The following is a 72089-nucleotide window of genomic DNA, read 5'->3' on the forward strand; positions in this document are numbered from 1 at the left end:
CTTCACTCTCATTGGCTCTTAGCCCAGCTACCTCATTTCCTTATCACTGTCTGTCTGTACAGACCACCAGGTCTCTACGGTTGTTACTGGGATGAAAGGCATGTGTCACCATGCTTGGCTGTTCCCTAGTGTGTCCTTGAACACACAGAGACCCTGCCTGTCACATGATCAGATTAAAGTTGTGTGCTACCACTGCCTGACTTCTATGTTTACTTAAAAATAGCTAGCCATGTCCTTTGATCTCCAGGCATGCTTTATTTATTAACATACAAATAAAATATCACCATATTTCAGCACAAATAAAATAACACCACATTTCCCTTTTTTTGTGTCTAATAAAAATAAAAAAGTCACCATTGCCCCAGGACATCTTAAAGGCAGAACAAATTTCAGGTTACAGGTTTTGTGGCTGTTTTAGTATCCCAGTGCCATCACTGGGAGACTAGCCTGGTTACAGAAGATGGCCAGTTCAGGGTCCATATCCTCCATTACTAGGAGTCCTGGCTAAGGTCACCCTTGTAGATACCAGGATGTTTCCTTTGCACTAAGTTTCCACAGTGCCCCCTAAATGCCTACTTATTTCAGTCACACTATACTCCACAGACCCAGAGAATTTAGATAAAGAGGAGTGGTCTCGGGAGTCTGCATGGATCTCCCTGGGAAGAGGAAATAGAAGAGATGTTGTGGGTGGACTGGAGACAGGTAGGGATCAGGATAGGAGGAGTCAGGTAGCAGAGGAAGGGATGGAGGGAGAGAGTACAAGGGAGACTTTGTTGATTGTTATCAGGACATAAAACATTTGATTTTTAAGAACAGATTGGTGAATGTTTGACCACCGCTATATATGAGGGGGTCCCTGCAGGTGTCATGCAGGGAAGTGAACCTCACGAAGAGATAAGAATGAAAACCTGGTGCAGATTGACTTCATCAACCTGGACCAGACTTCGAGGAGTGGTTTATTCCCAGTGTATTTAATTCCAGTACAAGTTGTAAAAAAGTTTCCTGGGGTAATGCAATCCCTGGTGCACTAAATGAATGTAATTACATTGAAACTCAATTCAGGGCACATGTTATTTCTTCCAAAAAGATGGGTTCTAGAGACAGGATAACTGTATTAGTTTAAGTGCCCAAGAGTCTATACTGGTCTCAGTCATATAGATAGCATAGAGGTCATTTGGGTTATTAGCTACCTATGGCCCTGATTGTGGGAGCTTGGTGGAACCTCTGGATATAAGGGTCATTTAGATTTCTAACAACCTCCAGTCCTGACTGTAGGAACTTGAAATGTCCTGGCCCAAGAGACAATGCAGATCACCAGGCAGTTAATCATTTCCAAATTTCAGCTTTCTAGATGGAAGAACAGGATTTTCATCTTTCCCATTTGAAAGACAATCCTGTATGATTAACATTTCTACTTTCTCTAGAGATCTGTGGACCACGGACCTTAATGCTCTGCTCCCAACAATTACACATGAAACTGATTTTGTTGTTTAAATTACAGCTTTAAGAACACATTTAAGGCACGTTTCTTCAATAGCATCCTACAGTTGTTCCCTATGATCCTTCTAGAGTTTTTGAAATGGGCTGATCGAGTATTTAACTAATTATATGAGGAACTGAAACTCCTTTCATCTCAATTCTAGGATCAAGGTCATAATTAGTTTGAATCTCAGATTCTCTGTTAATAGATGTAGATGTGAAATTTCCCTGCCATTGCTGAGCTCATCTTAATATTTTAATGAAACAAAGCAAGCAGGAATTGTACTACACAGAGCAGCATCATTAGAAGGACAGTATGATACATTACAGGGTTTACTCTCAGGGGAATTGTGAGAGTTGCCAGCCAATCAACTCTTTGTTTCTAAGAGTACTGGGATATATATTCCCTCTATTAGGACAATAAGAATCCTGAGTAAGTGAGGAACCTGGAGGCTTGATGACTTTTTAGGGATTTGAGCCATATCTCATGCCACCCAGACTGGATCAACTTGTTGATTCTAATTAGAAAAAGATAGGCTCAGGGAAATATTTCAAACAAATGGTTTTGCTATCTAAGGCATTACCGAAAAAAAACATAATTAAGGGTCCTAGGCACGCTGTTTAATTTGTTTAAGTATTGCTTTGAAATTAATACCCTTGAGATATTAGACAATTTTTCTGTGATAATATAATAAATTACTCTCACAATTATTGTCCAGTTATGTTAATTCTAGGAACTACCACAAATGAGTTTACATGTGTTTTAAAATTTTATTTCTAAGTTCATTGTTGTGTGATGATTTCTAGTTAATATTTCATAGCTTCTTATTAAATAAAATAAAGTCTCAGAACATTAAATAGCATGCCATTTTAACAGAGGCCTTGGCACCACGATTTGTGTAGTTTTTAAGTTATCTTCTGTTGTATCCAGAATAAGATTTAAAACTGAGTTACATTCACTTACTAGACCACTGTCTGGTTTGTTGTTATTTGTTTTGCCCCAGTAAACAAAGTTCCCACTAAGTCTCTTGCATTGCAATAGTTAGAAGTTATTTCCCAACTCTGCCATATCCTGGTTGTAATAACGATGGTAGTTATCAAAATTAAATTTCCCACATCAATTTGAAATTATTTGTTACTGAATTTATGTATTAACTTCAAGAATTATGAATTTAGGGAACATAATTTATTATTATTTATATCTTCATCTTCAGACATACTTCCTGATTCATGGTATACAATATTTATCCAACACTACTGATACATCAGGTTGTGGTACAACTTCAGTGGCATTTATGAATGCCATCATTATAAGGGTCACAGTCAAGCCACCAGTTTGAAACTATGCAACTGTATTGTAGAGATCAGTGCACTAAGCTATAGAAGGATTAAGTCAAGTTTCCAGGTTAGAAGGTGAAAAAGCTGGTTTATTCTATTCATTTTTTTTATTTAATTACTGTACAATACTTTGTCCCGGTATGTTATTGGTCTAAATTCTCCCAGAACAGTAGATTTTGTCATTGTCTGCAGACCTCAGGCTCAGATCCCAGTATTCATACTACTTGTATTATAGAATCAATATGGTGTCTTGACTGATTTCCTATTCATGTTTTTATTGAAGACATAAGAGGCTGTGTGAACAGTCCACAGCTTTGTTCATGCATAGCTTCCACCACGAAGAGTGCAGGAACAACTTGACTGCAATCAATTATGGAACATTTAAGAGTCTGCTTTTATTAAAGAACTGACCAGGGAATACAGAGATTATTCATGAAGAACAAGAACTCATTGACTTTAAATACCCACTCAGAGCATGGCTCACAGGTGACCCAGGATGAATAAAAGTAATTAAAACAGGTGAACCTTAACTCATTTACTTTTAAGAAGCTTGAATATATTAGATACATAATGAAGGCATATTTCCTGTTCTGTTTTTGGACACCACAGTGAAACTGCAATCATCTCATTACAAATATTGTTGGGGGCAGCATAAAAGTTTGGCTTCTAGAAATATATCCTCTTCACCTTCTGTGGGTCTCCTTGGTTCCTCAGAAGTCAAGGAAGTTCCTTTCTGTACCTCACAACCTTCCCTGGTGCGGGCATCTTGTATTGGTCAGTCTATGAAAACTGCACACAGTTATTTTGACTCCAAGTGGCAATTTTGCATTTGAATCATCTGCCTTGAATTCATCACCTTCATCTTCTTTACACACTTTCATTTCAAAGGCTCTGACTGGAAATCTGTGAAATAACTGCCAAGAAGTTCAAAGTTCGTAATATATTTGGAAAGTTTGGATACTACATGTATGCTTGTAGACATTTGTAAACTCACATTTTTACGTATTTAGTCTCTACAATATACCCAAGAAATTACAAGTATGGGGAGACACTAATGTCAAGGGAATGCTTGTTGACTTTTATCTTTGTCTTTAGTCACATTCTTTATGTTCAGCTATTGCATTAAACTTTGAGAGTCTTGCTACATTTATCACAAGGTCACTGTTGCACAGTGCTCTGAGAAAACAAATTGCACTATAACTTTTCCTACTATTACCGGGAATTAATCAAACAGCATAGTGTTGACATTAAAAAGGAAAAACAGACACACATGAACACAGACAGGTAAAACAGAATAGAGAGTTTGGAAGTGAATTTATGCAACCATTTCCAGCGTGTTTTTGACAAAGGTACAAAGAACATACACTGGAGAATGCCTAGTTTTCAGAATAGTGCTGGAAATTGTAAATCTATATGCAGAATTGTAAATGTGGAGTCCTACCTCTCACCACTTGTTAAAAAAAAACCTTATTAAACACTTTTGAAATATTTAAACATAATACATGAAGTAGAAAACTTATGAAAGAAAAGTTGTAGGAAATTCTGGAGGGCATTCCAGGGAAGCCCAGGATATTTCAGATAAGCCAGTGCCACATAGCACAGGTGACAAAAGCTGGCTACTGGGATTAAAGAAAGCCTCATCAGAGTGACAAGACAACCTACAGAGTCGGGGAAAGTATTTTCCAACTACGCATCCGATAAAGACTAATATCCAGACAACACAAATAATTTTAATAGGTACACAGTAGAAACATAAGTAATCTGTTTTAGTTGACAATTGATAGTTCTGTAAAGACATGGAGGATAAGAAAGAGTGACAGGGTGAACGTGGCCAATACATGGAAGGCACTTGTGTGAAATTTAACAATTGAACTCTCTGTTTTGCACTATTAATACATACTAATAAAATGGAGGAAAGAGGATAGAGACAAGAGGCATATGAAAAATAAAACATCATTAATATTCACAAACATCAAATAACAAAGAATGACTACTATAAAAAGCACCAATGATAACAAGTGCTGAAAAGGATGTGGGTACAGGGTCCCCCATACTCCTGGAATGGAAATACATACTGAGACATCCATTTGGTGGGGGTAAAACAGCCCATGATGTTTGGAGATTTTTCTAGTTTTATTTCTGTTGCTGTGAAGAAATACTCTGACAAGAAGCAACAGAGGGAGAAAAGTCTTACAATTCCAGGCTTCAGACTAGCGTTTGGGGAACATCAAGGCAGGAACTCACATGGCTAGTTACATCACAGCCACAGTCAAGAGCAGAGAGAAAGGAATGGATCTTTGCTGAGTGCTTGTTTTCTGCTTCTGTTTGGCCAGCTTTCTTTCCTCTTAGGCAGTTCAGTGCCCAGTCTATGAGAAGGAGCCTCTCACATTCATACAGAGTGGGTCAATGAACAATCAACACACTCTCCCAGAGACATGGGCAAAATCCAAACTGATCTGGACACTTCCTTATTAATAGTTAATTCCAGGTGATTCTTGGTCGTACTAAGTTAACAATTAAAACCAACTCAGAGACAAAGCTTTGCAAGGCGATTGTGTTTTGATGTCTGAAGGGTTGAGAGCCAACGATAGGATCTAGGTAGCATTGTAAGAAGAAAGATATTTGAGGACACACCCACACATACCCTGCCTTGTTTTGTTATTTGCCACTTTCGATGTGATTTTCCCCCAAGGCTGATACAAAACTGTGAGCAATAATAAACCTGTGTTCTTAATAACTTACTCAAACTAAGTATTCTGTTATTAGCTAATAGAAAGGACTACAACATTGTTTTTAATCCAATTAAAAGGTTTTTTTTTCTCAAAGTACTCATCAAGAAAATAAAAAGACTGGTTACAGAATTTAGTCATGGAGTATTTGCATAATATGTGTGGCACACAGGAAGGAAGAGGAGGAAAAGTGCAGGATAGGAGAAAACAATTGTTAAATAGGCATCTTAACTTTTTTGAAAGTAGAATATTTAAGAATTTTTGGATGATGATGGACCTTATCTAATAAACCATGGAAGCCCAAAGGAAGAGGCTCACATCCCTCAGCATGGACAGAAATGGAAATAAAACCATGTCCTCAATATTTATTTTAATCTCCCAAAACATGCTCCCCAAAGTACTATTTGATTTGAATTTTATTCTTGTAAGCATCATTTCATGATAATTAAAAAAAAGATCATTTAAGTAAACCCTTAATGTCTCCAGCTGAAGAAATAACTCAGTGGATAAGTGCTCTTGCAGAGGGTAGAGTTTGGTTTTCAGCGCCCACATCAGGCAGCTTGCAATCACCTGTAACTGAAGCTCCAAGACACATTCTTCAGGCCTCTGAGGACACCTTCCCTCACATGGACACACACACACACACACACACACACACACCACACAGCACACACATGCACACATAATAAAAATAAGTAAAATTTAATGTCATCAATACCGGGATATATTTCTACACAGCTCTTTTTAAACACAATGATTATTACTAATATAGACATTAAATTGAATGTACATACATGTTAATTTACAAGAACCTATATAGACAACATTATTAAAGCAAGTGCAGTACTATATTTAAAATGTGATATCAGAAACATAATCGTAAATACCAGAGAAAGAGTATAAACTTTCTAAGAATGCTCATGTCAAATAAGATTATATTAAGAAATAACTTGAATAAATCTTGATAACATGTATAAATATTTATTTCTATGTTGGATACAGGGATAAACAGATTAAGTTCAAATCCAAGTATGAGTTCAAGGCCAATCTGGTGTATATATTGTGAGTTCCAGGACAGCCAGAGGTATGTAGAGAAAGCCTGTCTCAAGACAGGGATGGGGGTAAGGAGTTCAATGATAGTTCAAAGATACATTCTGATTTAATAGTCTAATTTTAATGGAGAATTATATTCATAAATTGCTTAATTGAATCTGAAAAAAAAGGTGATTTATAGGAATAAATATTGGAAGCAGACAAGCCTAAATATTAGGTGTATTTTCTCAGTTCTGGGTGTATGCAAATCTGCTGTCATTTTATAATTCTCTCCTCATCTCCTGTCCTATCCCTCAATATTGTAAATTAACATGTACACTTCCACTGCAGCCCTTCCTCCAGGACAGAGTCTATCAGAGCATCCAGGGCTCTTCATGGTGTGATGGCTTTCCTCACTTACACAGAACGCCTTGGCCTCACCCACACCTTCCAGCCTGACAGTTGTACTTGCCTTCTCTGTATTCCCTGCTTCCCATGTCTGTCTATTTCTATTTGTTCCCCATGTTACTTTGAAAAAAATCTACTCATCTTATTCTACTTCTTAAAATCCTCTCTTGTGACTTTTGTAACTTCTTTAAAATACACAAACTATACAATGTTTTTCAGAGAGTGATTACACTCTAGTTGGCTTGGAGAATCATCAACCTGCAAAGTAAATACTAAACCATGAGGATTCCAGGTGAGGACCTGAGGATGTGACCCTGACTTTCATCACTGTCTCTTAAACCATCTCCGGACATTTGGTGTCATCTACATTGTACTTCTTACTTTGTCTCAAGTGCCTGTGCTGCTGGCTTCCATCACATACATCACCTGTTCTATGTCACTCCAGGATACTTGTGAAACCTTTGTGTGCTTTATGAATAACGTTTTGTTACTACAGTACAAATCTGTCAACCTATAAAATCTAGTGTTCTATAGAATTTGACACAACCTGTTATTATTATTAGTCGTATTACCTGACCATGTCTATCTTCCAGAATTATTTCTCTGTGTTCCTTATGCCAGACACCTTTCTTCTCCTCATTTAGCCTGGTACCTAACATTGCCCAGCACTGTGTACAGGGAACTGTGTGATGATAGTGTCAAATAAAGGATCTGTGTTAAAAGTAAATGTTGTGAACACACCCCTCACTCCTACATCTTAGTATTGGCATCTGCTACTTTTTCTCTTTGTTTACAATTTTCTACTTTGACAATAAATTTCAGCTGAAACCTGAACATTTTGGATATCATGAGACAAGATTGCATGTACTACTCATACCTCTTTCTTCCCTGACACCATCCCTGCAGAGCTGGGGAGAGCACTGTCGTACGGACAAGCAGGGCAGATCATTGGCTGCCTCTTACCCTCTGTTGGCATCTGTGGAGCAGCAATGGGAACCTGGCTTTTCAAATCCCCTTTGCTGGGCAGAGGGAGAATGCTGACTCGGGTGTGGCAGAACTTCTGTTTCCGTGCATCCTCCAGGATTCACACAGGGGCAAGTTGTGGACCCCGACCAGGATCAGGGAGGGCCAGGCCTCCCTTGTTGGTCCCTGTAGATGGGCTGGAAGCCATCTCCCCTTGCACAGACAGACCTGGAAGGCCAGGATGCACACAGTTTCCACAAATGCAATGTGTCAAACCACAGCTTTCCCACTGTGCACTAGAACAGCTTGGATGATGACCAGATAGCCTGTCTCCCTAAGCTGGCTTGCTGTGTTTCATTGAAGAGAGAGGAGAGCTTTATCAAAACTTCAAAAATGACAATATCTTCAAATCAGACATTCCCAGTTGCCTGCTTTAGTCATTTTTCAGTGCTTCTGATTGTTTTTCTATGTCCATCATTAACATTTTAGTTTCTCCTTCACCGAGGATAGAAATTAGTCATTTTTAGTATGTCGTCCCCTGCCCTGATCCATGCAGAAGTTCCTTATTTGTTGATTATTTATGTAAACAATTTACTCATTTACTGTATTTCTCCTAAATTTGTTCTTTCCTTGCTATACTTTAGATGTATGTCCCCTTAAAATCCACAAATTAAAACTTAGTCACAAATGCAACAGTGTTGTTCCTAATTGGAAATATTTAGGGCATGGTCTCAATTAAGCTAGGTTTGTGGGAATGGTTTTGTTGTCTGTCATTACTCTCCTCCAGGGATGCAAGTGTTCCAGGAAAAAAAAGACTGGTTTTACCAGAGAGAAAAATCTTTTGGTGCCTTGGTGTGGGCCTCTTCAAACTTAAGAACTTTGTGTGATAAATGTTTGTTCTGTATTCATTACCCAGTCTGTGGTACTTTATAATATTAACACAAATATATAATATTTTCCCTTTAAGTAGAAATGTAAAATTTCCTAGGGCAGTGGTCACTGTCTGAAGCTCCTTCTCACTGTCTTGAGGTTTTAAAAATGTTCCAGTAACAAATCACCACAGACCCAGAAGCTTAAATCAACAAGTGTTTATTTTATAGCTTTTTTTTTTTTTTTTGGACTCTGACATCTCTTGGTTCTGAGTGGGTACCTTGGTTTCTTTTCAATTGCTGTGACAAATGTCATGACCAAGACAACTTAATAAACTTAAAATGAAACATTTAATAAAATTTACAGTTTCAGAGGGTTAGTGTCCATGATAGCAGAGCAAAAACATGTCAACAGGAACAGCTGAAAGCTCCTATCTTGGCCCTCAAGCAGAAAGCAGATATAAAGAGGAAACAGAGAATAACTAGAGTCTTTTAAACCTCAAAGTCAGTCCACAAGGCTACACCTCCTGCAACAAGGCCACACCTCCTGCAACAAGGCCACACTCATAATCCTTCACAAACAGTTCCACCAACTGACAACCAAGTATGAAATCATATGAGCCTATGGGGGCCATTCTCACTTAAATCACCACAGGAAATAACTTGGCTCTGATTCTCACAAGGACAGCATGTAAATATTTTCTTGTCCAGTTTCTCATTAACTGCAAACCAGAACTGTGGAGTGATGTTATTTGCTTTAAGGAATCAAGCTGTTTGTGAGTATACCATCTTCTTAAGAGTAAGTGTGAACAAACCAGGCCTGTGGCTCACTTCTGCAACTCTAGTACTCAGGAATTCGTAAGAGAAAGATTACTGTGAGCAAAAGGCCATTGTGGTCAATAGAGTGAGTACCAGACCTGCCAGGGCTACAGAGTGACCCTATGTAAAAAACAAAGAAAGAAGAAAGAAAGAAAGAAAGCAAAGAAGGAAGGAATGAAGCAAGGAAGGAAGGAAGGAAGGAGTGAAGCAAGGAAGAAATGAAGCAAGGAAGGAAGGAAGAAGCAAGGAAGGAAGCAAGAAAGAAAGCAAGCAAGCAAGGAAGCAAGGAAGGAAGGAAACAAGGAAGGAAGGAAGCAAGGAAGGAAAGAAGGAAGCAAACAAGCAAGCAAGAAAGCAAGCAAGCAAGAAAGAAAGAAAGAAAGAAAGAAAGAAAGAAAGAAAGAAAGAAAGAAAGAAAGGAAGGAAGAAAGAAAGAAAGAAGCAAAAACCTCAGGTATCAAGTTCAAATATTTGTTATGCTGTGTGTGTCCAAGTTTGTACATTTATTTGTGTACATTTGTGTATATGCATGCATGAGTGTATGTTTGCATGCATATGCACATGTGTGTGCACTCCTGTGGGCATATTTGCTCCATTCATTGTATCACATCCTATACTCTCTTTTTTTTCTATCTTTTATTCGTCTCTCATATATTACATCCCAATCATAGTTTCCCATCCCTCCTAGTCTTTCCTCCCTTCTCCTGCAGATCAACTCTTCCTCAGTTTTCCTTCAAATAAATAATTAAATAAGAGAAGGCTTCCCAGGGATATCCACCAAACATGGCCTATGAAGATACAATAAGACTGGGCACAAACCCTCATATCACAGCTGGACATGGCAACTTAGTAGGAGGGAAAGGATCCCAAGCATAGGCAAAAGAGTCAGAAACACCTACCACTCTCCTTGTTGGGAATCCTACAGGAACACCATGCAACACAACCATAAGGAATATGCAGTGGACCTAGTTCAGACCCATACAGAGGCTGTGTTTGTCACTTCAGTCTCTGTGAGACCCTGCGAGCCCTGCTTACTTGATTCTATGGCCCAGGTTCTCATGGTGTTCTTGACTCCTCTGGCACTTACAATCCTTCCTTTCCCTCTTTTGAGGAGTTCCCCTGGCTCTGCCTCGTGTTTGGTAGTGGGTCTCTGCATCTGCTCCCATTAGATGCTGGATGACACCCCTCTGATGATAATTGGGCTTGGCACTGATCTATGTATAGCAGAGTATCATATGAATAATTTCATTGACTTTTTGAGGGGCAATCCTGTTTGGTTCCATCTTGGGAATTTGGGCTGTCCTGTCTCTGGTTCCTGGCCATCCACACAGTGTCAGACATGGGCTACTTCTTGTGATATGGGCCACAAGTTGGACCAGTCAAGAGTTGGCCACAGAGAAGAAGCGGGAACTATTTAGGGAAAGAAGTCAGATAAGCAAGCGGGTCACTGGGACACCTGAAAGATACTGGGGGAAGGAAATTAATAAGAACAGGTGTATGGATTATGAGAAAGAAAATGCCATAATGAAACCTATGGAATACCCAGGGGTCCAGGGGTTAGCTATGTCTGACATGGGATACCTGAGGGAAAAAAAATATATGTATTCTATGCTCTTATATCTGTTAATTTTATTCCTCTAAGACAAAATTCTTTCAATACAGCTATAGCTCTGTCAGGCATTTAAGGCAGGAATAACTCTAGATATTCCAAGCTCTCTATCCATCTACTTTATTTCTCTGGAATGAAATCCTGTCTCCATAGCTTCACTTCCATCCAGCTCCCTAGCTCATAGTCCAGCTAATGACTAACTCCTATGCTTCCAGCCTCATCTTCATCCTCTGTATCCTCTTTCTCCATTTCTCCTACTCTCTACTACTGGCACTCAGAAAACTCTACCTGAGATCTGTTTACCCTCCACGGAATCTCTGTCTTCCTCTCTTTTCTCTCAACATGCTGCTCTGTCTTCTCTACCAAAAATGCCTGCCTTTTCTTTCCCTGGGCACAGGTTCTCTGCCTCCCCAGCAATGTTATTCTACCTCTCACCTTGATATGTAAAAACCTGTTTTGTTCTCAGTCAGTTGCTCTGGAGAGCCCCTTGGCCTCAAGTCAGGGAGATGGTCTGAGCTTCATTTGCACAAATCTATGTGTCTTAGGCCAGCTTGTCTCCTAGGCTCAGTGGGGGAGTTAGTAACCTAGAAGTTCAGCATGTCTGGAAATATTTGAGCACGCAAGAATTTCATAGTAGAAGACAGCTGAAATATTAAATGCTGGATAGCACTAAATATTCATAAAAAAAATTGGTTTACCTTGTGACAGACCCTTGGCCGGTCAAAGTATAACTTTAGTACACAGCTGAATCTCTATAATATATTCTTGCAGCCCACAAGAGAAACCCATTAATTTGTATGCTTATTTAGAAAATTTATAAAGTCATTCAAAGGTAGTTTGGCATAGGAGCATGTACTGCATGTAGAAAAAGCATGGTTAGTTGAGAAGACTTGTAGGGGGATGGGGCATTTGGAGAATGCTGGTTGGGGGCACTAAGCTTCCATTAGACAGAGGAAGCCCTGTCACTATTGTGCCATAGGGTGGCTGGGCAGAGTTTGGGAAGGAAACAATATGACCAAAATGTATTACAGGAAAAATTTAAAAAAAAACAACCTCACAGTGTTCTTACATAATCTGCTGTCCCACAAGTTGTTACTGAATTTATCTTCATAACCAATCTGGTAATTACATAAGAGGACACATATAGAAGCATAATGGCCAGAGATATATAATTTTCCATTTATATCTGAAGTTTGTTATTTGATTTCAAACCCAGTTCTTTTGCTGTGGACTAATTTCTTCTTTGATTATATAAAATTATTTGATTATATGGTATTCTCAGTAATGGACAAAACACAGAGGTTACTGCAGCAATTTGAACTTGCAATGAAGATGGATTTTCACTCCACATACACAAGCTTACCATACCCAAGCTTTCCTGACTCTATGCATGATGTGATCTCAAATAAACATGAGCTGTAGTTTTCAAAAATGTCTTGTCTTTCAATAATGATATCTGATATAATACACTAGCATTTAAAATATAAGTTTATATCTGGGCCAACAATAGTTTTGTGACAAACTGACTTTTTTTTCAGGAAACTAAAATTCAGATAAATATGTGGGTTGAAATTTGTCACAGCTTGTCATAGAAAGGAGATAAGTTAACACTTCTCGGTAGTCCATTTTAACAGTAAACCGAATTTGCTGTGATTTCACCCTTCCTTGCTTAATTTTGTTGGAATTATTCAGGAACTGAAACAAACCACTTAAGCAGTATAATACTAAGCAGTGCTCCTAAACCTAAGCCAGCACACTTGGTATCTAAGGTAATTAAGTTGTCCTTAATACTAAATTTTAAGGGAATGAGGTAAGAGTTGACTGGTATAACAAAGGAAGACCAGAAAGCATTTATTGCACTTCTGTGATTTCGAATAAAATGACTGAGACACTTAGTAACTTCCCTTGGTAGATAGTAATTTTATAATTGTGGTACTTCACATTGAACTTGCCTCAGAACCAGAACACTTCATGTTTTTGAAATTCGTTGTTCAGCCATGAAGACAAATCTTAATTATGTGATGTCCACAGAGGTTAAAAGATTTCAAGAGCAAAATGGGCTGTTGAAAGGTTATGATACTGTCTTCATTAAAGTTACAATTTCCTTTTTGCTTCAAATGAGAACTTACTTAAGCAATGTGAGCATTCTGAAACATGACACCCATGAAAATGGTACATGTACATGTGGATAGTAAACTATGAATTAATAATCTTTTCTTAGGAAGTCAGATTCTATGACTTGAAGACAAGGCCAAAGCCACCACTAGTTTTTTTTTTTTTTTTTTTTTATGTAATATCTCCATGAGACACTAAATGCATCTCTAAGTAAGTAGTTAAAGGATTTAAATCAGGTTCTTTAAAAGTCTTTCTTGACTCAGAAAAATTGGGCACTGAAGTCTTCCTACATTTCAGTTTTATAAACTGTAATAATTTCTTTAAATGAATGTAAATTAATGACTATATTCACTCTCTTATTTCCTTCCTTCCTTCCTTTCTTTCTTTCTTTCTTTCTTTCTTTCTTTCTTTCTTTCTTTCTTTCTTTCTTCCTTTCTTATGTGATGATCATGTTCCTGGTAGTTCCCATCAGTACAGATTCCTGGTTGGTTGATTTGTGATAAGAATGACATAGGAGATATCAAAGTTTCCTTTCACGCAATATATGTTCATTGGAGTCACTCTTAATTAGTAGACATGGCATTACAGCAGAAACTCTCAGGTTGTCAGTGAGTTTCTAGGTGAGTTCACATTATTGGGATATTTTTACAAGTGAATCATCTTGTTATTAATATAACCACACACTCTCAGTTAGGCACTGGGGTTGTCAGTGTAGATAGATAGGGTTGTCAGTGTAGATAGATACTGTTCAACTGCTTCATCTTTCCTAGGTTTCTTATATGAATGTGTGTGTGTGTGTGTGTGTGTGTGTGTGTGTGTGTGTGTGTGTGTGTGTGTTGTTGTGCCTTGGGCATGAGACCCCTGAAAAGACCACCAGAGACACAAACTCACCAAAATGCAAAAGCAAGGTTTATTGGAGCAGTTCAAGCTGTGCAGTAGGGACCTTGTCAAGCCATCCAACACAGTAGGGGCTGGAGGAGGTGCCCACCCCTCTGCAAGCTCAGGTTTTAAAGGCAAAAACCACAAGGTTACATCATTTAAGGGTGCTAGTATGGGTGCAATTCTGATTGGCTCAAGTTTTAGGGGCTTTCCAGAATTTCTGTGTTATCTTACTTTGTAGTGTTAACTGGTTGTTTGTCAAACTTTATAGACTACCTCTGGCATTGGGGCACTCTGTGGTTAATCAATTGTTACCAGATAGTCCTTCAAACATCCTGACTTTGTATTTTTGAGCATCTCCAGCACTGGGGCATTCTATGGTTAATCAGCTGCTACCAGATGGTTCTTCAAACATCCTGACTTTGTCCTGGGACCTATGTCAGCAGCTCTGAGAATTTTGAAACTCAGGCCTATTTCAAGCTGGGGTGAGGGGCTTCCTTGAAATGGGGGTGCTTTGGTTCTTCAACCAGCTCATGACTCAGTGCTATACTGAAAACAGAAACCCCACATCAGGAAATGCAGCACTGTCTAGTGTCACTCAAGTACATTTCTGTTGCATTTTGTATTTTAAATGTTTCAATTTATATCTTTGGGTCTTCATTTTAACTATATATGTTATCCAAATTTGTACACAAAAAATTCATCCTGCTTTTGTTTGTGCATCTTATTACAAACATTGAAACGTACTAATTATCATCACTTAACAAACCACATTCTTCTTGTTGTTTTTGGTGTCTTTGTTTTGTTTCGTTTGTCTGTTTTGTTTTGTAGAATCCAAACATGCAAGAGACAGCTGGGTTTGAAAAATCATCACTAGATTTAACTGATCAGATCACAGAAGTCGAAGGAAATTGCCACTGTATAATGTTCCCCACACTGACCAAGTCTCATTCAGAAATTGATCAAAATGTTTTACCAATAACAGGAAGTTTCAGGATATTTTACTTAACACTTGCCATCTCTTCCTTGTATGATATATTAAAGCTGTTGTTCAAACTGTGCGTGTTTACTTATGTGCCATTGGTTCTTCACTAATATCTATGTATCTAACAAGAGCTGCTAGCTCCCTTTTAGAAGCACTAGAAGAATTGGCTCATTTGTAAAGCTGAATGTGTCAACAAGCAGAGGATCACCTCCTCCCCTGGGTCATGTCCCAGGATGGAAAGGCAAAGGAGCAGTATTGATGAGGATTTGTTAGTGATCAGGCTTATGGTGAATCTCTCACAAAGTGGCTTCAGAAGCTTTGAGAAGGATCATGAAATAATAATTTGGGATTACAGGCTCCTATCACAAGCACTGAAAGGTGAAGGTTTCTAACAAAGTTTGAAAGAGTAATTGTCATTTGATGCTATCCATTGAAAAACCTAATGGCTTATTTGGTTAAACTTATAATGAGACCCAATAAAGATTCCCGTAAGGTCACAGCAGTATTCCTACCACTATTGAGCTTGCTTTCACTGTAGTGTGTGGTGATATATTGTGTACCCTAATAAACTTGCCTGAGTATCAGAGCGGTAATTGCTCTTAATAGCTGAGCCATCCCTGAAGCACCTAGGCTGGTTTTCTTGATCATGAAGATCAACCTGTATCAATAAATAGACTGAACAAGTTTCTCATTGTCTGATGCTATAGTTTGAAAATTTGCCTAGAATAGAAATCCTTGTTGCTAAGGTACAAAAGTTAAGTAATAGCAAATTATGTCCAAAGGAAATATTTAAATAAATCTGACTCTATAATTTAATATGCAAATCAGTATATTTTTCAAAACAATAAATGACCCTGCTATTAGTGTGGCTGTCAGCCCACACAGGGAAGTGATGAGAATCCACAATAGGTAGTCCTCCTGTGCCAGGGGTTTTATTCCTGGCAGGGTTCACAGCTGTAATAATTACTATTAAGTGCTGTGTTGGAGTCCAGCCCTGACCTGCCTAAGGGTCCTTGAAGGAGGAAGTGAGGAATTGAGAAATGCTAGGTAGGAAAAAATATAGACGTAGATGAAGAAAAAGATGGAGACACAAGACAGCTTCAAGAGGGCCCTGGGTCAATACGCAGTCACCTCGACTTTATTCCTACTGGGATTTTTACACACTAGCAAGAGACAGGCAAAAGTCTTCCCCCTTTCAAGATCAAGGTACGAAGTACAAACAATTGTAGACCCTTTCTTAATTCTCTAAACACCTGGTAATCATGCCTTACAGCATAGCATCCTATAATTAGACCTTGAAGCTAAAGATACCTGGTAATCATGCCTTTGGCCAAAACACTCTATTATGCACCCTTGGAGAGCAACATAAATGCTGACTCTCTGACCTTGAGTCAAAATGGAAAGAATCCACAAGTTTGAATCTTTGTGGGCCCCCACAGTGCTGTACTCTGTGAACTGTGGAGGGTTCAGTCCCAGGGCTCCATATGCCAGGTGTTACAGATCAAAAAACACTCATTACCAGTCTTCTAACTATTTACATACTCTTAAACGTCTCTACACCATTTATATTACTATTCTTTATAACAACTGTGAAGTCAATACTGTATTAATTTTACAGCTGAGGAAAAGAGAATAAGTCACACAGCCCATCTGAACTCCTCTTACAGCTGGTTGGTAACGGGATTTGGTTAAATATGAGAGACATTTTGCTCTGGTCCATGATCTTAGTAATCACACAGTACCTTCCCCTTCACTACTCTTTCTACTCATGGCCTTATTCAGGGGATAGAAGCTTCTGGGAATTCAGCCTACCTCCTAAGAATGTATTTCTTTTCTATTTTCATCTCCATTTTTAATTTTTAGATGTACATGAAAATTACACAAACTGACTGAAATCATTCACATAGAGGTTTCCAGTAACAGATTGTGTAACCAGAACTTCACCACTGGAGAGTTTTATTTTAAAATGTAAAATGAATTAGTCTTACAGTTTCATTCATATGTTTATTATTCATGCTTCAAGTATTCCCATTCACTGAAAATTTCAAAACTTCTCCCCCAGAACACACAATGGACAAAATTGACTACTAATCACCAGGACACAGTGATCTAAATACTCACCTCTAATACAGCCTTTGAAAAGAAAAATTAGAACAATTCCAGTTTTTAAATTATATCAGAAGTGAATCAAAATGTGTGTTTACCTTTCCTGAACTCATGATTTTTAAATGAAGTTTGAAATATTTATGTGCTCTGCATTCAAATTGAGACCTGAATATACAAATCATCCAGGGGAGAAGAGAATGTCTAATGAGGAGAAGTAAGCTGGAGGAAAAGAAGCTAGTGAATGCATCAAGTTTAAATATTTATCAGGATTATGGTGCGTGTTCTTAGTTTTTAGTTACTCTATTCTGTATTAGACAAGTAACGTAAGATGCTGAAATAGTGAATTCTACATGTTAACATCCTGTGTCAGTCCTAGCTAAAAGTATTTACTTCCCAAACTATAATTTAAACTTATCAGTTAATACAAAGATTTAGGGTTTTGTTTCTGTATGTATCTAGGTAATCTTTTCATTTAAATAAGTAATAATTTATTAGCACGTGAATACTTCCTCTGGTTAGATGAGTAGACACACACATAGATAAAGTAGACTGATAGATGATAGATATATAGATAGATGTACATACACTCATATATGTACATTTGTGTATGTGTGTGTGTATATATATATATGTATATATATATATATATATATATGTGTGTGTGTGTGTGTGTTATATATATACACAGAAAGAGAGATTGGCTAGTAACATACATACATATATACGTGGAGCAAAATAAATGACATATAGACGATAAAGATTAGTAGAAAGATGGTAGTTAAGTACAGATTCATGATAGTTTATGAAATTTCATGATTGATAATAGATATAGATAGATACACAAGTGACAGATGGATAATAGATAGATAAATTGATAGATTACTGTGGTGGTATTTTACTTGTACTGAAATGTGATTTTAATTGTATGTTAATAAATAAAGTTGCCTGGAGGTCAGAGCTATTAGAGCCATAGCAAGTGCGTGGCGGTGGTGGCGCACGCCTTTAAGGACCTGGAGGGTGGTATATACAGGCAGTGACAAGGCAGTCACGTGTTTAGGTTTACAACCAATAAGAAGGCAGAACAGCTAGACTATAAAAAGACATACACACAGGAAGTAGGCCCCTTTTTTCGGAGAGCTCTCTTGGCTGAAGCAGGATAGCTGAAGCAGGAAGGGTAAGGCTCTTAGTTCTGACCTCTTGGCTTTCTTCTCTGAATTGGCTCTGTGTTTCTTATTTAATAAGATGGTTGATTACATCTACAGATTACAGATGAATGTCAGGTAAATAATGATAGCTGGCAAAGCATATGTGATGGTTTTTTAGTGGTGCTCTTGCCCCCAAGGAAAAGTCATGACACATGACAGAATCCACTAACAAGAGTTTTATCAAGACAAGGAGAAAGGGATAGATGTGATCAGGCCTGTGGAAGGACACATGAGAAAGAGGGTGGGGGAACATGGGGCCTACCTTATAAAGGCCAGGACGCACCTGCACACACAGGCCTACGTGGCTATTTCACACATGCACATAGATCACATGGTCACATCTGCATGACTAGTGACCATGTAACCATGGGGCATGGGTTACATAGGACATATGACCTGGAAATGCCTAGGCAGAGATGACTAAGTGTCCTGCAGGGCGTGCACGACCATGGGGGCGTGATTGGAATTCCTATCAATGTGGTAGTAGAAATAATTATATTTACTTCTGTGGATAAGTGTACCTGTTTGCATGTGATTTCTCACTACTATTCTGTGATTCACCAATGATCAAATTTGAGTCTATGCTAGCATAGCAACAAACTGTGAGTAACTGTATATTACTGACTTTCAACTTGATTGACTGGAGAAAAGCTTATGAGTTAGCAAAGTTCATCATTGAGTGTATTCCCAGAGAGCATTTACTATGGGGTAAAGAATTACTATAAATGTAGGTGACATCATCCCACAGGCTGGGGTCCAAGATGGAATCAAGAGGGAAAGACCGACCTTGTGAGCACACAGGCTCACTCCTCACTCTGTGCTCAGGCTGCTGGGTTATGAACTGTCTGCCACACCACCTCCATCCTCCCAGGTGGACCAATGCCACTGACACTCCAAGCTAACATGAATTTTTCATGCTTTAATTTATATATGTCAGTTAATCTGTCCAATAGCAGACTTATCTGTGGGAATGGTTAAACAGTTTAATTCTTAAACAGTGACAATATTCTTCTAACATGTAATTTAGACTTGCTATAAACTTTAATTAACCCTATGTGTTAAAATACAGGATTAATCAATAAAGAAGTAGAAATAAAGTAAACATTGACCAAACAAAAAAGGATAAAAAACTAGAAGTTCCGTTAATCCATTAAGAATAAAAGAGAAAAATGCAAAACAAATTGTATATAAATAATGTAAATAATTGAAAAACAAACATTTTTTAATTGGGTTTTATTTATCAACTTTGGAAAATAAACTTTCCTACTTAATTGGTACATTTTAAGAATCATTTTCAAGACACAGTTCAGGCGATTTCTCTGTTCTTTTTTCGTTATTTAAAAAAATTTATTTATTTTACATACCAACCACAGATTCCCCCCTCATCCCTCCTCCCACTCCCCACCCCTGAATTCCCCTCAATCCATCCCCCATCCCCTCATTCAAAAGGGTAAGTTCATGTCCATGGGGGGGACAGCTAACCCTGGTACATTCAGTTGAGGCAGGACCAAGCCCCTCCCCCTCTGCACCAAGGGAGAGCAAGGCATCTGACAATAAGTAATGGGATCCAAAAAGTCAGCTCATGCACCAGGGTTTCCTTCTCTTTAACTTGACACTAATTACCATCTTGGTCTTCAAATCTGACTGCACCTCAGTGTGTCACGGCACTTCATTTATTAAGCTCCAAAGTTAGCAATAAACCCAAAGAATAAAGACTTATTTAACACAGTTTCCAGCAACAGGCCATTTACCTATGCTCTATACTTCTCTGGATTTTAGTATGTGTTTCTTGCTTGATATTGTTTGCATTGGTTGTAGTTCCATCTTATCTAGGTCATTATCCCTCATTATTCCTGGACAATATTTGATAACCATTCCTTTGTATATAGTCTTGTATTAGGTTGGAACTTTCTTATTTAGACAAAAAGGGGGAGATGTAGTGGGTAGCCATTCCAGCTTTGATCTGGAAGTTCCAACCCCCATTGAGACTTCGGTAACTGTCACGCCTACAAGGCGGTGCCAAGGGAGGCGCCTGGAGACCCGAGATCTGGATGGGCCAGTGCTCTCGCTCTGTTCCGGGACCCTGGACGGTGAAGGTGGGCCAAGCAGAGCTCCAGAGAACACCGCTGGACTGTGATACACCTTCCCCAGACCCCGCGACCTACCTATCCCTTAATTTGTAAGTTATGCCATTAAATAAATCTCCTTTTAACTACGTGGAGTGGCCTTAATAATTTCACCAATAAAATAGGTTATCTGTTTTACTTGATTATTACACGGCTTACATAGTTCAGAAATTTTACCTTTGCTTAGTGGCCAAAGAAAGCTCCATAAGAAAGTGATTAACATATCAGGTGTTAGCAAAATAATTTGAAAGTCTAGTGTAGTGCTTCAGGTCAGTAATCTTAGTCCCTGGGAGGATGTGAATTCAAGGCCATAATGAGCTGTATGAGTTCTATACTAACTGAGCTACAGAGTGAGAGTATGTCTAATAAAATAGCAATGAACATCAAAAATGAAAAGCCAGAAACAAAACAAACAAAAGATTTCCATGGAGGAAATACTCCTGTAATATGTATAAAGAAATTATGAAAACAAGACTATAACATGTACTATCCTGTACATTAACTTCTATATATTTATGTGGATAGCACTGTGCATTGTTACTTTTGTGACAATATGATGGAATGCTTGTGATGATAACTTACAATGTGAATGAATTTATTATGCTCATGGTCACAGAGGGTTCATCCACATGGCTGGGAGACATGGTGGAGTAGAGCATTTTGGCCATGCAGCCAGGAATCACAGAAGAGGGGATGTACTCCTCAGGTGGCTGTCTCCTTTGCTCCTGTTTATTCAGTCCCAGCCCCCATTTCATGGACCACATACCTCCCACACTCAGAGTGGACCTTTTCCATCTGCAAATCCTCCCTGAAAAGTCTCTCACAGATATAATCAGAGGTATGCCTCTCTAATTTCTTAGGGGTTGCTAAATCAAGTAAAACTGACAATGTATTAATAACACACCTTGTTAAACACTCCCCATTGATTAACTTTTCTATGCCTTTCTTCAACTTTGATTTGAAAAGAGAGTTTTCTAGGACATGTTTCCTGGGAGCCATTATCAATAGCAGCAATGCCTGCCCCGGAGGGTAAGAGAACTGCTGTCGAAACGAGGAGACATGACTTAAAATTTCCAATGCTCACACCTCAAATTATACCCTCAGTTTCTTCTCTATAAGTTTTCTTTTCATTTAAATGACAAACAATTCTAAACATCAAGGTGATGATAATATGAAGCTTTAAGCTTTAATAAATGGACACATTATAGAAAATTTAAATCAGCTTAATTAGCAAATCTATTGCCTCAACTGTCTGCCATTGCATTGTGTGAAAAAATTTAAAATCTCATATTAATTATTTTAAAATAAACAATATAATGTTCCATTATAAACTACAGTTACTGTACAGTGCAATATAACACAGAGTGTGTTTTTTCATACTAAAACCTTTCATCCTCTGATAGATAATCTTGATTTTCAACTTGATTGGATCTAGAACCAATCAAGAGACAAATTGCTGAGTTCTGCACTCTGGCACTGCCATCAGAACCCATCTTCTTCAGAACTCTCAAGTGAAGGATTAGAGACAAGTGGATCTCCAAGATTCCTCCAGGCCTTGAGAGGCAGATGAGGAGCGCTGAGCCTGGATGCAGCAAGTTGCACCTAATGTAGAAGAGGCACTGTAGATAGATGTTGTTGTTATGACTAAACTTTGCCATGGATTTCTTAAGCTTTTGAAGTTAATTGTGGGAACAATTTGGAAATGTACTGTAGAAGGAAGTTTATCTGTGCCCTGCCCAGCCCTGTGGTTGGGACTAATCTCTCCCACCCACGGTCACACAGCTCCTTATAAAATAATTATGCAGAGGCTTTTATTAATTACAAACTGTATGGCCTTTGGCTTAAGCTTCTTGTTAGCTAGCTCTTATAACTTAACTCAACCTATTTCTATTAATTTGTGTGTTGCCAAGTGGCAGTGGCATTACCAGTCTGCTGACATCTTTTTGCTTCTTGGGCAGTGGAAACCACCACATCTATGAAAGGTGGAAGGATTGAAAAATACTATTTTTGTATTTTTGAAGTATTTTCCCTGGAGAAAAGAACATATTCAAGGCACTCCACTAAGAAAAGGGGTGCCTATGAGGGGTACTACAGGTCTCCTGAGTTCAGAAGAACCTAACACACCAAGGCCAGTGTGGACAAGGTCCATGTCTAGACCTGGCATCAGAACAGGGCACAGTCCTCTGGTGCTAGGTTGCAGGCATGGTAAAAGCAACAATTACTGGGTTAGGAAGGTTCCTGACCAGATTTCAAAGGTAGGCTTGGGTGCCAAAGCATTGTGTACCTGGATCCAGATATACTTCCTCTTTTTCCCTTTTCATGTTACAGTGAATAATGTAATGAATCTGAGGCAGTTGCCATCACTTCAGCAGGCTGACTTCACCTTCTGTGAGTATGTAATCAAGAGTGGAATTGATGGATAATGAATGGGAGTTTCTCAAATAAAGTAGAATAATATGGTATGCCTTTTCTTGTTGAACTTTGCCATGTAGAGGCATGAATATACATGTCCATGGTATCTTATGTAGCAGGATTCTAACTTCCCTAAGATTAATAAAACGTCTAACAATGTCATGTTCAAATAGATTTCTATAAACTTTCTGTAATGTGAGAATGACACATTCAGCCAAGGCAGCTACATGCTTCCTAGAATTGCTTTTCCCTGTAGAAATAAAAGCAATTTACTTTTATCATTGTGAGTTTAAGTTACCTCCTTGGAGACTGAACTTCATCCACATTATTTCTGAGTATGAGATAACACACTGCACTTAGAAAAGGCATCATTAACCTACAAAATTCTTATCACCCAGGGAACTGTTGGAATTGGTGAATATGTAACCCATCAGAGTAAAATTATAAACTGCTTATTGGACATTGACCTTTATCAAGAGATGAAAACAGACAGTGGACAAGCCTGCTGACCTGTGCAGTGCTCTTCCAAACTGTCCAATCACGTAAATGAAGTCTCTGTCTAGATTTGCCACCAAGTAGAAAAACTAGCAATGACATTTTCTTAGAATACAGTTTATTCTTTCCAACTAATATGCTAATATCTTCTAGCAGTTATCCTTTCTGATATTAATACAGAGTTATTTTATTATAAGCAAAGGTTTGGCTTTATTTTTTGCTTTATGGAAAATTTATTAAAATACTCCAATAGTGCCTTAATTTTTCTTTTCAACATCTTGCTGTGCAGCTTTCTTTGCCCTTTTTGCTTGGATGCAAAGAGCCGGCATTGGCCCAAGCCATTTGAAGACCGGCAAAACCTTAAAATCCCTCTCTTCTGTGATGACTGGCTTTCTCCTTTTCGTAGATATTCTGGATGTGATCACAGGTCTTGTTAGCTGAGTGGCCAATGTAAGCTCTTCAGCAAAACTATCTCCCATCATTGGAGCAGAAGGCTTCCGGGGAAAAGTATGAACTTGGAATGCTACTTTTTCAGGTGCTGCACATTAGCCTGTTGTGGTTCAGTGGATTTGTTTTGCCTCCTTGGGTCCACAGCGATGCCGATAGTGTGAGCCACTTTCTTATGGATCTAAGCCATCTTTTTGTTCTTCCAGGCTGAAACCCCTGCCAGCTTAGACGTTGCTATGGTTGTAGGGCACCTAACTATGAGCCTGATGGGACCTGACGCAGAGCGACGGGCAATGCTGGGCATTTTTGCCTTCCAGGACTTGCATCTGCAGATTTTGTGTGCTGGCTGGTTGAACCAAGTTCACTGCTACCAATCCTTGTGGAAGTGGGGTTTCAGTCAGGATCACGCCATTCTGGCTAGGAGCCATGGCTGCCTCCTGTGCAGGAGAGCGCCCGAACAGAAATGCAGGGTTTGGCTTTTTAATGCACCTTTTAAACACCTAACAACATAACTGATTCAGAAGTAAGCTTATATGAAGATGAAAACAAGTGAAAGACTAATATGAATTCCAATATTTGCATAATTTGCTTATAAATACTCGCGAGAAAGTTCTAGAAGCATAGATCTCAGCAGCAGTTTCTGGCTGTGGTTTTATTATTACTCTAGTTACTTCATCATCAGCTCCCAAATTCCAATGAAATTCTAATACACAAGCAAGATTGATCGCTCTAATAATATTCTCATTACATTATATGTAACAAACTCCTTCATATTTTTGACCCTCATATTTTAAGACGACATTGTATAGAAGCTTAATTTTCAGTGTCAAAGGCTAGTGTCTGCTCTGCCCTGAATATAGTGATCCCCAGAGTACTAGGTGGAAGCCTATATCTTGTTTGATGGAACATTTATTTGACATTTTTGGTCACAACAAGCTCTAGTCTTGCACTGAATAGCGCCTGGAACTGGGCAGTTTGGAGATGAATAGATTGAGAGGATGTATGCCTATGTTAGTTAAACATCACTGACAGATTGACTGGATTTAGAATCACCTAGGAGACACACTTTTAGGCATTTGTCTTAAGGTTTGTCAGAGAGGTTGACCTAAGGACAGACATTCATCCTGAATATCATCACATCATCCTATGGACTGGGATCCCAACAAGAACCAAAAGTTTGAAAAGGAGCAATCCAGCTGAGCATTGGCAGTAACTGTACCTGCTTCCCTGAGTGCAGACATCATGTAAGCAGGCAGGTGCAACTATGACTAGATGACTCCCACTCCCATCTCCGTGCTTTCCTGACAAAATGACTACAGTTGTCTCAAAATATATCTTTCTCTTAAGTTACAGTAGACAGGTATTTTGTCATGATAAACAATAAAATTAGAAAACACAGAAGCTTACATGGTGAGACGATTCCCTAGAATGAGAGAAAACAGACTCTTCTCAACATGTGAAGATACAGCAGGAAATGGTTGTCTATGAATATTTTCTGATACCTAGATCTTGGACTGCCTGCATCTAGAACTCTTGGAAAGCATTTAATATATTAAAATAATTCATAGTTTGTAGTTTAATAAACAGAAAATTCATCTATTATGAACTGATTGAAATGAATATTATCTTCTAATCTCATATATTAATATATTAATGAAATCTACCCAGATATGTAATATGTAAAGAGTGAGGTATGGTGACACTCACCTGTAATCTCAGAATTTACAATGAATATTTATGAGTACATGAATATTTATGAAAATATCAAGAGATTTAAATTTATTATTTATTTACCAGTCATACACAGAAGAAGAAAGAAGTTGAGGAGGAAAAGGAGAAGGAGAAATCAGTGGTGCCCTTACATAGCACCTTGACAATATCTAACATGATAAAAGAAAAAATTCAATGTAATATTTCACTTTCAAAAGATCTTTAAGAAAAGTGCTTTTTATCTTGTGTAGCAATGTATTATTAAAGTAATTCTTATGTTCCTGTGAAGAATTTGATCACTATTTGAATTATTCAGTAATTAATTTCTTTTGAAATTTTTGAACTTAACATTTTGCCAAGTTCCTTTGCAAAGGTGGACAGACAAGAGTAGACTTCAGTGAATTTTAAAACAATCACAGTTTGTGTTCTATGTCTAAATACCACCATCACTAATGAGTTCCCAGATCATAGACTGTTACTATTTGGCTATTTGAAGAACAATCTTTATGATCATAGTGCAAACCAAGGAATGTTCTTAGATTAACAACTATCTTATAAAAAATGAGGAATAAAAATTGGGAAGAGACAGAGATGATTAGATAGATAGATAAATAGATAGATAGATAGATAGATAGATAGATAGATAGATAGATAGATAGATAGATAGATACATAGATACATAGATACATAGATAGATACATAGATAGATACATAGATAGATAGATAGATAGATAGATAGATAGATAGATAGATAGATAGATAGATACATAGATAGATACATAGATAGATACATAGATAGATACATAGATAGATAGATAGATAGATAGATAGATAGATAGATAGATAGATAGATAGATAGATAGATTTGATTGAACAGGGAAGTCTGAGCCAATGAGAATAAATAATATGGCATGTTCAGTGTTGGGCTGAAAGCCTGGACTCAAATCCACTGTGACTTTACAGCCCTGTCACAATGATATACTTCTTCTGCAAGACACACCATGATTTTAAACATCACACAGTCTCCTGAAACTACACCAACAGATGAAGATCATGAGGCTCTGGATGCCTCTTCACATTACATTGGTGACATTAGCCTATGGATACTGTTTGACTCTTGGTGAGAGCTTCATGACAGGATGAGAAGACTCTCAGTAATGTCTGATTTGCTTTTCCTGATGACTAAAGATGTTGAACAATTTCCACACATTTTTTAAATGCTTGTATTGTATTTCATCTTTTGAAAATTACCTTTTCAGTTTGTTTGTACATTTATTCTTTTGTTTGTTTCGGGTTTTTTTAATAGATTCTAGATATTTACCAACTGTCAGAGGTATAGTCAGCTAAGATTCTCTCCAATTCTTTAAGCTGATTCTTCACTTTGTTTTTTCCCTTGCTGTTCAGACGGGTCTTAATTTCACACAGTTTCATTGTCATTCTTGCAATTTATTGGGCTATCTACAGACTTTTTAAAAGAATTGGTAAGAATATATCTCACTGAAAAATGGAAAGCTTTCTAAGTTGCTGTATTTGTTCTGTACGTTTTGTTCTCACCATCTGACATGTGTTTCATCTACCTGTAAAATGGGCATCAAGATACTACCTACTACATAGGGTAGCAGAGTAAGGATTGAAAGAATAGCGTGGGTGCATTCAGAGTGCTTTGCCTGACACTCTTCTATTAAAAGGCATCTCGAAACAATAAGTGGATATCAGATTTTCATCAAACAGATACTACAGCTTAAGCAGAAAATGGTGAAAAGTTCCCCCATTTTACTTTTGATAAGCATGACTTTCAAATGCTAATAATATCTGAAGCACAGTGTCAGAATTAAAACTTCCTTCCTGACCCTAGTCTTGAAAAATTTCTGTCCTTATTTCCAAATGTCATTTGAGGATGTAAAAGTGCAGAATAGAAGATGAAATTCTGAACCAAGAAAATCAAGATGGACAGTGAAAAAAAAGATTTTACATGAAATGATGAAGAAGGGGTGAAAATTAAAGCTGTTTTTATTTCTCAGCTATGCTCTTGTGCAAATTTTCCTTTTTAAAAAAGTATATAGTGTTTATTTTTGAAAGTAGGAAGGATATTATTTCTGATTTAAATAATCTGCTGTAGATTTAAAATAATTAGCTATTATACAAAAGCAAACAGGCAAAGAAGTTGAGTTTGTCAAAACTATAATATAAAATTTAATAATAATAATAAGTACCATACAACTCAGAGAAGTTAATGTCCAAGAAAATGACAGGCATTGAATATTTTGCTATAAGAGATTAGGGTAAATATTTGGATGATATTATCTATCTATCTATCTGTCTGTCTGTCTATCTATCTATTTTTTTCCAAGACAAGGTTTCTCTGTTTAACAGTCCTGGCTGTTCTGGAACTCATTTTATAGAACAAGTAGCCCTCGAATTCACAGAGATCTACATGCCTCTGCCTCCCCTAGTGCTGGGATTAAAGGCATGCTCCACCACCACCCTACTTGGATGGTTTTTAAGTAAGTAAAATTATCTATTCAAATGTATTTAAAACACCACTAATGCCCCTTCCCTTTCCTGAATCAAAATGTGAACATTTATTTTATTCTTTATAAGAGGTGGTACATTTGAATATCTGAAAATGGAATCCATTTCTTCTTCTAACCACATCTTTACTGAAAATTCAAATGCACTTTGCTTCTGAATAAATTACATATGGTCTTTGAAGGAGTTTTCCATTTTTCCAAAGTTGAAAAACAAACAAAAATATATTCCTTATGCTATCTTAAATTTTTAAAATTAACATAAACCCACTAAGGATGAATTATGGGAGAGTTAGTGGGACAGATGCATGAAAATGCCAAGATCAGACCCATGACTTTTGTTTTTTTGTTTTTGTTTTTGTTTTTGTTTTTCGAGACAGGGTTTCTCTGTGTAGTTTTGCGCCTTTCCTGGAACTCGCTTTGGAGACCAGGCTGGCCTCGAACTCACAGAGATCCGCCTGGCTCTGCCTCCCGAGTGCTGGGATTAAAGGCATGCGCCACCACCGCCCAGCAACTTTTGTATTTTTATGACTACAACAACAATGGATCATGATCTGCAATGCCTTTGTTTCTTTGAGATTCATTTTTTCTTTAATTATGTGTATATCTATATATCTGTTAACACATACACATGAACGCAGTGTCTGTGGCCAGAACAGGACACTGGATTCTCAGGAGCTGAGGTTAGAGGTGGTTGAGAGCCTCTTGATGTGGGTGCTGGGATATGAACTCAGGTCCTGTGGAAAAGCCATTCACGCTCTTGGCCACCGAATCACCTGTAGCCCACCTCTTTGCGTCTTATTAATACATTATCAATTAAATAATGATTTGCTGTGTGAATATCACAAGCTTAGATTATTTAGTGTCCTATGAGTTTAAGAGAAGAATGTATTTTGTTGCTGATGAGAACATTCTGTTTCCACAGGAACTCTTATATCTTGATACTTTTCTCCTTCTGTAAAATCTCCATAACCAGCATGCTCCTAGATAACAACTCCAGTTCCCTCAGCTCTTCCCACATGTTCAATAAAATCATTCTATTCTCACTTCCCTTTTGAATCCAGCTAGTATCTACGGTCATGTGTCCTTAAGGCAAACCACTCTACAGTTTCTCAGTAGCAGGGCTTCTATCCACTTAGTTAGAATTGCTGAAATGACAAGAATGAGAAGCTCTATGGTGATGCATTTGAGGAACGTGTGCACTAAAGTGCTGGTTCGATTCAGTATAAGCTGCTGTGGAGATTCAAGGTCCAAGATGGTCAGTAATTTAATCCAAATGCCAGAGTTTTAACTGTGTTTTGTTAGAATAACAACAAAACAAAATAAAAACAGAATCCTAAAGCTTCTTTATTAGAACAAAAAGGGAACATTGGCTTTGTGTTGCTACACTGTAGTAAACAACTGGTGCATTGAGACAACGAGTGTCCACAGTATACACTGGTACAGGGTATATAGAGAACAGATTGCAGTAGGGGGAATGAAATTTGCAGTTTTTAGAGCATATGAAACTGACATACTGAGTCCGTGTTATCATGAACATATCTCACTGATGGATATTTAGTATGCATGATAGAGAACTGGGTACCACCCAGAAGGGGGAATGATTTGAAAAGTGACACAACAGAAATAATACCTTTTTAGCCAAGATCATTATGTTTGTTTGTTTTCAAATAACATGAGAGGACAAAGATGGAGAGGTTTTGTGACTGGGATTCTGCAGCAGGTATCTTAACAGGCCAGGTCTGAAAGTGTTGAAAGGTGGGGCAAGATCAGACTTAAGTTTCCAGGGGAAAGGACAGGGGGACATCACAGAACCATCAGAAGGACACAGGATCTCTACTCTAAGGAATATTAAGAGACTGAAGATAGTCAAGTGCTGTGGATATCACTCTGTATAAATAAAATGCTGATTGGCCAGTAGCCAGGCAGGAAGTATAGGCAGGACAAGCAGAGAAGAGAATTCTGGGAACGGGAAGGCTGAGTAAAGAGAGACACTGCCAGCCACCGCTATGACAACGGGGATGTAAGGCACCGGTAAGCCACGAGGCACGTGGCAAAGTATAGATTAATAGAAATGGGTCAATTTAAGATAGAAGAAGTAGATATCAAGAAGCCTGCCACAGTCATACAGGTTGTAAGCAATATAAGTCTCTGTGTTTACTTGGTTGGGTCTGAGCGGCTGCGGAACTGGCAGGTGAGAGATTTGTCCTGACTGTGGGCCAGGTAGGACCGGAAAAACTCCAGCTACAGTCAAGGGCCAGATGCCCCAGACATGGAGCACCACAAAAATGATGTGACAAATGTTGAGTCCCCTTGCGCAGATAGGTAAATCAAGCCATGTGGTCATTACATATTATATTCCAAATTATTCTACGATATAGAATGAGGGACATGAGACCAAACCTCCTACTCATTGCATCTTATTAGCACCGAGATATCGGCAGATGATTGACATAAAGATAGAGGAGGGAACTTATTTTCTTTGAAAGATTTCACAGAATAAAAGCACTGAAAAAGATTGGAGAAGCCTTCTGATGAACAAAAATAGTATAAACTTATTCTAGAAAGAAAAATAGAAGATAACATTTCAATTATAAAAAAAATGATAAGCCATGAGCTAACTAGTCTTCCATTAACCAAGACGGCTTAGAAATTCCAGGATGTTTTCCAGTGAAATGGAACTATGAGTACTATGAAAATATCAGCTGTGCATTGTTATATGTTTATATGACAATAAAGAATGGATAATAGGCATAATTCAGCCATCATCAGGGAAGCTTCCTCCTGCAGCAGATGGGAACAAATACAGAGACCCACAGCCAGACATTACATATTACACATTACATATTACATATTACATATTACATATCTATTTTGCATAGACTTATGTGTCGTGGAAAGGTGGGCCCCAGCCTGACGTCAACATCAACAAAGGCTTAAGAGCCTTCAGGAGAAAGCACACCTGTGAAACAACCAGTGGTGTGTGGCCCACAGGAAGCCATCGAGGAGATAACCCCCACCCCTTCAGCAGACACTCATTGTGGGGAGACTAAGGTGGTGAGAAGACCAGGTGAGTCACCACAGGTCCATGGCTTGGAAATGACTTGTGTATAAGTGTTTCCCATTGCATCTGGGTCAGCCACACAAAACTGAGACTGCAGCTCTCCAGTAAAGTAAGGCAGTGCTGGTGCACAGGTGTCTGAGGTCTAGAGCACTGAGCAATACAGAGAACGTCCCTTCCCCTTGTCCACGTCCTCAGCCGTTTGCTTCCATGAATCCACTTTGCCATGGTAACCTCATGTGATGAGTGTTGTCTCATTCCTTCCTGCCATCTGACTGTCTTGGAAAAATAACCTTTAACTTAGTTTAAGCCAGACAAGTTTCCTCAAAACTTGTTTGAATTCAGATCCTCATCTTTTCTGAGCTCTGTAGAGATTTGAAGAAGCACATTAAGAAAATACTGAATCATTTTCCATTATAAGGAATGTGCTGTGCATTGTTACTTTATGAAAGTCAGAATCTCAGATAATCTTAGGACATAACGGAGAGATGTGAGGGCAACAGAATTTCAGGTGCATGCGATTATGTTTTCAGCATTTGGTAGACTCTCACAGGAAATCCTCAAGTAGAGCCAGAGAGCTGATGACTCTGGGTTAAGCGCTAGCAGTGACAGTGTCAGAACCTGAGATGGAAAGCACGTGACAATGAGGTGTGGTTGGCCACCTCTACATTCAAGGATCTTTTCACGTGAGATGGGACAGGGAGACAGGAGAAGACCTGGTTTCTCACAGCACAGCTAGCTGGGCAGACACAGAAGCACAGAAGAGATTCTGTTGGATCAAAGGGGCCAGGGAAGATCAGCACTCCAGGTAGTCAGTTCACATCTGCAGATGTGCTGAAGTACCTGTGCATCCTTGCTCACACATCAGCATGGACATTCTGAAAAACAAACACAGATCATGGACATGTGCAAACATACTCACAGTTCATACATAAAGGATTTTAAAGGGAAAATTACACAAATATTGCTGAAAAAAGTTCTCAAGTATCTCATCTCATTTGGTTTATGTTGTTTGTTTCATTTGTAACATCTCCTTTTACAGCCTGAGTAGACTTGACTTGAGATCCTGCCACCTCAGCAAGCAAATACTGAAATTCCAAGTGTACATCACCAGGCCTGGCTTTTCAGATGTTTCTAAAGTATTGGATGATTCTTGTCTTGCCTTGCAAGAGTCAAAATCTCTTCTTGAACGAGGAAGAGCTGCAAGCCAAATTGCAATGTTCTGTCTCAATTAGGCACAGGTGACAGAATCGGCCTTTCCCAGCCATGAGCCTGTGCAGTCAGCAATTCACACATTTCCAGATACAAGTAAGAGAATCAGCCTTTGCCCGCCTTGAGCCTTCTGAACTCAGCAATCTACACATCCGAATAATGTAATGAAGGAGCAGGAGGATGCTGTTCAGTTCCTATTGGGCTTGGAGAAATAATTAGGAAAGGGCTTACTGGTCCAAGATAAGTCGAGAAATCTGCCCTGGAACTTTGCTGGGCCAAGTGCACCATCTTCACAAACAGTTTGAGTCTTGGGCTGCAGCTTCTCCAGGTGGTATGTTTATATGGATTGCCCTGCAATTCTGGGGTCTCAAGGATCTTACCAATACTTACAACATGCCCTATTAGAGACAAGCTGTGGTATTGTGACCTTGAGATAAGTTTCTGTACATTTCTATGCTGTCTGCAACCTATTAAAATTTGATAGGGTTTCTCTTGGTCTCAGAGCTCTTGAGTACAGTGGTCTACATGGCTGAACATGATCACAACAGGCTTTCTTCAATATGGAAGCTCTGGAATATTGGTAATTTGAGTCAGTCTGTGTCTGAAAGGCACAGACCATGGAAGCTACTTTTTAGAGACTTAGTCTCAAACCCATGAGAACCCAGGGAAATGTAAGTCCAGACTTGAGAGTCTAGAAGCCAGCAGACCTGGACGTATGAACCACAGATAAAGAAGATTTGTTTATACCCAGAGAGACACAGCTGAAGTTTGCATTTTCTCTGCCTGTTTGTCCTGTTTAGCTCCCATGTGCCTTCATGTTATCCACTTGAGTTGAGAGGCGACTTTGCCCACTGAGTCTGTGAACTCATAGTCACACCTAGAAATATTTTGTTCCATCCACTCAAGCTGGTAAAGTCAACGCTCACAGCTCACAGCCAGCTGTGGCCAGAGCTTGGAGAAGAAAATCCCTGCCTGCTTTGTGGTTCCATCACGGGGCCTGAAAGTGTGGAATGTGCCGCTGGAGAGAATGCCAATGACTCTGTGTTTTTCCTCCAGGCTGCCAGGTTGAGTTCTGCTCAGGGACACCAGGCCCTGTAACCTCAGACTTCTCTCCCTTTTCCACTGCAGTTCAGAACTCCTAAGGCCTCCACCCTGTGGTCCTTCCAAAGGATTTATAGGATTGATTCCTCCATTCTGCAAAGAAGAACACCAAGAAAGGACTAGAAACATGTGGTGTCTTATGTGGTACCCTGGTAAAGATATGAAAACTCCTTCTTGATCTCAGACTGTTTCTTCCCCCTTGGCTTCCCATGACTCCCAGAAAACATATCCAGGGGCTGTGTCTATACATATCACTCCACAGAAGGAACCATGGATGGCAAGGCCTGGCCACCTTGAATTTGATGATTTTGCATTTGGTTGCTTTTCAGAGTCCCTTGAATTGAACAATTTGCTTCAATGCTATGGTTATAAATTTTCACTCTAGTTGTGGCTAATGCCTGTAACCCCAGTCATTGGCAAAGTGAGGCTAGAGGCTTCCTACAAGTTCAAACCTGGCTCACATACAGAGTGAGACATTAAAGTAAAAGTAGGCAGGCTGGCAAGCAGAATGTCAGGTACGAAGCATGGAGACAGGCATATTAACTAATTCTAAAAGGAGGAGGACTCAATTCCTTCTGTGGCCTGGTCTGACCACCTACTCTGTGGTAAGCCTTGGAATATAAATTAAACACCTCACGACCCCAGAGCAGACCTACTGACTGCTGCAGGGAAGAACCTAGGCCAGGATGTACTAAGAGGGACATAATATCAGGTTCATCTTACCCTCTCTGCCTTCATACAGTACCCAGCAATGCCAGGGACCAGCCTCAGCAGTTTTGAGGGTCTCAAAGGGCAGGGATGTCTGGCAGGCACAAGAAAAAACTGGGACACAGGAGTTGGTGCAAGCTGGCGAGTCTTGTCAGATCTGTGCGTTTTCTCTTCCTTCTTCTCCTGATCTGACTCAACCCCAGTCTTTTATTGTAATAATACAAGGAAATAGGGGTGAGAAAATTCAACAGGTGATTGGGTTCTCCACAATAGTTTCAAAAGTTCTTTTTGTAAATCAGCAAAGTGTACCCCGTGCCCCTTGATTGCACATAGAAGTTCCCAGGAAGAAAGCCAAAGCATACCAGCTTATTCTTTTGCAGGTTAATAATTATCAGACCATCTGATAATCACCCCAGAGGCCATCTACTTGCAAGTTTCTCAGAAAGCACAGAAGTATAAGCAATGGTTTAAAGTACCAGACTGCCAGCTTCCTCACAGCTTAAGTTCTTCTTCATCTCTCTGTAATTCATCAATTGTCTTCTAACTAGCTCTGGACAACTCTTGTCTTTTATCCTATCTATATGTCACTCCATCTACAGTCTTCTGCCACCAGCCTTCTGGGTTTTCCCCATGACCTACATAACAGCTTTAACTCCTGCCATTGTCACAATCTCAGTATCATTTCTAATTTCATGGAAACCACCGCAGGAGAGAGAAAGAAAATCATAAAGAACAAATAGAGTAGGAGGATTACAAGAACCAGTAACAGTTGGATGGGTGAGAACATGACATGCATACACCATAAAGTCTGCCCTCGGGACACAAGGGTTGTTTTCTCACTGGCCCACAGAAGGCAGGCTTAGTAGATTATCCGGTGGGGCAGGCCCGGAGGGATTGATGTCCTCATTCTCGGGTACCTCCGGCACAGATTCCACTGGCAACGCGTCAGGCTTTTCATATGCCATCTCCGGCACAGCAAAGCACTGGAGCAGTTAAGGTGGAGAAACACTGAGGTGAGGGAGAAGGATGAGAGTCATTCACTGGGGTGGGGGCTTCACTTACTTGTGTTATGAGAGAGTGGGATTGACAGTGCCAGGGAATTGTAACAAGTTGTTTTCTCTTGGCAGATAAAAGAAGAATATCATGTTACTCACATTATAATCCCTGTTCAGAATGGAGGACCTGATTACTGTTGTATGAAAAACGAGGAGGAACTCCTTTTTGTTCAAGAAGAGCTGGGGCTTCTCACCTTAGGTTGGATTCATGTAAGCAAACTGACCTCCCTGTGGCAGCTCCTCTTCTAAACACACTGCCTGTTTCTTTCTCATCACAAAGTCAATCCATTCCAGATCATCTGTCTCTGAGCACAGGCAGTCACTAGTGTTCCAGCCTTGAGTCAAAGGCACATTTCCTGGTGTATTTCCCGCTCTTCTAATTTTATCTCTTACTCAAAGTAATTCTTCAGAGTTCTGATTCCTTGTGAGTGAGTGAAGAACGGATGCTTCCCTAGAATGTATGAGAACATAGTGGAGAGACTATGTACCTAAAAGTATTTTAACTAAGTCAAAAGAGTTTATTCTAATAACTACATTTTTGTCTTCAAGAAAAAGCTCTTGCTTTGTGCACACCTAAAGAGCTCCATCACGAAAGGTTTTCAAGTATTTGGACATGCAGTACATGCTTGTGGTGATCTTCAAGGATATACATTTCTTTTCTTACAAGAGTTCTTCTGAATAATTCTCTAATTTTCAAGGCCTGAAACTCACAGAACAGGCATCTTTTCTTGAAATGGGACAGGTATAAGCCACAATCAGTTGGTTATTTCTAGGTTTTGAGAGATGACTAGTACTTTTGTACTCACAATTGGGAAGTGCTGATGTATGAGGCAGTCTCCTGTGTCTTCATGCTTCAGTTGCATAAATTCTTACTGATTGCCTAACAATAACATACCATGGCAGATAGAAATTTGGCCCTCAGTGCCTGGACGCTAATGGGAGATGACACAGAAAATGAGCACCAATTCCCATGAGGCAGAATGCATTCTGTTCTTCAGGAGGAAAATACAGGGCACTGTGGGTTTCAGAGGAAGAGGGATCCCACTTGAGGTGACTTTTGATGACTTGTAAAGAGGTGCCGAAAGAGAGTTCCTGGGGGAGGGGTCTTGCATCAGTGAGTGTCATGTTTGTTGGAATTTGTGGTTAGTATCAGAAAAGGATGGCAGATTTGTATTGACATGACCATTCAGAGCCATGCTTTCCTTCGTCCAGTGTGGGCAATAAGAACAATGGTGATTTGAGTAAATGGAGAACTCTTCAGGTTATTTTGGGCAGAATGAAGAGATGACCAAACCAGACTCCAGAAGGTAAAATGAAGGAGTTGCAAGGCTGGGTACAGTGGGGAGGTCAGTCAATGTTTGAGAGATGCTCACTTCAAATGACGATGAGAGGGTGATGCCATGTGCACAGGAATGTGGGATTTCAGGGATCCAGGGGCTGAGGAATAGAGGTTGTCCAGTCTGTGACAGGGCAGGCTTGGAGTGGAGCTCATGGGGATGGCAGTGACCCTCTCAGAAGCGTGAATAGGGCATCTAGAGGAAGACTGATTTTGGAAGTGGGATTCAGTCCTACCTTGTGTAATTGAAAGCAGTGTGAGATATCACACCTTGGAGCCTTTGCTGGCAGTTAGAAGGAAGTTCTGAGAAGCCAGGTGAAGGCAAGAGAGGGACCTGGCAGGCTTCTGCATGGAGCTGGACTTGAAAATCTGGTAAATGGGGAGTGATGAGAACTGAGGAAGATATCCAATGAGGAGAGAAGAAACACAATGAGGGATGACAGACACAAGGCTATAGGAGAAATGGTTATGGGGTTCACAGAAGCCACACAACAGGGAAAGTAGGAAAATGAATTCAAGATGTGACCCAAGGACCGACTCCAGCAGGAAGAGTATTCAGATCTCATGCTGGAGCTGGGACTCATTGGGGGATGTTGGCTAATGGATTTTGGGCCTTGGTGGGCAGAGACTGCAAGGTTTAAAGAAGCCCTAGAAAGGTGGGTGTACTGGCATAGTCGTAGAAGCCTAGCATTCAGGAATGTGGGCCTGCTGGATAGTGACTTTGGCAACAATCTGTGCTGCAAGAGAAGACTGTGGTTTAAAAAAAGTCATCTATCCATTTGTTTCTAGAGGTTTGCAGGCAAATGGATGGATCTAGAAAAAATCATCCTGAGTGAGGTAACCCAGACTCAGAAAGACAAACATGGTATGTACTCATTCATAGGAGGATACTAGATGTGGAACAAAGATGATGCTACTCACATCACCAGGGAGGCTACCTGGAAAACAGGACCCAAAGAAAGACATGGGGATCGCCCAATGATGGAGAAATGGAAGAGATCTACATGAACAGCCTGGACATGAGTGGGGGTAATGAAGGGCAAGAGTCGAGGGAAAGAGAGCTTGGGGGAGCAGGAGATCCCAACTGGATCAACAACAGAGAGGGAGAACAAGGAATAGGAGACCGTGGTAAATGAAGACCACATGAGAATAGGAAGAAGCAAAGTGCTAGAGAGGCCCACAGAAATCCACAAGATACCCCCACAACAGACTGCTGGCAATGGTCAAGAGACAGCCCGAACTGACCTACTCTGGTGATGGGATGGCCAAACACCCTAATTGTCGTGCTAGAAACCCCATTCAACGACTGAGGGATCTGGATGCAGAGATCCATGGCTAGGCCCCGGGTGGATCTCTTGAAGTCCAATTAGTGAGAAAGAGGAGGGTTTATATGAGCGAGAATTGTTTAGACCAAGGTTGGATAAAGCAAAGGGACAAATAGCCAAACGAATGGAAACACATGAACTATGAACCAATGGCTGAGGGGTCCCCAACTGGATCAGGCCCTCTGAATGGATGAGACAGTTGATTGGCTTGATCTGTTTGGGAGGCATCCAGGCAGTGGGACCAGGTCCTGTGCTCATTGCATGAGTTGGCTGTTTGAAATCTGGGGCCGTGCAGGGTCGCTTGGCTCGGCCTGGAAGGAGGGGACTAGACCTGCCGGACTGAGTCTACCAGGTTGATCTCAGTCCGCGGGGGAGGCTTTGCCCTGGAGGAGGTGGGAATAGGGGGTGGGCTGGGGGGAGGGGGGAGAACAAGGGAATCCGTGGCTGATATATAGAACTGAACTGTATTGCAAAATAAAAAAAAAAACACACAAAGAATAAATTAATTAATTAATTTAAAAAAGTCATCTAATGAAGTTTATGGCTATTGTGAAGTCCGTTAGGACTGTCATATTGAGGCTTACATCCAGACCTTAGATCCTAGGGGAACAGAGAGGGACAAGGCTGCTCTTCGCAGAACTTGATTAACAAAATTCTGACATGTACAGAAACTGGGCAATGGTTTAAGCATGGTTTTGTCTACTTGAATTTTGTTTTCTTTATTTTAGTTTTTTCTTCAACTTCCTTTAGTTTTACAAATGCTTGACATTTCAAAATATAACTTTCTTGCTAGTGTACATACATAGACAGTGTAGTTTAATGACTCCTTAAGGAGACATCTATGTACACTTAGAGAAGGTTATAGGAAATTGCCAAGAGCCTGGTCCAGCTTTCCAAATTCCTTCCTCTGAGCCTGATCCCCCTCTTGCTCTAACCATCTCTTCTTTGGTTTCTATGGAATTAACCTCCTAAGTGTGCCCCCTCCATGTTATCAGTACTTCATATCTTCTTATGTCCTGAAATGCAATGGATAGACACATGACTTTTACATCTGGCTTGCTTGCCTTAACATCTGCAAGCTTCCTCCCCACTCTGACACACAGTTATCTGATGTGTGCTTACACCTAGTGAGCTAGTGAAAGAGGGGAGGGAAGGGAAGGAAAGAGGGGTAAGATAATATGACAGTAGTGTGTGCAGTACAATATCTGAAGGGCAGAACAGTCTCCTCTTCACATATGGAGAGATCACATAGGGAGGTCTCAGAGGCAGGATTGAAGGCATGAAGCTGAAGACCCAGAGTGACTGTTGAACTGATGTTTGAAGTAGGAATTCTTGGTGAAGATGGAATCAGAGTCTGCTGTTGGCAAGAGGGAAGCAGAGGGAGGTTAGAAGCTGAAGGACAAAACTTGGAATGGTTACTACTTAAATATCAAGTATAACTAGGCATGGATGAATAAAAGGATCTTGTCCTCAGTGAGGGACCAGCTAAGAAGTGATTGAGAGAACTTCAGGTTATTTGGACATTTATGGATCAGGAGGCCAAAAGAAATTGTCCCTTTTTCCTTTTCCACCTAGCAGACCAAAGTTTTCCTGGCATGATTTGGGAAATCATGGTGGGAGCCAATTCATGAAGCTCCTTGGGACTGCCTTTCCTGGTGGATCAGGCATGGAGCTCACTGGGAATTCTTGGCTTCTTTTGTCTTCTCAGAACCATCCAACCCAGACAGCCTTCTTGTTAAGTGTGGATTTACACACACATTTTTGCTACCAGAAGATGCTGCCAGAATCAATTGCAGTGGTGTGTTCCCCTAAATGTAAAGAGTGAGTATGTAGGATTCAGGTATGAAAGGTACGACAGCAAAATGCTCTATGGCTCAGGATACTTTAAAAGGGAAATAATATCCTCAGAGTGTCTTAAGTGATTGCTATAAAAAGCCTCCCTTTTAGGTACGCATTCTAATTAACACCAGCTGCTCTTAAAAGATGTGCTGACACCACGGCTGGGTTCCTAAGACAAATCCTCAATAGCCAGATGTTGAAGAAATTCCACACCAGATACTGTATATGAGTATCATCTCTTTACATTCCCAATGTCATGTTATTTTGAATTTCTCAGCAGAGCTAGAGTTGAAAAAACAATGAAATATCCTGCCTTGTTTTGTAATAATTTTTTGTACCCTAGACATTGTTCCACTGGAATTAGTGAACCCTGGTTTTAGCACATTCCCCACTTGGTACTCACAATGATTGATCTGAACAGACCTGGGGCTTTTTTGTTTGTTTATTTGTTTGTTCTGTTTTTCTTGATTCTTCTTCCTTCTCATTTCTACTGTTAAGTTCCCTTGCGTCATTAGGTCAATGTTCAAGAAAGGGATCCAGAGAGAGTGAGACAGGGAGAGAGAAGAAGGTACACATACAAGGGTAAGAAGAAGAAGATGAAGGAGGAGGAAGAGGATGAGAGGAAGAGAAAGAGAGAAGAAAGAGAGGACAAGAAAAGGTGATTAGGACTATGAAAAGAAAAGACAAGATCTAAGAGGAGGACAATGATGGCAGTAATGGCTAAGAATAGGAGGAAGAGATCCACATGTTCTATAAGGAAAAAAGGGATGTATGGAGAAGTGGAGAGACAGGAGGAGAGGATGGGAGAGGAGATAGTGCGAGAGAGAAATAAGGAGAGAGCTCATAGAAAGCAGAGGAGAGGAGGAAAAGAAGGGAGAAAAGATGAGAGAAAGATGAAGAGGAGAGAGAAGAAAGAGACTTGAGGGATATCTGATGACTGTGATTCTTCCTTTTCTCATTTCAGAACTGGAATTTTCACTCTGACACCTTTTGGATTAAACAAAGTATCATTCTGCACCCAGAGAGTATTCCTTTCCCATAAACAGGATTTTGCTCTCTTCTGTGTAGATAGCTATATACAAGAAATTGAGGCCATATTCCTACCCAGGACATAGAATTGATAAGGTTTATCTTCTTTGGAAATTCAGCCTCATCACTCCCCTTTCTAGAAATCCATAATAACCATGTATGTAGGAAGCAGGGGGCAGTGGAATTAAGTTTCTCATATTTGCAACATGGTCATTTACTGTCTTTGAGGGTGCTGACCATCCTGCCCCTTTTACCTGATATCTGGGGATACTAATATTGTGTACTTTACAAGCCTTTGGGAGGATAAAGGAAGAAGGACTGTGGTGGACTCAGGGGCAGAGTGTGTGCTTGAAGACCATGCTTGAAGCGTGGACTCTATCCCCAGTAACACGCAGAAAAGTTTATTCAAGGCTTATTACATGTTAATTTGTTCTTCATCAATGTCATTTATTAAGTTTCACTTGGTGCTCTGAATACCAAGGAAAAGTATAGGCATATTTTTTCATCCTGCCAGACTACTTTCAAATAACCGCACAGAGGCTTACTATTAATTATAAATGTTCAGCCAATAGCTTAGGCTTGTTACTAACTAGCTCTTTCAACTTATAATAACCCCTATTTTTATCTATGCTCTACCATGTGGTTATTGGTAAAATTATTAAGGCCACTCCACGTAGTTAAAAGGGAGGTTTATTTAGTGGTGTAACTTACAAATGAAGGGATAGGTAGGTTGCAGGGTCTGGGAAAGGTGTGGCACAGTCTGGTGGTGTTCTCTGGAGAACTCTGCTCGGTCTACCTCCAGCATCCAGGGTCCAGGAACCAAAAAGAGAGCCCCTGCATCCAGAACTCGGGTCTTCGGCGTCCTCTCTCAGCCCCGCCTTGTAGGTGTGACCATTACCGAAGGGGTTGGGACTTCCAGGTCAAAGCTGGAATGGCTACCTACTACATGTGGTAGTACCTTTTTTCAGCATGACATATTCATCTTCTTCCTCTGCATCTGGATAATCCACTTCAGGTGACTCTGCCCTTCTTCTTCCCAGAATCCTCTCAGTTTGCCTCTCCTGCCTAACCTCTTCCTACATAGCTATTTCCAGTTAGCTCTTTATTAACAATGAGAGCAACACATATTCACAGTGTAGAAAGAGATTATCACACAGCATTTCCTCTCTTTTTGCCTAATTAAAAAGGAAGGTTTTAACTTTAACCTTGTAAAATTATGTACAACAAAAACAATTATCAAGTAAGAATTACAGTTACAATATCCAGCCCATTTGTGTTTGGCAAAATGGTATAATATTACCTAATAACAGGGACATCTGGCTGCCTAGACAAAGTTCCTCTGTAATGTTGGGGCATCTATCTTTGGCCTACTGGTTTGATATATCTGATAGACATTCCTGAGAAGCTGGGAATTTTGAAAGACTGTCCTACTTTGTCTTGACAAAGTTCAGTGGTCACTTTCTTTTGTGTCCTGCTGGTCCAGTTTGGACTGAGGAAAGAGCAGTTTCTTTGCTAAGTGGTTAACTTTTACCACAAAGAAAGAAAACTCCATTTGGAGGTTCTTCTATGCCCATCATTTCTTGGCAAATTGGTGCTGCCAGGAGAAGATGTGTCTCACTGTCATGAAAAGTCTCAGGTTATTAAATATATTAAATGCCATATTCTATAGGTTTTGAAGTGTTTGAAGACTTTCATCATAGCATGAAAAAACTCAAGGGAAGTTATGTTTCACTTATATATAAGTAATTTTATTATTTAGAAATACTATGCATACAGTAATACTTAAAATTGCTTTACAAAGTTAGGAAATTGATATTATTTATACATTCTGAATATATTAATATTTTAGTAATGGAAAATTCACATAATCCTGGGTTTGTGTGGCATTTCCCAAAGTGCTTGAAGTCATTAATAGTTGTGTCTAAAAGTGACATGTATTGATTATATGATATTTTTATTTTTCTATCATATGTTCAATTAAGTCTATTAGAAAGCATACAAGAATAAGGGAGGACTAATGAATATACTCCTACAACCCACTAATATGTATAATAATATAATATTAGTCAAAGGTGAGAACAACACCAAAATAATCATAGTTAAAGAAACTATACCAGATAATCTAAAACCATAAATTCAAATATCTCTATATTTAGAGCTAGAAGAAATAGTTGGTATTATACCCTAAATATTTTACCATGGCAGAATTCAGACATGTAGAGTTGAATGATTTACTTTCAAAATTAAGAAAATCTTTAATGGAGATATCTGTTGAATAGTCAACATCTTTTGCTGGCGGTTCTCTCTGTGGGGTCCACAGCCTTTCCTGTCCTCTTTTGAACAGATATGGTGACCTCTGGGGTCACACAAGACCCCTAAGCAGGTCAACAGCTACAGCCATAAAATCCTGGAATCCATTAAGAAAGGAGTCTATATGGTCCATTTAGGATGTGAGTGTATAAACTACACAGATGCGAGACATTCTATGGTCATCATTTTTTATTCCTGACTTTAGGGAGGATGAATGGTTGACAATGTTAGAAAGTTATGAGTATTTCATACTTTTAGTCAATTCAGAAGTCAAAAATGTGCATATCCAACTCAAGCTTCACACACATTCCAAAGCAACTTTTTTTTCTCTGTTTTCTGTTCATGTATGCAGTTCATCCTTCTCTGATAGATGGAATTCAAACTCTTGATAGATTTGCAAGGTTAACCAGTGGATGTGCTATTTTTCCTTGAAACATTTAAGGAAGGGCATAGATATCAGAAACTACCAAAAGTTTCTTTATAAAGCATACTACTTAGTTGTAAGTAAAAATATGTCTTTAAATTCTACAAGAAGGAAGTTGAGTGAACTTGCTAAAGATTGGAGAAAATATTTAAAGCCTATGTGATGAGTATCAGAATGCATGATAAAGAGGAATTCTCTGCTCACTGCATTTCAACAGTTACTGAAGTGAGATACTGACCATTGACAAGCTGCTCACCACAAACAGCAGGTGTGTGAATGTTGTGTCCTCAGTGGGCAAGGGAAACTGAGCACAGAGGACTAAGTAGGTATAGCTGATTGAAAGTGTCAACTTGTCTTTCCATAGTCTCCCAAAACTCTGCTTCCAAGGTAACTCGGGAGCTCAAACCTTGAAAGACTTCCAGAATTCCTCTGAGAAATTAAACTGGACTTGGTTGTTAGTGATGATCACACACTGGCAGAAACTGTAGACTGAAATACATGTTTATTGTGAGTCACAGCTGCCATTTTCTGACCTTCTCCTCCTTGACAGAGTTTAGGGAAGTGCTGGTAGCCATATCACAGGAACAGAAAGTGGCAATTGAGGTTCTAGGTGTCAGTTCATTAGAGGAAAAACTCTCTGATGGCTATTTGCCTTGTTAGGCAAGGCCATGAGGCTACAGAGTCCAGAACATCTTTTCTTATGTTATACCTTCACATGTTTGCTGTTACAGTCTTTACCTGGCATCTGATATGAGGTATATGGATGTGGAGAGTTCCCCACTCCCTGTATTGTAGTGTGTTTATCTCATGGATATATTCCAATCTACTGGGCATTTTTATCTGTGGATTGTCATGAAGATGATTCCTCCTTAAACTTTATTGTCTAATTGATACAATGTTTTGGTGAATAAAAATAAATACTAGGATATGTTTCATAGCTAGGCCAACTAAGGAGCTGCTATATATCACAGCTCAGATTTATGATTCAGGAAAACATTTGAGTCCAGAAGCCAGGCACAGATTTCTTGTGCACCATTAGGTGGTACTAAGCTTCAAAATAGCTTGAGATTAGACCAGATGACTTGCTAATGGTCTTTATAATAAACATTCCCAGAAAATCAATCTTTATTCCACAAGGGCAAACTGAGATGTCTGGCTATGTCATAAATACAAAACACCTCAATTATTGCTAGTTGCCAAATGATCAATTCTTTATATCCATTCCTGACCTCAGTTTGGGCAAACAATTCTGACTAGTCAGGGCTACAGAAAATAATTTGACTCTATAGCCCCAAAATTGGACTACAGGTTTTTCTTTGATAATCAGGAGTTACACACCAAGAAGAAAGGATATTTTGAAATTTAGAGCACTGTTGAAAGTGCCAACTGAGCTTATACTAAAAGATACATGGTACCCAAGCATGAACTAGAGAATCTATGACATTCCTACCATTGTTTTTCCAAAACTCAGTACTCAACAGGCAACTCTAGGATTTAAAGAGAATTTAGAATTTATGATTTCTGATTGCACAGTTTTAGTGTAAAATGTTTACATGGTCATGAGTTAGTTTAATGTGCCTCCCTGAAAGAATGCAGGGGGATAAGTGGCTATATACTCAGATAGGTTGCAAGTATGCAATTTTCTCATTTTCTTGGGCTCTTCAGCAATTTAGGTTTATGATTCCTTTAAACATTCTTATAATATTTCCTCTCAAGATAGATAACAAAGTAATTGATTCCTTCTTTATAACTACAATTAACAGTCTGTCAGTAAAAGGGTTGGCTGAGAAAATATGCTCCTTGCTTACTCATGAAAGGCTACTTAGATATATTGCATGAGAGTTGTTGGGATGACTGTTTTAACTGATGACTTTACCTATGGAATGTAACCTTTTTATGGCTCTTATATTGCCTGAGAGATTTTGTTGGGATATATAAACAATGAGAAAGAGAGAACGAAGTAGAATAAAGGAACCATCAAGAGAATGTGTGAGTGTCATCATTTTTCCCTAGCCCTCAGATAGAAAAGTCACAGCTTCACCAACACTCTGTATTTTTCTTGGAGCCAAGAGTGCTGCCTTAGAGGCTGGCTCTCCAAGGCAGAGTTAAAGGACAAAGGATATATACATATGCATATGTATGTATGTATGTATGTGTATACAGACATATATGAAATGTCAAACTAAACAGAAACAAAAGAGGAGGAGGAGAGAAAGAAACAGAGGCAGACAGAGGCACAGAGAGAAAGACAATGGCAGAGACAGAGACAATAACCATCCATAAACCACTTGTTACTCATATGGGGAGTGATTTTAAACTACTTCTTTAAACTACTTCATGACATAAATGAAATATGTTGTGAACTTACATTGCTTCATTGATAGAAAACACAGAAACTTCATCAAATTTATACTTACATTGTGTATATACAGTAGAGGTTATTCTATCCATCTCCTTTCACATTGCCCCTGTGTGAGTTTAAAGTCTTAATCCACTTAGAGCCAATTTAAGAACACAAGGCAACGAGACTTCACATAGAGGCCTTAAATAGAGATTAGTTTCAGATGGTCTATTTCAATGATAAGTCATTTGGCAAGCAAGTTCTTTGCAAAAACAAACAATGCAAAAAGCCCTAGTGGTAGGAGACCCAAAAGATTAATCTAAAATAAAGTTTCTAAAAACAAGACAAAAAAAATTTTGTTACCTGCTCCATTAAACTCAGCAATCCAATGAATGTCAGAACTACTATAAAATCTCTTCTTCTTTAACTCAGAAGCTATGTGATAAAGAGCTGTCTAAAGCACATGTAAATTATGACTCTAATGCTTGGCAGGCAGCCTGCCTGTGGGGCTACTGGAGTTAATAAGGACCATAATAATGTACACCCTTTGGGAACAGGTGTAGACTGACCTCAACAGCAACTGTGACTAAGTCCTGGAGACACAGTGGGTTTCTGAGCCTCCCATCCAGCAAGGACGCTCATGGCTGTCAGGACTAATCCTGTCACTCTGCACAGGCTCTTGGAAAACTGATGGCTCATTCACTCCACAGTTTCTTCTACTGCCTTTTCCCCACAAAGTAAAGTTTTTAGAAATGTACTAGCTTAAGATATCTGTGCTCACGTTCCCTGCTGAGTGGCTACAATCTCCACAAATATTCTCTGCAGGAAACAGTTTCTCTCATGACAGAAATTTCAGACATAGTTGAGGAAGAAAATTTGTAACAAGATTAATAAGGAGAAGGAAGTGTGTGTGTGTGTGTGTGTGTGTGTGTGTGTGTGTGTGTGTACATGCTCTGTATATATGTGTGTGTTCTACTTAAGAAGGTGGAAAAACCCTGCTTTCTCCATTTGTATCATTGTGACTTGATTCTGTACCATGGATCCATGTTGGGAAATAGGTAAATAAGCCAATAGTTTTATATACATTGAAAACAGTAGTGAGTGAAGAGTTAAGACAGCAGGAAGCTGATTGTATTTTCGCCTTGAAGATGAATGAAGGCTGAGAGCTGATTGGAAGTCCTGCATATACACATTTGATCAATATTCACATATGAGTGAGTGAAATTCCTTATATATAATGATACTTCAGTTGTAAAAAGAGCACAAGCTATATGAAAAGCACATTTCTCCCTTAGAAGACACTGTGTGCCTCTAGGCTGGAGAGACTGCCAAGTGCTCATCCAGGAAGACACCACTGACAGGCAGATAACTCACTGGAAGGCATGTTCTTTAGCTTTGATCTCCAAGGGCCAGATTCCTTCAAATGAGGGACAATCCCTAGGATGTAGAGCCATGGAAAGTTATTCAACCAGCTCTTCCTATACTATTCACTCTGCTCCCTTTTTCCTCTCTAATTGAAATCTCAAAACACTCTGCTCTAAAGTGTCCTTTTGAGATTGCTGTCTTCTTGCAGCTGGCCACAGTTGTGGTGTGAATATAAAATCATGACTGCAGGCTCTTGTGTTTGAATATCTAGTCTCCAACTGGTGGCACTGTTTGTGGAAACTTTCGAACTTTTGGAACATGAGATCTTCACCTGGACCTCAAGGTTATGGGGCAGAACACTCTGATTCTGTACCTGCTTCCTGACCCTCCAACAGGTAATAAGCTGTTGCCCTGAGCTCTTACCATCGTGGACTAACATATACCATCATGCCTTCTAATTCTTGTTGGACCAACTCCTTCCCACATTGAGGACCTTTGTCCAGGAAATATAGTCTGTGATAGACAATAAATACAATCACTTGGCATAATCTTCCTCATGAGGCATTGTAGGTATTTATATTACTCCTGCATCTAGATAGTGTGAGCATTGTAGCTTTGTTTTCTGAGCCTCTCCAGGATCTCATTCTGCAGGTGACCTGACCAAGCACCCAATGAAAGAATTCGGAGCAATAATGTAAAATACAGTGTTTAAAAATGATCCTGATTTATGAGTAACTTGCACCTAGATTCAAGAGATTCAAACCTGAACATCATAGCACTGAGGATGTCACTTACAATTTCCATTCCACAGACTTATCTTCTATAAAGCACTATCAGTGGGAATATTTGGGGGATTGGAAAGAGATATTTGAACATCACAATAGGGTTCACACCTCATCTTTTCAACCAGGAGAAAAATTGTGCTCGAGGGACCAAGATCAATTACTTTGTATAAATCATAGCTCCTCTATGAGTCTTGAATGGTACTAATTATGTATCAGCTGTTTAAAGAAAGTAATTATTTAAAACACTTCCGTACTCCATGAATGGAATGAAGAGCACCCTAGCTGTATCAGTGATCTACTGACATTCAGATCACAGAGAATGCAATAGTTTTAAAATCACTGGATCTTTCTTCTTTATAAATAGAAATAAAAATTCTCATTGTTGTCCAAATAGTCTAGGCCTCTGGCTACTTGTCACAAAATCCAAAGCTTGATAAAATTTCTGAGAACTAGAGAGCTCAAAATGCATCATTGTCCCTTAGATAGTTGCCCAACCAAGGAAACAGTCACTTTGGAGGTGCCACAGAGAATACTTCCACTTTCATGTTAACCACCCCAAACTCTGTGAGCTCCTGATGATAGATGTTTCAGGGAATTCTAGGCAGAAAGGAATAAAAATATTCTGGCCCTCTGTAGCTACCCACATCCTAGGTACCATTTGAGACATGAAAATCAACATGTCTACTCCTGAGAAAAAAATTGAATGACTTCTCAAAGTGTACCCCCAGTGACACAATTTCCTTCAACAAGGCCATACCTACTCCAATAAGAACACACCTTTTAGTAGTGACATTCCCATATGAGCTTTTGGGGGCTATTTTCATTCAACCCATCACAGAGACCATTTCTAAGCAATGTAATGAAAAATCTTTACCATGTTCATAACTTGTTTTCAAGCTGGCCTCCATGGGTAGATAAAATTAAACCTAGAGTAGCATTTCAGTATCAACAAGATCACAAGGTTAAAATGCACCAGTGACCAGTTTTATACTTGCCTCAAACAGGAATGGGTGAACTAATGGCAGCAAACACAATGAGCTGTGCCTTTCTGACCCAAACCTACAGAACAGAAAAGTAGTCAAAGTGCAGTCAAGACTGTCACTTTTCCTCTCTGAACATAAAACTCAATGGACAAGAAAGACAAAAAATACCATATATATATATATATATATGTGTGTGTCTGTGTGTGTGTGTGTGTGCTCCACAGCAAAGAGAGCAACTCCTGCTGACTGCAAGGTTAAAGCAAATAGCACTAGGGTTATTATTCTTCCTTGGTCTTTCTGAAAGTACAAAGTACAGATTTTACACTCAAGCCCCATGTCACCATAGAAAGAAGGCAATTTTGGCCTTCTTAATAAAAAGCTAGCAGGAAGAAAGGCCCTTGGCTCCTGACCCACCCCTCTGTATTCCAGGATTCCTCATCGTGTTCTCCACAGACCATCATTTTTACTTCAATCAATGAAAGTCATTTTTGAAATGGGAAAATCTCCCCTCTTCTTCCATGTCCTTCCTCCGAGAAGCTGTTACCAGATCTGTTCCTGTCAGCACCTAGGATCTGACCACCCTGATGAGCCAGCCTCAGCCACCCTTCTTCAATAAGACAAGAAGAGGCAAAGTGAAACACCGAAAAATGAAATTAATCCACTGGAGCCTCATTGGGAAAAAAACAGAGAGGTCCAGAGACAGTCCCTCAGTTTCCATTAGAGGGTTGAGGGAAATTCCAGTTTCTTGGTTATATTATTTCAATAGGCAGACAGCCAAACGTGGAAAGAGATTACTAGGACAGGTACTTTCACAGACTAAACCCCAATACAATCACCTTTGAATTCCTTATGAGTCACTTTTATCTTTGAGAGAGTGACATCAGGATTGCACCTGCCAGGAGGATGACTATTTTGAAACTGACTGTAGATTCATGGCTTTAGGATCTTACACTAATGTTCTTTGGGAAAATTTAATGCATACAACTTATTGAACAATTCAGAGTTTAATGTTTGAAATTAGCAATAAGTTACATAACTCTTCTTTGTATGCAAATTAGGAAAAGTAGTTATTTATCAATTCTCATTTTAAAGTTAATTATAAATATATACTGTGTTAACTTTCTGCAAATATAAATTTCTTCAATTTTAAACTTTATGTACATGTATAATCTAGTTAAGTTACATACTATATTCACACATGCCATCTTTGAAAGCAGCTAGCAGTAAATTCTTAAAATGTTTTATCACCAGTTGCCTCCCAGACTCAAATTAACAAAACACAGCATCACTATAATACAAGGAAATACAAACTTTCATTTTTATTCTTCCTTGATTTGATATACATTATGTACATAAAAAGGCATTTGAATCAAGATAGAGCAGAAATAAAAATCTCTCCTACCATACTTTGCATACACATTGGCACCAAGTAATATTTAAATTATAGTGCATGAAATAAGTAAATTTTGTGTTAAGTAGTATCTATTTCTCCTTTTTCTGAAGACAGTGCTAAGCAGTAAATAGCACCACAAACTTCACTCAAGGAACTGTTGTAAAGATTGGAATTCTCCTCTGAGGATTTGCAGTAGTGAAGTATAAATGTATCTCAATGAAATTCAGCATAAAAGATTATTCATTTTAATCAAATATAAAGCTTGTCTCCATATACCCCAATTAGCATCCACATGTCTTGTGTGAGAATAGAAATCATCTTCTAGAATAAATGCTGGAACTTGAAAACTAGGACCAAGATACATGAAAAAATGATAGAGTAAAACTTACAACTGAAAGAAACAATATTGAACTGTTTGGAAAACAATAAAAAATTGATATTGTCAATTTTTTGGTGAGATTGGCCTCTCAACCTGCCACCATCCACAGAATCTCAGTTGTATAATCTAATCAAACTCTCTGTGTTGGTATCACACAAAAATATCCTGTGGTATTGCATTCCCCCAAATATTGTGCATGCTAATAAACTTATCTGGGGTCAGAGACAGAACAGCCACAATATTAAACATAGAGGATAGGCAGTGGTAGCACATGCCTTTAATCCTAGCACTCCAGAGGTAGAAATCCCTCTGGATCTCTGTGAGTTCAAGGCCACATTGGAAACAGCCAGGCATGGTGACACACGCCATTAATCCCAGAAAGCGAGCCTTTAATCCCAGGGAGTGGTGGTAGAAAGCAGAAAGGTATATAAGGCGTGAGGACCAGAAACTAGAAGCTTTTGCCTGGTTGAGCTTTCAGGCTTCTAACAGCACAGTTCAGCTGAGAGCCATTCAGATATGAGGACACAGAGGCTTCCAGTCTGAGGAAACAAGATCAGCTGAGAAGTTGGCCAGTTGAGGTTAGCTGTGGCTTGTTCTGTCTCTCTGATCTACCAGCATTCACCCCAATAACTGGCCTCAGGTTTGATTTTATTAATAAGAATTTTTAAGATTCCTGCTACAATATCCATTTCCATTTTTTATATATCTTGTATAATGTCAATATAATTTTTTTAAAGTTTTCTTTTTACTGAGGAAAGTATAACTATGTTTAATAAGAGCAATTTCCTTTACAATATTATTCTCTCCATTTCTTTCAATGACACTAGAAGCATATTTCTGATACTGAAAATGATTATTTTTGGTTCACTTTGATTTAGAAGAGCTTCTCATTCTTTCTGACTTATTCTCTTCAATTCTCAAAAAAATGCTTGCACACTCAGATTATATACACAAGTGATTACCACTTAATCATGAATGCTACATAGGAAATTAGATATGAGGTGATTACTGTGGAAGCATTATAGAGATTTTCTGTTTAGTCTTGTATGGTACAACATGCCAAACACAAAATATATATTTATATGACTTTATGATATATATCCTGTCACAAATTGCTTCTAGATATACAGGAAATGAAATAATATAAAATTAAACCAAATACAAGTGAAAATTTGATCTATAAACAGGATCCATAAGGCTGGTGCTCATATGACCCTCACATAACCCTATAATTGTTACAGTAAACATCATAACTAAAGAAAGACTATAAGCTAATAATGTAATAATTCATACAAAGCACATGAGTAACTGTTTGCACTAGGAAACCCAGGATGTTAAATATTCAGAGTTATCCTCTCAATAGAGGAGATATCTATTTTCCATGCAGAAGGCTGAGAGTGGATGTTGTTAATTGCCAGGTGATCTGTGCTATCTGAATGGCCATGCCATACCCAAATCCCCCAGACTATTATGTTTACCCCAGATTCTTCCCTCTCTAGACCTTTATCTTGAGCTTTTTTTCTCAGTCAATGGAACCTATACTTAGGGGAACAGTCACATGCACTTTGTAGTTTAATGACCTACACAATCATAAGACTACACCAGATCATCCTCTGGGCCCTTAAGCTACAGAACCCATTCTTATGGAAGAGGTCACATCTACTTTGCAAAAAGAGTTTTGATGTCATCATGTCTTAAGCTTTATTGTGCACATGGGATTGAGATAATTGTTACCAGGAAACTTTTTTTTCCAAAATTGTACTGTACGTTAATGCCTAAAATTTAAACTGCCCGGTGTCAGACTCATGAAGTTTAAGCCAACACTGGCAACTGAGTTGTGTTGAACAGGATTTCTTTCTTGCCTCATGTGGATCATTATTCTGCTGGCTTTGGTGTTTCCAGTGACCCACACAAGTAACATTGTTGCTTATTATTATTGTCAAGGACTGTGTAGTATACCCAACTTATAAGATCAGAACCACAGCAGATTTGCACGCATACCAAACAGGACCACAAACATAATACATGGTTCTCTATCTGTACCACAAAGACCTCAGTCAAATGTAGGAAGTTTTCAGTTCCATTACAGGACCACAAACATAATACGTGGTTCTCTATCTGTACCACAAAGACCTCAGTCAAATGTAGGAAGTTTTCAGTTCCATTACCCTCTAATGGGACTACCGTGGTATATGTTGTGGTTGACTGAAATCTCTCTTCTCTCTCTTTTCCTCCCTCCTTCTTCCTTCCCTCTTTCCTTCCCCCTCTTTCGATGTGTAGAAGGGTTCCTGCAGAGCTCTGCAGCTGGTTTGATTTTGGTGTGTTAGCACATGGCTTTGATCTGTCTTTTGTGATTGGTACCTCTTGTGTCTGGTACCTTCTGTTTCAAGTACGTAAATCTTACCTGAGAGTTTTTTAAATGTTTAAAGCCTATGTAAAACTTGGTTATGGAAGGACACAGCAAACTGAGATGTCCTATAACTAGGAATTGTTTCAGCATTTGTCTCTTTGGGAGCTTTAAATAAGAAGTTTTGGTATGTAGATATTATTTTGCTAAAAAGTGTAAACTGTATAACAATGAAAGAGCCCTTGGCAAAACTACAGTCAGTTTGCCAGAGGTTGACTCCCCTGTGGCCACAAAGGCTAAAATTTATCTTAGAGTGACCTTGTTTTTTTCAAGGACCTGCATGAACCCAACACCCAACACTTCTATGTGTCTATACTTCATACATATAAATCTAAATCACAGTGTTTTGATAGCTAATCCAATTGAGTGAATGGAAAAATTTAGACATATAATTACAGGCCGTTCTGTTGGAGGGGGGATTCTTCAATGGAGAGCTGTGAGATCCACCTACATCTACTTAACTGGCTAAGGCTTCAGTTTTGTTTTTGAGATGGAGATAATTATTCCACAATGTTATTCTGGGTATGGGGATTGTGCAAGCATTTTACAGGACTGTAAGCACTTGGTGTGTAATGATTGTTTAGCGACTGATACTAATGATAAATTTAGACCCTGAACACAGAACAAGAAAAGCCATGGAATACACATTATATGCTGTGTTAATGTAAATGTGTAGGAGGAGGAAAAATCCCTTTCTGTAATTGGATTGTGCTAAACTGGAGGATTTACTTAGATAACATGTGACTCATCTATGTAAAGTAACAGCTCAATCCATAAATAGCTAAGCAGGCTTATAAACCAATGCATTAAACTGAATTCATCCTATTTGCATATTTTTATGTTGGACATATATCAATGCATATACCTGAAATATCCACACTTTAAATAATCCTATTTTAAGAGTTAATCCAAATACCACACGCAGACTGGACTCAAGTGCACAGATCAAATATGATTTGTGGGTATGTCTCTGACAGATGGCCTTAGCACTCTCTTCGGTGAAGGAAAATGCTCTCTGCTTTGTGATAAACACTATCTCATTGATTGAGGTCCTAGATAGAAGCAGGTAAAGGAAGGAAAGAAACACCATGAAGAAATGTCTGTTTCTTCATCACTTCCTGCATTAACTAGGACATCTTCCCCTTAAACTAGAATTTCTATCATTGGTTTTCCCAATTCACTAACATTCAGTCCAAACCACAACTGTACCAGCAGCTCTCTTGAAATGATGGTTTTCAGATAGATAGCTCCACCACTGAGTGAAGCAATTCTTACAAATAATTTTCTTTGGTCACACACTCTCACCAACTCAGATGAATTACTGTTCCCTAGAGAGAGAGAAGCAAGATGAAATGTGTGGGTGTCCACAAATACACAGATGCATATATGTCTGTGTGCCTGTGACTAATACATTCTTGCTTAAAAGTCTTACTCATTTCCAGGGATTGTGAATGTCGGCTTTGATATACACAGATAGGCAATATCCAACCATGTGAAATAAAATTTTGGCACTTTCAGATACTGGTGTTATGTTCTGGAATTTTAAAAAAAAATGAATATGTAGCTCTAGAATGAGATGTGTTCTACAGCCTTGAAATGGTAGTTCTACAGGAATAACCTTCTACCACCTTATATTTCTTACTTGAAGATATAAATGAGAATCAAAAGATGCTATAGAGTTACTCATAAGTGAAAATGTGCCTTAGGTCACAACAAGTGTATTATCAGTGAATTTGTACTGGTGTTAATATGTAATAAGAACTCAACTGAGCATAAAATTATTTTCTATACATGAGCAGAATATTTACACATTGAACTTGTTAGTATTGTAACCTTGAACCCAAGCACACTCTTGATTCTCCTGTGACATTATGCTCCTTTATAAAAAGAGATATGTGCACTACATACATTGTTATAAGGATTGTGATATTTATCAAACAGAAACAGAGCAAAGAGGAAATTGTATCCAAATTTCTTAATTGATAGCTTTTAAAATAATTACTTTATTTTCAGTGAAGAAATAGAGGATGGTCAGTCTAAATATCTGAGGAATTTTGTGCATTGTTTGATTGTAAATCTTCTTATTCACCATGGCTAATGCAATGAATAACACACAGGGTTACTTATTAAAAAGAATTCTTGTAGACGATTTACTGAGTAACAGTAAATTGGATTCTTTAGTTCTATGCCAGTTTCAGTTCACTGATGGTCATTCAAAGTGACTGTTGGAGATTGCTTTCTCTTCTGTGGTTCTATGTCCATATGGCAAGTGTGACTTATTTTCATGTTCTGTGCACCTTGAGAGTGTCAGAGTTACAAGGACCAGGCTTACCGTCAATTGCATTTGTATTTAATTTTAACCATAATCCTTTCAAATGGTTCTTTTCATGGAGGAGTATTTCCTGGTCATTATTTTTCACTATTTAATGAATTGCTGAGGTCTCAGTAGGGCTGCAGATACCTTTTTATGGGAACCTGGCTTCTTGGAAGGAGTGGGAATTGAGGCAGATGATCTCAATGTCAGAGCAATGGTTTCATTTTAAAAAGACACCTTTTCAATACATATGTAATTTCACAAACACTTGATAAACTAAAATAAAAAGATGGAAATGGGCCTTTGACAGTCTCAGTAAGCCAGTACACAGAACCTAAGGAATCTCTGTAATAAATCTCACATTGTCCCACATCATTTTCCTCAGAGAGCACTTCCATTTTCTTCTCTGTGCTTTGAGACAGTCTTGTTATGTGGTCTATGGTGGTGTCTCATGACAATACTCTTGCTTCAGCTTCTCAAAGGCTTGGATTGTAGGTATATACTTCTATGTCCAACTAACAGCCCACATATTCAATCTGGATCTAAACAGGACATGTTTATAAAAACAGTAGGAGACACAGTGGCAAATTAATTTTCTTGCTGTTGAAAACTGCCAATTTTACCCACAGACACCAACTACAGGCAGTATGAAACAAGCTAGGCTTTTTCCATGAAAAATTTTTATGACAGTTTCTATGATTATCCAATGCAGAGTTCTTTTAATTTTAGTAGTAATGTGGAGTTGAGGTTCTTAGTTTAAACAATTTCACTTTCAATATGTTGCTTCTTTTTCTTGATAGGCTAGAGCAATACTGTTTCTTAATGACAAGTGTCAACTGTGGTTACAGATATCCTAGCCATTGCATGCACCATCTTATCTACAGGGTCAGAGCCTTGTGAGGACACAGTTTAGTAATCCCCCTTCTGTTCCTGTGCCTACTGATCACCTAGATAGCCTTTGTTAGTCCACAGTGATTCACGGGGTGGATAGGTCTTAGACCTCTATCAGTATCTTTTCAGATGTCCCTTATGAAAAGTCAATACTCAGTCCTTTGCAAAATCCACATCTTGCCTTTTATTTTTAAATCTGATGAACCCAGCAGAGAGAAAGCAAGCTATTTAAATTAGACTCATAGTTATTCGTCTCAGAAAAGCACATATAAAAGAGTACAAATCATGTCACTAAGACAGAAACACTCAACACAAGCACAGATACCTGTGGCTGAAGGAAATAAACAAGTAGCTATGGTGGTATTTTATTTGTACTGAAATGTGATTTTAACTGTATGTTAATAAATAAAGTTGCCTGGGGGTCAGAGCTATTAGAGCCATAGCAAAAGTCAGGCAGTGATAGCACACGCCTTTAATCCCAGCACTTGGTAGGCAGAGCTAGGTAGATCTCTGTGTGGTCAAGGATACAGCCAGCATTGAAGACACACGCCTTTAATCTCAATACCATAGAAGACCTGGAGGGCTGTACAACAGACAGTGACGAGGCAGTCATGTGGTTGGTTTTACAACCAAGAGAAGGCAGAACAGAAAGTCTATATAAAGACAAACAGACAGGAAGTAGCTCCCTTTCGGAGAGGTCTCTTGGATTAAGAGGCTAGGTGCAGCAGGCAGGTAAGGCTCTTATCTCTTATCTCTTGACTTTCTTCTTTGCATTGGTTCTGTGTTTCTTATTTAATAAGACTGTTGGTTACATCTACAAGTGGCTGTTTGTGCAGCATAGAGAGCCTACACTTTCCAAACTGTCATTACCAGCAGCCAGAATTTAACCCACAAATGGATGAGTCAGGAAGTTCAATAGAAAGCAACCTGGGGGTTTCTCCAATGGGTCTGAGTGAGAAGAAGCTGTGTACCTGAAGATTCCTCTGTGTTACTATGTTCTACCTGATTTATTTTAGCAAGGGTCCCACTCCTCCTGCAGATTGTTGTATTTTTAGTAAGTTTGGAAAATAATAAACTTCTACCAGCAATAGGAAATTGGCTCAAGCTGGAACCTGTAGCTATTTTTTAGAAGTGGTCTCTGAGTTTAGTCCTGGGACATTTGAAGGTAAGCAGCCACACCATGGGCTTGTTTTGCATTACCAGGAAATCCTGTATTGTTGTGCCCCATTCTTCTTTCTTTTTGGACTTTAGTCTACATTTATTCTCAAAGAAATAAATCAGAATTTAGAAACTGTTCAAATTTAACCTCTTTGAAATAATCTCAGGGGGATTTGAGTTCCTAACCCCACTTGTAATCATACAGTAAGGCTGTGGAACATTGCTTCACATGTATGTATGGGCACTAGTCACTCCCCATAGATTCTGCAGTGTTCTCAGAGCCTTGCCATGAAGACTTATTCCTATATTCAGGAGACACAAACATATCTCTTAAGGTCCCTTTTGATAACAAGATGTTCTTAGGAATGTAGTTTTCTTTTACTTTTTATCTGTCTTCTTGATCAGTTGAAATAATCATTTTTCACCTTTTAAAACATAATGGAGCCGGGCGGTGGTGGCGCACGCCTTTAATCCCAGCACTCGGGAGGCAGAGCCAGGTGGATCTCTGTGAGTTCGAGGCCAGCCTGGTCTCCAAAGCGAGTTCCAGGAAAGGCGCAAAGCTACACAGAGAAACCCTGTCTCGAAAAACCAAAAAAAAAAAAAAACATAATGGAAGCAATTAAAGTTCACCTAAGGCACATGATACTTAATATGATTGTTTTCAATTCTATCTTGTAACAGATTAAAAGAGCAATTTAAGGCTTGGATCAAGTTTTCTTCCAAGGCTAGTGTGAAATGGAGGAAGGCATAGACGTACCTTATACTCTCTGAGGTCTCAGAGCAAACAGAACAGACATCAGCTTCACATCACCCAGTGTGTCACCCAGTGTGTTTGCATCTTCCAATGAAGTACTGTGTGTCTATGATCAAGCCTTATGCATCTGGAATAAGAAGCAGTTTGCAATTAGGCATGGCTTCCTCAGGAGGAAAATACAACATTCACTATATCCATCAGGGATCATTTTCTAGAGCTATGAATACTGAAAATGTATTTTTTGAAAAACACAAATTATCTGTATTAACTGATGACATTCAGTTACTATCCTGTCTTAGATACCAGAACACACAACACTTCTAAAATACAGTGTCTTTCTGGTTCAACACTAAGCTGGGAGAGTGTGGTGGATGCTCACAGTAGGGTTTTCTGAGTCTCTTGATCGTACTCTGGGTGGCAATGCCTAAGAAGCAATGTCCTCTCCTATGTTCTCCTCACTCCTTCCTTTTTCCTTCTTGATCTTCAGCTTTTTCATCACCAGTTGTCCACACAATTCTGACGTGAAGTCAGGTGTAAGCTCACCCTACTATGTTTCCTCATCCATGTAATAATCTTACTGAGAATCATCTCCTGGTTATTTTTCTCTCTTCAGTTCTTACTCCTTATTTATTTATGTATGTATGTATGTATGTATGTATGTATGTATTTATTTATTTATTTATTTATTTAATTTAAATCTGGACCACTGTTCCCAAGAAATCTTGTCTGACTTGGGTTCAGTCAGCATCGTTAATGGAGAAAAAAACCTATTATACACCCGTGGATATGTCACCTTGTATGTGCTATTCCTTCTCTTCTTGAGTTTGTGCAACACAGTTAATATCTGCAGATGTTCCCATGGACTACAAACATTTATCTTCATTTAATATAGAACTTTAGAATTTAACATTCTTTAAAAAAAAAACTTCAGAATGTTACACACACATTCTCTCTCTCTCTCTCTCTCTCTCTCTCTCTCTCTCTCTCTCTCTCCCTCCCTCTCATTCATTTTACACTATTTTGAAGATACAAACACAATCACCTAAAACAAAATCTCTTTTAACATCAGCACTTAAGCATTTTTGGCCTTTTTATTGAATCTTCACAGTAATGAATCATATATAATAAGTGCTTAAGGATTAGTGCTCAGATAAATATGTGGACCCACTACTGAGATGTGAATTGTAATTCTTTGATATAAAACGGGCTTCAAGTTTAGCTTAATTTTAAAACCATTTTTTTATTTGAAAGTTTATATTTAGCAATCCACTAATGGAGATGAATTTCTAAATGGTCTTCCTAAATAAAAAACACAGAGCCAGATACATGGGTGAAAGCCTGGGAGAGATCAGGGAAACAGGGAAAGCCACAGCTAACCTTACCTCACCAATTCTGCAGCTTCCAAATGCAAGTTACTTCCTGTCTGCCCACACCTATATGCCTTGCTCTTCTGCCATCTGATTTGCTCTCTCTGTCCAGCTACATAACTCCCTCTTCCTGCCCAGCTCTGTCACTTCCTGTCTGTCTGTACAGACCTACAGACCTTCATGGTTAACTAGTGCTGAAATTTAACACATGTGCCACCACACCTGGCTCTGTTTCCAGTGTGGCCTTGAATACAAAGAGATCCTGTCTGCCAAGTGACAGGATTAAAGGCGTGTGCTAACACTGCATGACTTCTGTGTTGTGACTAACTTTTTCCTCTGATCTCCAGGCAAGCTTTATTTATTAAAGCACAAATAAAATATCACCACATTTCAGCACAAATATCACTACATTTCCCCTTCTTTGTCTAATAAAAAATGAAAAATAATTTTAAAAGCTATAACTAATATAAGAAAAACTATATATAATAAGTATAATAACTATATACAATATCTACAAGCAATAAATACATCAACAATGTCTAGTACATTTGCATTTGACAAATTCAGAGAAAATATTCCATTATCTATCCTATTTTGGTGAGTCCAAATGTATCTAATTTACTTTCTATCCTATCTTGTATTACCAACAGAAAACTATCTTATGATGTCTTTCAAACTTATACACTTAACAATTCTGAAGGAAAACTATAACTACAACTATCTAATCTTCAGCTCCCTCAGAGACCCGAGAAGGAAAAATATTACCTAGTTAAACAGGAATTGCAAACAAGCGACTTCCAAAAAATGTAAGTTATTACAGAAACAGCCAGCTGCCTGGACAGTCACCTGAGGTTTATCTGTATGCCTATTGGCTGAAGATAGATGCCCCAACATTACAAAGGAACTTTGGATGATTGTCCAGGCAAGCAGCTGTCTCTGTCATTTCCAGAATTTCCTCCCAGAAGTTGCTTACAATGTTCTTCCTGTTTATTATATTACTTAGGTAATATTATATCTTTCTGGGGTCTTTAATGTAGTTGAAAACTGTACAGGTATAACTTTCCTTGTTTATGACAAAAGTTAAATTAGATATGAAACTTTAGACTCACAAATGTAGAGTAGAGAAAATACTTTCTTTAATTTTGCCAAATACAAATAGACTAGATATTGTAACTGTAATTCTTGCTTGATAACTGTTCTATGTAATTTTACTATGCTAAAGTTAAAACCTTCCTTTTTGATTAGACAGAAAAGAGGAAGTGCTCTGGAATGTTGCTCTGGTTGCTGTGAATATGTGTTGCTCTGATTGGTTGATAAATAAAATGGTTATTGGCCAGTAGCCAGGAAGAAAGTATAGGCAGGATAAACAGTCAAGGAGAATTCTGGGAAGAGGAGGGCTGAGTATGGAGTCACCAGCCAAACACAGAGGAAACAAGATGACCTGAGAAAAAATACCAAGCCACATGGCTAAACATAATTAAGAATTATGGGTTAATTTAAGTGTAAGAGCTAGTCAGTAATAAGCCTGACCTAATGGCCAAGCCATTATAATTAATATAAGTCTGTGTGTGTTTATTTGGGTCTGAGCAGCTGCAGACTGGGTGGAACACAGGAAAACTTTCAACTACAAACTAAAATGTCATCTTTGTTAATGCTATTTAAATTGCATGTAATTAGTCCACTGCTAGTCTAATACAAATCAGTGATTATGGCAATCAAAAATCACAACACATATTTTAGAGACTCACATGAAGGTTTACCAAATCTTTCTAATCAGGTGGCTTTTTGTTGACATGACTCCCAGTCTGTATTCACAGCATACACTTTGTCTTATACATATTCTGATCTTATAAAACGTCTCCCTCTTTAGAGAGGCAGCATTGGGGAAAGCACTTAAAAATAAAAATCCAGCATTGAATTATTATTTTAAATTTTATTTTTTTATATTTCATAAATGATCATTGTATTTACATTTTTCTACCTCTACAACTTCTCCTTTGTCACCTGTCTAAAATTCAGGACCTCTATTTTATTTTTGTTATACACACATACACACACACACATGCACACACGTACATGCACACACGTACATGCACACACACACACACACACACACACACACACACACTTAACCTACAGTGTTCATTCAGTATTGTTCACATATATGTGTTTAGTCCCGACCACTTGTGATTGGATAGCCTACCAGGGGTCTTTCCTGGAAAAGTCATTATTCTCCCTCTTTCAGAAGCTATTGATTACCTGCACTTTTGGCCTGGGCATGGGTCCTTATGAAATTTCATGACTTGCCAAGTGGTGTTTGTCTTTTATATAATGTAAGACCATAATTTCTTTATTTTAGAATATTATTTTATTTTTTTTAATTTTGTTTTGTTTTGTTTTGTTTTGTTTTGTTTGAGACAGGGTTTCTCTGTGTAGCTTTGCGCCTTTCCTGGAACTCACTTTGTAGCCCAGGCTGGCCTCGAACTCATAGAGATCCACCTGGCTCTGCCTCCCAAGTGCTGGGATTAAAGGCGTGCACCACCACCGCCCAGCTATTATTTTATTTTTATTTATGTGTATGTGCATGTGTATACATACTTGTAGGCAGATACCTGAAGTGGCCAGAAGACAGCATTACATTCCTCAGAATTATAGTTGTTGCTGGAAGTCATCAGATGTGGGTGCTGAGAATCAAACTCTGCTCTTCCACAAGAGCAGATCTTATGTTCTTAACCTCTGTTCCACCTCTTCAGCCCCTGGTGATTTCTTAAATCATCCCTTTTGCATAAATCTCTCCAAGTAACCCAAGTTGGGAGAGCTAGCAGAAGAAAAATATTAAACTGATTTTGTGATGGTTATGTATTGTCAGAATTTAGTTCTCCTTGGAAGAGAGTGCTGGACAGATGCTGACATAGAGAAAGACTCTAATGATGAACGAGTTGGGTCCTAGGAGTGATTCAGAGGTTACCTAGACAGTTTTGTAATTTTCTACCACCTGGTAGAGATTTCAATGGTTATGGTCCTTTAGGAAGGTGAATACATTGTTTTATTATATATAAAATGGATAAGCTATATGTGACAATTCAAACCAATACTGCTTGTCCATATGAGTATTCATTACAGTGCAGGTGGCTGATTTTACCTGGTATTCTATAAGAAGCAGGGGCAGGGGGAGTGAGGGGAGAAGTATCCCAGCTGCTGAGATAGCTTTATAGAAAGATCCCAGGCCATTGTCTATTGATACTTGTTGATACTGGCTTAGGTACTGTGTTTCCTTTCCCATTTAGACATTTAATCTATATAATTATATATTATAATATATAACATATTGTGTAATTGTATACGTTATATATAACATATATAGTATATCATCTGGTCTATTACTAAACATTAATCTATATAATCTATATAGGCACAAAGTAACTAAAGATCTTGTGATAACTGTATTCTAGGATCCACAGTATAAAACAACACTACATAATTTATAATTCAATTCCTTATGCTTTATGTTCAGCATCACAGCCGCCAGGAAAGAATCATCATTTCACATCATGGGTATAACATCAAGTCAACAAACCACCTTCACTGTGAACCATGAAAATGCAGTTCCAAGACACAAGCACGACTCAAGAGAATAATATGAAATCTTGGCATCAGATATCTCACAACATAAATATTTTTGTATTAGCATCCAGGATCAAATAGTACACACTGTACCTTTTCATGAGTTACCATCGTTGTGATCAGAGAAATCACTTACTGTAAAGCACTTGACCCACAATTAAATTATGTCTTAGCGCAGGAGTAGTTAAGATGACCTTGGGAAAGAACAAAGTCTCTTCATTTTCTTTGCCAAACAGGAAACCTCCATCTTTCAGAGTCTAAAATTGCTATATGATGTTTCTGGTGAACACTGATCTCTGCTATAGGGAAAGTGTCCAAAAGTCCTGCCAGTCTAAAGAGCAATCATGATGATGTCATTTCCTGCATTATCATAAATCAGTGTCAGGTCTGAAGGAACTATATAGACTAGTGAAATGACAGAGATGAGGACAGATATGAGTCACCACAAGGACATCTCACTATTCCCTACTGTTCAGACCATGCTCATTCTCCATAGGGGAATTTAAGGATTTTTATTTCTTTGTTTTAATTTGTCCTTAAATTCATGCAGATATTATTTTGGAACAAATGACATTTGTAGCGAATGAACAAAAAAAGATGTGGATATGTTGATAGATATTGGATATATTGATTTTCAAAAGATTTCTAGTGTCACTTACAAAATTGTCCTTAATGATCTTGAGAGCACTAAAAAAAATTAAAATACCAATTTGCTTAATTTGAACTATGTTTTCAGACAGCTTAATAAAATTTAGAAACAACTTTGTAAAATGCATTTCCGGAGCTTCCATATGTATTGAGTTACTTCAATATAAACACTCAATGATGACCCAACAGGTAAATCCATCTGTTTACCAAGACTGATGACCTTAGTTTGGTCCACAGGACCCACATGCTGGGAGAGAACAAACTCCCACATGTTGTCTTCTGTGTCTCTCTCTGTACCCCCCCACCTCTCCTTCTTCCTCCCTCCCCCTCCTCTCTCTCTCTCTCTCTCTCTCTCTCTCTCTCTCTCTCTCTCTCTGTATCTATATGTGCACTACTGTGTTGTTGCTTGCACTTTACTCTTTTGGGGTGCCCATCACCAAGCTCCCAAATAAAGCATACACAGAGGCTTATTTTTACTTACAAATGCCCAGCCTGAGCTTGGCTTGTTTCTTGCCAGCTCTTCTTAATTTTAAATTTTCCCATCTATCTTTTGCCGCTGGGCTTTTTCCTTTCTCTTACTTCTGTAATCTTACTTTCACTCTTACTCTGTGGCTGGCTGGGTGGCTGGGTGGCTAGCCTCGATGTCCTCTTTTCCCTTTTCTTGCTCCCTCCTTTCCTCCCAGATTCCTCTTTCTATATATTCTTTCTGCCAGGAGCCCTGCCTATACTTTCTCTTAACTTCATACATTCATATGCTGGTGGGTCCCTAGGCTGACTCCACAACTCAGCTACTGTGATTAGTACAAGAGTGAACATAGTTGTGCAGAGATCTCTGTAGAATGTTGAAGTAGCAGCCTTGGTGCACATGCCATGGAGTGTGGAGTGGTAAGCTAGGCTCATACTGTAGCTCTGCTTTCAATCTCTGAGGAATCTTCATGCTGATTTCCAATAAGTTCCCCTAATGTTTGTTCCTGTCACCAGTGTGTAGCAGTTTGTTTTTAATTTATGTTCTATATTGTTATTTTGCTGCCTAGTATTATCCTTTAAAATATATTAGATGAAAGAAATATATGACTGATTTGTGTGTGTTTCTCCAATGGTTGATTCTAGTATAGTTTTGTTATTGTTCTTCTCTCCAAAGTTCTATAAAATGCCACAAAAATCTGCTTATTGCTGCTATGCATTAAAATTCTTAGATTTACTGATAAAAATTCATAGAAGAATTGACCAATGGCATGAATACAAATTTCATAAGATAATTTTAGAAGAAATATGAGAATATATTCAACTTCATAGTAACAGCATAAATAAATAGTCATTTAACTTCCAGTGCCAAGTTTGCCAAAAATATACTAGAAATTCAACCAAGATATCAAAGGGAGGTCAAGGTAGCATAGGAAAGACTTTATTTTATTTCAAATATATTTTTAACATTAATATTCAAATGCAATAATTCTTCAACTTTTAATAATTCCCCTTTTCTGGGGTGATATTTAGATATGACTAGCTTGTGAAAATTATTTCTCTTATTTTATGGGATAATAATATAATTACACCACTTTCCCCTTTCCATTTCTCCCTTACAAACCTCCCATATGTCCCTTCTTGCTTTCTTTCAAATACATGCCCTCTTTTATTCATTATATTTTTTTCATACACACACATGACTAGTTTCCAAAACTTCCTGACATTCATTCCTTCAATTAGCACATCACAGCTGTCTGTAATCTGTTATAAAGCAACACCTCATTGAAAGTTAGCCTTGATCATGTCTTCTTCCATCATACTGCTTTCCTGTGTCACATTCCACAGCAAACACAGATATACACACACACATGCTCTGTTAGAATAAGACTGTATTTTCAAAATCAGGATGAAATACGACATATAGAAAGACACAGAATAATCTAGTACATAAGTAAACTGAGGATATAAAAATGTCTGGAGAATTTTCATCTTTCAATGAACACAGAATTTAGAATTTCTAAGTTTTAGAATACATCAAGACAATTTCATAAACATTGAACTCTGTAAATTCTTGAAAACTTAATCTCTGATATATACAAACATTCATATATATATATTGAAAATTAATTAGCATATATATATATATATATATATGTATTTCAGGCTAAGCACATCATTGGCCCTCTAAATAATCATCTTAAGTTTAATGTCTTAGGGATTAAATATTGGAATAAAAGCCTGGAAGAGGTAAATTTGAAACCATTTCTTTTCAATATGTCTACTATGAGTGTTTTTCCATAACAAATTCTCAAATATATTTGGTTGTGCCCAAACACACACATTAATAAAAGAAACACCACAGAACATAAAAGCTTAACTAATAAGTTAATGCATCAATCACATATATTAATCTTGATGACAGAGACCCAAAGCGAAACAATCAGGAGTGAGCTGAGGGCAGCTATTATCTAGCCTCAGATGTGCCAGGCCCTGTGGATCTCCCTAAAGCCAACTGAACACTCACACAGTCTTCCTGCCAATCATTTAGAAGTTGGATGCAAGGAAAGCCACAGCAGAAGCATCAGTGCTTCCGTGTAACTTTTCCATCTCATATTAAAGAAGGTGACTTTAAGTGACACCAAAAATAAGATTTTAGCTGAAATAACTGGATGTTCACTCAACCATTAATGAATAAGACAAGGGTTAGAAACAATCAAGGCTGGCTGGAGATTGTGATGAATATGTTACAAAATGTTCAGCTTCTAAAACTGAAAATTTTTTTATTTAGTGGTCAAACCATTACACAAAATCTTTCCAGTGATTTGAAGTTCAGAAAGACACACGGATTCACATTGCTTTGAAGAGTAAGGTAACATTCTCATCACAGTGACTCATATACAAGACAGTATCTCTGAATAATTTTACAAAGTCCTTCTGAAGAAAACATTTAAAACTAGTGGGGCTGCATACATTTCTCTTCTAAAGACGTAAATGTAAATAATTTCAGGATGATTCACTAAATGATATTTTGGTGTTTACATTTTACTTTATTGTAAACACTTTAGCTATATATAGTAACACAATCCATTCATATTTGGAGCTGGTGAGGTAAAACGGATAAAAACCTAAGCTTGATCCCTAGAACCCATATAAAAGACAAATCTGTGTGTGATGCTGCATGCTTGTAAACCCAGTGCTGAGGAAGTGGAGACACACAGAGATCTGAGGCTTGGTGGCAGTCAGCCCAGCCTACATAGACTACTCTGGGCCAATGAGAGACCCTGTTTCAAAAGAGAAAAATAATATGGATGGTTTATGAGGACCATTTCCAAGATTGTTCTCTGCCCTCCACACACTAGGTGCACAAGATTCTGCATATACATAGTTATCTATGCAGACACATAAACATATGCATACACATATAGATTAAACACATAGGCTTTTTTTTTTTTTTGAGGCAGGGTTTCTCTGTGTAGCTTTGCGCCTTTCCTGGAACTCACTTGGTAGCCCAGGCTGGCCTCGAACTCACAGAGATCCGCCTGGCTCTGCCTCCCGAGTGCTGGGATTAAAGGCGTGTGCCACCACCGCACGGCCCACATAGGCTTATTTTATTTCAATAATGATGTCAGATAAAGATTACTTTTGCTGAATACAAATAATTTTGCAAATACTAGTAAATTACGACATAATAACGTGGATGCCAAATCATGTTCCCAGTCTCCAGATTTCTAACATTTTTTTAATCTTCTCTGTTTATGATTCAACATTTTCTCAGGTGGAGTGATATTCACCAAACTTCTTTGAGACTTCTGTAGAATAATAAACTAACATGTTGAAATGGCCTCCCAGTAGAGCCAGTAATTTTCATTCTATCTTCTGCAGGAATCAAAAAGCTCTTTACTCTTTACAGGACAATTTTCAAGTGTATATTACTACATGGGCCACTGATTGTCCTTCTATATATCCTCAGATAAATCTAAGGAGTTATTGGTATTGCAACTTTGGAACATTTTCTTTCTATTAGTTGAGAAAACTCAACAGTAAAGGTTGCTTCAGACTTTGCCCTGAGCTCTGACTAGAATTGACTGTATTGACTGTTCTCAATACTAAAGATTGGTTTCTTGAGACTTGATGATTTAATGTATGCCAGGGAATCATTTTTGGAGTATTTCTAAGACATGACCAAGACTGCTTCCCAAATCAGCTGTTTATCTATGGAAATCTAAGACCATTCCTTGACTATGAGCATGTAGCATGTGGGTACGCTTCCATGGGTTACACAAATACAATTATATCAACTACTTTTCTGTTGCTGTGATAAAACACCAAGACAAAGGCAACTTATAGAAGAAAGAGTTTATTTGGGCCTCTTGTTCCAGAGGGAAATGAGTCCATGACAGCATCATAGAAAAATGGTGGCTGCAACTGCAAGTTAAGAGCTTATACCTTGAACCTCAAAAAGGAAGAAGTGAGAGCAAATTGGGACAGGTACATGGGTTTTAGAACCTCAAAGCTTGCCTCTAGTGAGGTGCTTCCGCCAGCAATGGCACCACTCTTAACCCTCCCTAAACAGTACCATCAACCATGGACCAAGTATACAAATACCTAAGCCTATGGGGGAACATTCCTATTCAAACCACATGAATTGTGAAGAAAATTCAAAGTTTCTTTGCTGTGGGATGTCTTTCTGTATACTATGAATATGTGTTGCTATGATTGGTTAATAAACAAGCTGCTCTGGCCTATGGTGAGTCAGGTTATAGCCAGGGAGGAAATCCAAGAAAGACACAGGAAGAAGAAAGGCAGAGGTTGAAGAGATGCCAGCCTGCCACCAAGGATCAACATGCCAGCAGACCTATAAAGCCACGGCCATGTGGCAAAATATAGATTAACAGAAATGGTTTGAGTTAAGTTATAATAGCTAGCTAGCAAGAAGCCTGACCCATAGGCCAATGCAACTGGTAATTAAAATTAAGCCTCTGAATGATTATTTTATAAGCAACTGTGGGATCGTGAGCCAGGCGGGACTAGAGGAACCTTCTGGCTACACTTGGCCCCACATTGCTTCTTGGAGACATAGACATACTACTTCCCGGAGTTGGCAGTAGGCATACCTCTGCCATGTTGGGAAGCTGAGGTGGGCATAGTCAGCAGTCAAGGCTGCTACATTGGTCCTACCCATGCAGTTTTACAAATTAAAATCTCTCCTGGTCAGAGAAGGATTATAGATTCATAATAAGACAGATTCCTATGGAATAAAACTCTAAATGGTTTACAGTATATGTAAAAATGTACATAGGCTTGGAAGAGAGAGGAAAAAGAGTACATGCAGTAATATAAAGAAATAGATACTTTTAAAAAATAAAATCTTTAAAGAGACAGAAAATAATATAAATAATAAGCCATGTAAAGATGGAAATCACACAAAGAGTCTGGATTATATCATCTGTGGGATTTTTAACTGCAGAAAGACATTTGACTGTAAAGGCTGCTGAGTTAAACATATATAATATATATATTAAAGGTATCTTGGCTTCAAAATTTGTGTATAAGGATACGTTGCTTTGGAAGAGAGGTACTGCTTTTGTTTCCACAGAAGGTGAGAACCTGTGGATTGCTTCCAAGCTAATATGGTTTGTTCAACCAAGATCTCCTGAAAGGTTGATATAGCCTCACAGACTACTATAACCAAGATTTAACTATAATTTATAATTTCCTCAGGATCCCTAGATTGTCAGTGCCCCCAATCAGCAGGAAGTAGTATAAGAAGCTGCACCCAAATTCCCAAAATACTGTTTATAAATGTTTGTTTGTATTTAAAAGGGGTTGATATTAAATGCAATTTCTTTCTAAAGAAGAAAGGGGGATATTACAGATGTGATAGGATAAAGAGCAACAACTTGTGTGTAAAATGTTTTAAATTACTATAGATTTTAGTTTATTGATACAAATTTAAAGTTAATTTTGTTATACTGTATTTTGCTTGTGCAACTCATTTAAAATTGTAATGTATAATTAAGAAATACAGATTAATCATTAGTCTTCTATGATAGTCAAAATTATAGTCATGATAGTTAAGTTTTCTAGGTATACATAGATATATTTCAATTAGGTAGTTAATCTTCAAACACTTCAAAGACCTACAAAATATGGCATTTAAAACATTTTTAAAAACTTAGACTTTCCGGACAATGAGACACGTCTACTCCTGGCAACACTGATTTACTTCAAAGAGGAAGATGGGCATCGAAAACATTCCATATGGAGTTTATCTTCTTCTTGGCACCAAATGTCCTGCTAAGCAAAAAACTGCTCTTGTCTGGACTACTTGACAAAATGTTGTATTGACTGAACATATAGGACCGATGGAAAAATGACCACTAAATTTTGCCAAAACAAGATGAGATGGTCCTTTAGGTTCCTGCTTCACAGAGGAAACTGCCAGATATTCTGCATAACACAGGGAGAAGAAACTTAGAAACTCTAGGCCTGTAGACTGAAGATGGATGCCCCAATGTTGCAGAGGAACTTTGGGTGACTGTCCAGGCAGGCAACTGTCATTTCCAGAATTTTGGAAGTTACTTACAATGCATTTCCTGTTTGCTTAGGTAATATTATATCCTTCTGTAGTCTTTGATGTAGTTGAAGACTAGATAGTTATAATTGTCCTTAGTTATAATAAAAGATAAGTAAGATATAAAACTTTAGACTCACAAAAATAGGATATATGATAGAGTATTTTCTTTAATTTTGCCAAATATAAATATACTACATATTGCAACTGTAATTCTTGCTTGATAACTGTTTCATTATATATAATTTTACTATGTTAAAGTTAAAACCTTCCTTTTTAATTAGACAGAAAAGGGAAAGTGCTATGGGATGTCTTTCTGTAAGCTTTGAATATGTGTTGCTATGACTGGTTAATAAAGAAGCTGCTCTGGTCTATGGTGAGGCAGGTTATAGCCAGGAGGGAAATCCAAGACAGAGACAGGAAGAAGAAAGGCAGAGGCAGAAGAAATGTCAGCCTGCCACCCAAGGATTAAAATGCCAGCAAACCTGTAAAGCCATGGCCAAGTGGCAACATATAGATTAATAGAAATGTGTCGAGTTAAGCTATAAAAGCTAGCTAACAAGAAGCCTGACCCATAGGCCATACAGTTTGTAAGTAATATAAGCTTCTGTGTATTTACTTGGGACCAAGCAGCTGTGGAATGCAAGTGGGAGAGATTTGTCCTGACCACAGAGCCGGGCAGGACCACAGAAACCTCTAGCCACACACACGTCTCAGAAAATCTTGGAACTTTCAAGACTAGTATATCCCATTCCCAAGGAAAGGACTCTAGAGAAAGAAAGACTCTGACCTGTTGTTGACTTGCCTCAACATTGTGTGGGGAGCTCCAGGGATGCAACTTTCATGTGTCACCCATGCTAGGATGGGGTTTTGGTGGATGAGGGCACAGGTAGGAGATATTTGTCCTGACTTCATATTGTGGGAATGACTCCTAATATCAAACACACACAGCTCCTGTGTTTGGTGAGTTTGGGAGATGATGGCAACCTGAATAACCTTGGAAAAGATCAGAGATCAGAAAGCATATGAAAAAATTAGTTCTTAAAGATAGTATGTGTTTGTGTATGTCATGTGTAGATAGGTACGTGCTGAGGCCAGAAGAGTGTGTCAGATTCCCTGAACCTGGAATTTGTGTTTTGACAATCAAAACCTAAGGTCCACTTAGAGAGCTATAAGTGATATTAACTGCTGAGCCATCTTTCCATCCCACTTCTATTTTATAGTATTGAAAATATTAATTTTTCCAAGATATTAATTTCATCTGAACACAAGCTTTCACTACAATATACAAAGGAAAAAGTGGAAGCAATGGTCCAATAAAGCATTAATTTGGAATGTATATTTCCTTAATTTCCTGGAGACAGAATCAAAGTTAAAATTATTTCTGATTATATTAAATATGCAATTGTATCTGTCAATCTTCCTGACTGAAGAGGGAAAAATTGCAAAAAATGTTTGATTTTTCATGAAATAGTTCTATAATGA

At 38.5% G+C, this 72089-nt stretch overlaps 1 long non-coding RNA gene and 1 pseudogene across 1 annotated transcript; one reads left to right on the forward strand and one right to left on the reverse strand.

The window, feature by feature from the left end:
* Nucleotides 1–23826: 23826 nt before the first annotated feature.
* LOC131919112 (large ribosomal subunit protein eL13-like) lies at nucleotides 23827–24444 on the reverse strand (annotated as a pseudogene).
* A 10466-nt stretch (nucleotides 24445–34910) lies between these two features.
* Nucleotides 34911–54441, forward strand: LOC131919538 (uncharacterized). The gene is made up of 4 exons (XR_009381281.1): nucleotides 34911–35601; nucleotides 39761–39873; nucleotides 47632–47755; nucleotides 49558–54441. It is a non-coding gene; the product is annotated as an uncharacterized LOC131919538 (long non-coding RNA).
* Nucleotides 54442–72089: the final 17648 nt, after the last annotated feature.

Source organism: Peromyscus eremicus, chromosome 1 (genome assembly GCF_949786415.1).
Source record: "Peromyscus eremicus chromosome 1, PerEre_H2_v1, whole genome shotgun sequence".
NCBI lineage: Eukaryota > Metazoa > Chordata > Mammalia > Rodentia > Cricetidae > Peromyscus > Peromyscus eremicus.